The sequence below is a fragment of the Aquarana catesbeiana genome, linkage group LG12 (assembly GCF_042186555.1).
Source record: "Aquarana catesbeiana isolate 2022-GZ linkage group LG12, ASM4218655v1, whole genome shotgun sequence".
Classification (NCBI taxonomy): Eukaryota; Metazoa; Chordata; class Amphibia; order Anura; family Ranidae; genus Aquarana; species Aquarana catesbeiana.
The window spans coordinates 30,010,966-30,067,246 of record NC_133335.1 but is presented as its reverse complement, the minus strand read 5'-3'; the positions used below and the strand labels follow the sequence as shown (position 1 = coordinate 30,067,246).

At 43.6% G+C, this 56,281-nt stretch overlaps 2 protein-coding genes across 2 annotated transcripts; one reads left to right on the top strand and one right to left on the bottom strand.

The window, feature by feature from the left end:
* Nucleotides 1-11,741: 11,741 nt before the first annotated feature.
* On the bottom strand, nt 11,742-12,803 carry LENG1 (leukocyte receptor cluster member 1). Its single transcript, XM_073607521.1, has one exon. It carries the CDS (start codon nt 12,632-12,634, stop codon nt 11,840-11,842), a length of 795 nt encoding a protein of 264 aa, XP_073463622.1. The 5' UTR covers nt 12,635-12,803; the 3' UTR covers nt 11,742-11,839.
* MTG2 (mitochondrial ribosome associated GTPase 2) lies at nt 12,798-32,780 on the top strand. The gene is made up of 7 exons (XM_073607520.1): nt 12,798-12,968; nt 19,676-19,891; nt 21,788-21,935; nt 24,105-24,220; nt 26,886-27,104; nt 27,405-27,543; nt 32,027-32,780. Exons 1-7 carry the CDS (start codon nt 12,801-12,803, stop codon nt 32,416-32,418), a joined length of 1,398 nt encoding a protein of 465 aa, XP_073463621.1. The 5' UTR covers nt 12,798-12,800; the 3' UTR covers nt 32,419-32,780.
* The last annotated feature ends 23,501 nt before the right edge of the window (nt 32,781-56,281 follow it).

Here is a 56,281-nt window from a genome sequence, read left to right as displayed (position 1 = left end):
GTTCCTGCTCGCCTCCCGCTATATTACTCCAATGCTGCACATCACGCTTGACATCTGTTAGTTTCTCTTGCTCTGGTCCCCCAGCTCTGCTGATCCTCCACTGCTTAGTCCTCACTCCCCAGTCCCGTTCACCTTCTACTATAGCGTTCCCATGTTGCATACCACATGAGCTGTCTGCTAGTTGCTTTGCTCCAGTCCGGATCCTGCTCGCCTTCCTGCTGTTCCACACTACACACCATATGTGACATCTGCACCAGACACTCCCAGAATATATACATATGAACCAGAAGTGACTGCTGATTAAGTCTTTACGGTTCGCTTGTTGGTTTCCCAGTGCATCCTGGGATATGTCATACCCGCAATACCTCCAAAACAAGGCGAAGCTAACTCTGAATAAAAGCTGCAGGTGCTGTTAGTAAACATTGTCATAGACTCCTATGGAGGCTGTGGAGACGCTTTGTGGCACCAAGAAAGCGAAATGGAGTATAATTTTTTGAAGCAAAGCAAATGCAACGTGCACAGGACTGTAAGCTTACCATTTTATTTAGTGACAAGAGCTTTGATTGGCATTCAAAGTGCTGTAAAAAAAAAAAAAAAAAAAAAGCGTGTCCAATGCCACATTTTGAAGCAAGTGTGAACAAGCCCTTAAAGTAGACCTGTGGCTAATTTAAAGTGGTTGTAAAGGCTCAGTTTAAAAAAAAAAAAAAAACATGTCATACTTGCCTCTGCTGTGCAGTTGGTTTTGCACAGAGTGGCCCCGATCCTCCTTTTCTGGGGTCCCTCAGCGGCGCTCATGGCTCCTCCTCTTCTCGAGTGTCCCGCCAGAGAAGCGCTATCTGATGGGACACCCGTGCGGGCGTGCTCCTGTGTCCTGCTGCTGCGCCTGTTGACACAGATAGCAAGACTCGGCCCCCGCGTCATTGGATTTGATTGACAGCAGGGGAAGCCAATAGCTGCACTGCTATCAATCTATCCAATCAGGACACGAGACACCAGCCGGAGCTGGTGTGCTCATTCCCGTCCCGAGAATTACGGGGCTCAGGAAGTACAAGGGGGGCTTGGGGGCGCTGCTGCAATAAAGAAGGTTTTTCACCTTTAATGCATAGAATGCATTAAGGTGAAAAATGGCGAGTGTTTACAACCCCTTTAGGCATATGAGAACCTAAAGTGTATGGAAACCCTAACAATTAGCTTATCTTGTTTGAGATCTAGTGAGCTTATAACGTTCTATGTTGTCTGCTTTTATCAGTAAGCATTGTTTCCAATTTTCGTTGTGGGCTACAGAACATCTACTTCTCTGTTATGGAGGGAAGGAGAGGGGCTGATCTGTAGACCAAATCGTGACCAACCAGTCTAGGGTGATAACCTGGCTTCTCCATAGATATAGTACTGACAGTGAGAGTTGGCATCCTAGAACAGAAAGTGTTCCTGGCAGGATCTTCTGGTGGAATAAATATAAAGAATAGGCTGGAAAAAAAATAATGTATCCACTATATCAAAAGACTGATAAGCTGCAATATATAAAAGTTTTGTTTTTGGGTTTGAGACTTTTTAACAGTTCTTGAAGTGATCTGTGAGTTGCAGGACCGCTCAGCATAATGAGATCTCCAGTAACCTGAACTGACATGGAGCCACAACTGAGGAACATTATATATGGTCCTTCAGCTACAGATCCGCCTTCATTGTAATGACATAGCCTGCAGAACGATCTGTATACCATAGTGAAGTGATGGCGAACCTTGGCACCCCAGATGTTTTGGAACTACATTTCCCATGATGCTCCACTACACTGCAGAGTGCATGAGCATCATGGGAAATGTAGTTCCAAAACATCTGGGGTGCCAAGGTTTGCCATCACTGCCATAGTGGGACAGACAGCCATGGTTCCAATGTGTGAAAGTGAATACTTATCCAAGCTGAAGGTTTGTCTTTCTGGAATAAACCCTGAAAAATGTGTGGGTAGGTCACTGGACCCAAATGTGCAAAGCTTAGTTCACCTTTACCAAAAAACTGCCTCCGCAGATAAGGGACATCCTGTAGATAAAATCAAGCCGACCAAAGTTGAATTATTCCCTTGCTATAGGGGTAGGCCATTTATGTACCTCATGAAGCCTGATTGGAACACACCTAGGATGTTGCTAAGAGATGCCTAGCTGTTACTGTTCACCTTCACCATGACAATAGCGAGCTCTTTCTCTAATTTACAGTAAACCTCCTCACATGTGCTTCCTCTTCCTTGATGCAGTAGCTCTGAGCTCAGCATTTGTGATGGTAAACTGCACAGTTTGCTTTTACCTACAGCTGCCTCTTATCTGCATAGGCAGTTTTTGTTAAAAGTGAAATAACCCTTTAAGAAGGCTGCTCTCTGTCAACTGGAGTGTTCCTGGGGATACCCCAAGCAAACCAGAAAGTATATATAAAAAGATGAGAGCACCACAAATTGAGTCCAGGAAAAGGATATCAATCATGATCACAAGAGTTCAGAAGGCAACCTGAGTGTTTTGGAGCCTCACGTTTCCAGGACTTACAAATACCCCTTCATCAGATTTGATTTGATGAAGGAGGATTTGTCCTGGAAACTCCATGCTGGTTTCTTCAAACCTTTTGTTGTGATCAATAGACTTTTCCTGGACTTTTGTCCTTGATTATCCTTTTATATATGCTCCTCAGCCTGCTCCAAGGGTCTCCAGGAACACCCCGGTTGACAAGAGAGCAGCCTTTGTAAATCAGGAACTGAAACGCATTCTCACATACACTATATTGCCAAAAGTATTGGGATGCAATGGCATCCCAGTCTTAGTCCGTAGTTTTCAATATTGAGTTGGCCCACCCTTTGCAGCTATAACAGCTTCAACTCTCCTGGGAAGGCTGTCCACAAGGTATAGGAGTGTGTCTATGGGAATGTTTGACCATTCTTCCAGAAGCGCATTTGTGAGGTCAGGCACTGATGTTGGACGAGAAGACCTGGCTCGCAGTCTGTGCTCTAATTCATCTCAAAGGAGTTCTATGGGGTTGAGGCCAGGACTCTGTGCAGGCCAGTCAAGTTCCTCCATCCCAAACACACTTATCCATGTCTTTATAGACCTTGCTTTGTGTACTGGTCCAAATCATTTGGTGGAGGGGGGATTATGGTGTGGGGTTGTTTTTCAGGGGTTTGGCTTGGCCCCTTAGTTCCAGTGAAGGGAACTCTTAAGGCATCAGCATACCAAGACATTTTGGACAATTATTCTCCCAACTTTGTGGGAACAGTTTGGGGATGGCCTCTTCCTGTTCCAACATGACTGCGCACCAGAGCACAAAGCAAGGTCCATAAAGACACGAATGAGCGGGTTTGGGATGGAGGAACTTGACTGGCTTGTACAGAGTCCTGACCTCAACCCGACAAAACACCTTTGGGATGAATTAGAGCAAAGACTGTGAGCCAGGCCTTCTCCTCCACATCAGTGCCTGACCTCACAAATGCGCTTCTGGAAGAATGGTCAAACATTCTAAAGACACTCCTAAACCTTGGGGACAGCCTTCCCAGAAGAGTTGAAGCTGTTATAGCCGCAAAGGGTGGGCCAACTCAATATTGAAACCTACGGACTAAGACTGGGATGCCATTAAAGTTCATGTGCGTGTAAAGGCAGATGTCCCAATACTTTTGACAACAGTGTACGTCTGGAATGGAGTTGAACGGCTTAAAGTATAGCAACCCAAAGCAAAGGCTTGCATTATTGCATACCACAATGTGCAGCAAGTATTCTCTTTTGAACATTGGTGTATGTTAGAAAAAGTTAAATTTCAGATCAGACATACTGTAGACCCCAGTAGAGCCAGTTCCCTCTTTACATCCTTTGAAGATTGAACCATGATGACAACCCTATGTGAGCACTTATTTATATTTTCCAGTAACGATATATAGACAGAAGTGACCACATTGTATGTAATTATTCATAAGATTGTCTATAATTGATGCGTCATTTGTAAGTGCATTGAAGAATTGTTTCTTTTTTTTCATACTGAAGAATTTTCTGTACTGCTCTACATTTTGAACAACTGTTGCGACATTTGCATTGGAAAGTTTTGCTTTTTATGAACAATATAAAAAAAAAAAAAAATACCAAACGCCTGTTTGTCTCACTTCCTTAAAATAAAGGGGTATAAAAGAATGACCAATGACCTTCCATGCTAGGTGGCCTTGCACCCTTGGTATTTATTTCACTAGTTTGCTGCAGTGGCCAGGCTGAAGTTTACAAATCATTTCTCAGCAAATTTCTAGTCATAGCATTTTCCTGATACAAACACGGCAACATACTCATGGGCAACGCCACCATCTCCACTACCGTAGGACCGGCCATTTTATGGGAACATGCCCATGGGCATACATTGTGCTGCATTCAGATCTTGTCGCATTTTCTCGGGATCCAAAAGCGGCAGTATTGTATGCTGTGGGCCCATGCACACCGCTCTGTTTTGGTCCGCAGCATTTATCAGCAAAAACAAAAGAAGAAAAGTCTGCGTCTATGGTTTGTGCAACGTATGTGTAAATTGATGGCGCTATATGGGTACCTTAAATAAATAATAATATAATAGATGAGCATCTTAATGAGATGCAACGTACAGGGATAGGGATGATTGTAGACACACACACTCACTCAGGTTGAACTGGATGGACTGGTGTCTTTATTCAACCTTACTAACTATGTAACTAGGAGTGAGGTAAATCATGTACAGCGAGAGGGGTGAGGTCAATCTGCGGTGCACAGTTTATATGGGTGAGGTACAACTCAGGGGTGAGGTTAGGGGTGTGAAGTGATGGGTGTGGCAGGCAGTAAATGGAGGTAATTCTGTCAATGTATTTTAGGCCTCTTTCACACGGACGATCCGTATGTCCGTTTTTCATCCTTCCGTTTTCGGATGAAAAACGGACATACATTCATCCCTATGGAGCGTCGGATGTCAGCGGTGACACGTCCGCTGACATCCGACCCCGCTCTGATCCGAAAAGTGTAACGGAGGAAAAACCTACTTTTCCATCCGTTTTCGGATCGGATCGGGTGACGACGGACACTACGGTCCGTCATCCCCCGATCCCCCATAGGGGAGAGCAGCGCTCCGACAGGTCCGTCGCTGCACAGTGTGCAGCGATGCACCTGTCATCTTCCTGCTCAGCGGGGATCGGCGGAACGATCCCCGCTGAACCAGCGGATGTTCATGGGGCGGATCATCACTGATCCGCCCCGTGTGAAAGAGGCCTTAGTCAGTAGATTCCCTTCCCCTCACACAGCTGAACGCTGTAAAGGTCCCTTTCATAGCGCCATTTTGATCGAGTCCACCTGTCCGTTTTTCAGGCGGACCTGACCGGAAGCTCATTACAGTACTATGGACAAGCATGTAAATGGTTCTGTGTATGTTTACACACACCTACCTCTGAGTCCGTCTGGGCCTGGATAAAAAACAAAATAAAAGAGCCTGCACTCTTTTCCAGACCTAAATGTGACAGAGCAGAGGTAGCCTGATATAAACGAACACAAATCCAATTACATCCGCCACCCACAGAGCCATCATCACGCGTCTGCTTGTGTCCACTATGTGCGCGGACACAAACTGAATGGGCATGGATGTCAAAAAACTGACACCCGTCCTGTTCAGCTGTGATTTAAGAAGAGATCCACTCGTCCATCGCCTCCTGATCGGAGCAGAGCAGCTCCATGTGGAAGAGCCCTAAGGCCTACTGTATACAGGTGCCTGAGCCACTGCAACATACATTCCTGTGTATTCCTTCCACCTGGAAAGCCAAGGCACTGTGTACAGTCACCCGCAGATATGAACAGCTGTGTGCGACTGTACTCGGTTACAGCCAGCGCTGTTATAAAGAGTATAGCAAACGGCGCATGCTTAAAAAAAAAAAAAAAAATACATTTTCCATTTTTTGCATACACCCATACAGTAAAATTAGAACTATAGGTAAAACTTTTTTTCTCCATTTTGGACAGAGTAAGGGAGGATTATTTTTTCCATCTGTAAAATTATATATTAAAGGAAAGTAAACAAGAAACAAAATAATAACAAACATGTCATACTCAAAGCAGAGTTTCACCCAAAAGTGGAACCTCTGCTTATCTGGTCCCCCCCCCCCCCCCTCCGGTGCCACATTTGGCACCTTTCAGAGGGAGGGGGGAACGGGTACCTGTTTTTGACAGGAACCATTCCCCACTTCTGGGAGATCACGCCGCAGCACAGTCCCTCAGAAGTTTGGCCTCCTCCCTCCGCCGCCGGGCCAGTTAGAAAGTGCAGCGCACTTCGTTTCCCTTACTATGAATGGTGGCGGCAGCACCAGGGAGCCGATCCGAAAAACGGCTGGGGTGCCAACATCGCGGGATCCTTGGAAAGTTAAGTGTCCTAAAGTTAAAAGTCACCAGCTCCAGTGTTTGCAGCTGCTGACTTTTAATTTTTTCGTGTGTGGGGGGGGGGGGGGACGCGGTTGGGGGGCAGAACTCCTCTTTACAAATAGAGAGGGTGGAACTCCCAAATGGGGGCACAGATAGCAATAAAAAGTGACAGGGGTTCTATTCCCTCTCCACTCTATCCAAAACCATAAAAACAAAAGTTTTGCCTTTAGTTTTACTCTACAGCGGTATTAAACCCATAAACAAACATTTATTACCGGTATATTGCAGCTTACCGATTCTCAGATGTGGTGGCTGCACTAGTTTCCTTTTTTAGGCCTTCTTCTATTTTCATCTGGTGATCCAGCCAGCATGTCTGTTTTTCAAAAGCACATGCTCTCCAGCAGAATGTATCAGTTTTTGTGGATGAGACAAACCACTTAACACCGGCAGGGGTGATAAAATTGATTATTCATGCCAAGAGTGATTGAGACTAATTGGATGGGAAAAGAGGTTCAGGTCCACATCCTTTGTACAATATGTAAAAAAACGTGTCCTCAAAAAAAAAAAAATGGGACTTCGAAGGACCATGAACACTCAAAAAAAAAATGCGACTGTAAAAATTGAAAGTTTATTACAACAAATAATTGTAATAATTTTTTTTTTCATGTTTCAATCTTATGTGCCAATCATCTGTGTTATTATGTGTTTTAGATTTTTGATATATGATGTAAATTATTTGTTGTAATAAACTTTCAATTTTTACAAAATCTTTGATTATTCACGCCAAAACTTTATCCAAAAAGGAAAAAAAAAAAAAAAAACAGTTTGCTGTAACTGCTTTCAATGTGTGAGCTGGAGTGTGGCTTCAATTTGTGAGTGTATCTATATCTAAATCGGCTAACACATTTAACACTAACCTCCCCCTAACCTGGGGGTGTACACTAGGAATGGGCTCGGGCGTGTTCAGGATCCCACAATGCCCGAACCCGCCAGGAAACCAACACATTTCCTGATCTGGGCAGCTGTGGACCGGGAAAGGTCTCACTGCCTGCGATTAGCGGTGTGCAGTGTCGTCTTCCCCGCGGGATCAGGCAGGTGGGATCCCGAACACGCCCCGATCCCATCTCTAGAGTACACATACCACAGTAGGAAAATTTAGCCTGTTGCGCTTTCGGTGGGCGCAGAGCTTGCAGAACACAACCCATTTAAAGTGGAGTTCCACCCAAAAGTGGAACTCCCACTCATCGGAACCCTCCCCCCCTCCGGTGTCACAGTTGGCACCTTTCAGGGGGGAGGGAGGTGCAGATACCTGTATATTACAGGTATCTGTACCCACTTCCGGCATAGATAGCCGCAGAATCTGTGATTATTTACGCCACTTCCTGTCCCCCCCCCCGCTGTCTGCTGGGAAACACACGGGTCCCAGAGACAGCAGGGACCATCCGTATTGCGCTGCGCGACTCGCGCATGCACAGTAGGGAACCGCGAAGTGAAGCCGCAAGCCTTTACTTCCTGATTCCCTTACCGAAGATGGAGGCGGCAGCACCCGAGGACCGAGAGACGGTTCGGCCTCGGGTGCCGACATCACGGGCGCCCTGGACAGGTAAGTGTCCATGTTTTAAAAGTCAGCAGCTGCAGTATTTGTAGCTGCTGACTTTTAACAAAAAAAATTTTGGCGGAGCTCCGCTTTAAGTGAATTGCATGCTAGTGCAGGATTCAAGGGGTTGAAGTAGGCGGTGATGAGGCTATACAATGCCTCCTCACTGCCTGTCAAATGCTCTCTGAAGACCGATCCAAATGAAAATCGCTCTTCAGACAGCGAGCCCTTACATTACACCAGTGCTGGCAAGGCCAAATAATTCCAGTAGGTGAAACCTTGTGAGCTGCCACCCTAAACCTAAATATCCTGAATAAACACAAAAAATAATCAGCTGCCCGCCCTACCCACACTGTGATAATACAATATATATATATATATATATATATATATATTAATTACACACACACACACGGTATTTATCGGCGTATAACACGCACCCCAAGTTTAGGAGGGAAGTTTAAGGAAAAAAACTTACATTTAAATGCCCATCAATGCAGTGTCCATCTGTAGCATTGTCCCCCCATTGCAGCCTTGTCCCCCATTGTCCCCATTGCAGCCTTGTCAGTGTCCATCAGTAGTCTGCAGCCCATTCCAGCCTTGCCCTGTGTCGTTTGCAGTACATCTGGCGTTTAAAAATGGCACCGCCGTTCTCAGCCGCTCTCGGCAGCTCTCTCAGCGGGTTTTGGCCATTCTCGGTGGCTCTCGGTGGGTTTCGGACGCACTCGGCTTTCGGCGGCACACGCGGGACTGCGAGAGCCACAGAGAATGGCCGAAAGCACCCGAAAGCCGCCGAGAACTGCCGAGAGCCGCCGAGAATGTCCGAAACCCGCCAAAAGGCTCACACTCGGCAGGGGATCGGCGTATAACACGCACGCCGATAAATACGGTATATATATATATATATGTACACACACACACACACACACTGTGCAGCGCTAATAATTAGAGCTGCACGATTCTGGCTAAAATGAGAATCACAATTTTTTTGCTTAGAGGAAAGATCACGATTCTCTCACGATTCTCGTGGCGTAACATCATCTTTCACATTAATACAAAAAAAATTGTGCTAACTTTACTGTTTGTTTTTTTTTTATTTATTGAAGTGTATTTTTTCCCAAAAAATTGCATTTGAAAGACCGCTGGGCAAATACAGTTTGACATAAAATATTGCAGCAATTGCCATTTTATTCCCTAGGGTCTCTGCTAAAAAAAAAAAAAAATATATATATATATATATATATATATATATATATATATATATATATATATATATATATATATATATATATATATATACACACACACACTCTAATGTTTGGGGGTTCCAATTAATTTTTTTTAGCAAAAAATATTGATTTTAACTTAAGAAAAAAGTGTCAGAAAAAGATTTAGACGTGGTTAAACTTCCTGCATTTACACGTTGTTTAAAGCTTGGCAGATTGCCCAGGTTATTTGTTTACACAGAGAAGTTTATCCCTTTGATCTAAGAAGGAAGTTAGATACAATGTTTCAAGTTCTAAACTTGGCAGACTGCCTGGATGTTTTCCTGTGACAGCTGAGTGAGCAGATAATCTCTCCACTTGTTTATATGAAAGAATCGGCAAACTCAGCAGGAGAGATCGTCAGGGGAGGTGAATCGAGATCACGATTTTTTAACGATTAATTGTGCAGCTCTACTAATAATGTAAATAATAAATCCAATAAATGATATAGCAAAGATATCTATAAGATATCACCATGCATACAAAGGAATATATACATCAAAAGTGAAAGGGTTTCGTGAAATTGCACTCAGTCGTCAATGAGGATAATATAAAACGAAAACGACAATAGTCCATATAAAAAATAGTAAATAATAATAAAGGGCTTGTGCTCCGTGAATATCAATAAATCCTTGAAGATATTGATATCCAAGTAATTCCAGCCACAGTCACCTAGCAACAAATTTTGCAACAGCCCCAAGTGGAACTAAACCAGAGTGGATAAAAATCAATACATTAAAAAAAAAAAAAATATGTTTTTTTTTTTTTTTAAATCTGATTTTTTTTTTTTATTTAAAGCAGAGTTCCACCCAAAAATGCAACTTCTGCTAATACGGTTCCCCCCCCTCCAGTGTCACAATTGATACCTTTCACAGGGGCAGCAGATACCTGTCTAATACAGGTATTTTCTCCCACTTCCGGCGAAAGATCACCGCATAATCCACGGCGATCTGGCCCCTCCTCCGTCCCCACCCCCGCTGTCTTCTGGGAGACACACAGGTCCCAGAAGACAGCATGGACCAGTCAGAACACGCAGCACACAACTCGCACATGCGCAGTAAGGAAACAGGCTGTGATGATGCCGGCGCCTCCTCCCAGAGCCGAGGGACAGGTCGGGTGAGGACATCACGGGCACCCTGGACAGGTAAGTGTCCTTATTTTAAAAGTCAGCAGCTGCAGTATTTGTAGCTGTTGACTTTAAACAAAAAATTGCAGGTGGAACTCCACTTTAAATCGATTTTTTTTGGATTTTTATTACACTTATTTTAATAAAATGCTTTTGGAGTAAAAATCTAAAAGATCGTTTTCTTTCTAAGATCCATTAATAAATTAGATTATTCAGCATGAAATGGAGCTTAGTTATGTACCATGAGGCTGTATATTCTGCTATATTTACATTTTTTGTAAACTCATTCAATGAATCCAAGCTCTGCAAGCTGAGATAACATGCACTGCATTGATGCATTCACACAATTTCACAATAACCATGAGACAAAAAACAAAGTTCAGGAATATTCCTTTATCCCAGGGGTCTCAAACTGGTGGCCCTCCAGCTGTTGCAGAACTACAATTCCCATGAGGCATTGCAAGGCTGACAGTTACAAGTATAAATCCCAAAGGCAGAGGCATGATGGAACTTTTAGTTCTGCAACAGCTGGAGGGTCGCCAGTTTGAGACCCCTGCTTTATCCCATTGTTTTGCAAATCTATGTACACTACAAACTGTATGATTGAATCGGTTCTGATATCGCTGTTTTACTAATCTGACAGCTTATTATTCTAAATAGGAAACCTTTTGTTTGAAAATACTAAAGATTCTAACTACCAGCAAGAATAAGTCCTTACATTTAAAGAGCACCTGTCATTTCAGATCCATCATGGCAGTGCCTGTTAGCGGGCATCCACTCACCTGCTGCCGCCACGTCCCTCACCTTGTTGTATCACCGCCGCATCACCGGCCGTCCCATTAAAGTGAATGGGACTGTCGGTCAGTCAACAGCAGGTCAGAGGAGGAGGCACTGCGGGACAAAAATGGCAGTTGCCCATTAAAAACTATGATTTAAATCACCTAAACTAAACCCATGGTTTCAAAAAACATTCCTAGAATGTAGCTGTCACATTGGAGGTTATTTACTAAAATTGGAGAGCGCTAAATCTGGGGCAGCTCTGCATAGAAACCAATCAGCTTCCAGGTTTTATTGGCAAAGCTTAATTGAACAAGCTGAAGTTAGAAGCCGATTGGCTACCATGCACAGCTGCACCAGATTCTGAGTGCACCAGTTGTAGTAAATCAACCCCATTGGCTGTGCTCTCAACCAAAAACAGTTAACCATCAAATGTCTGGTGTCATAAACAATCACATGTGCTGCACCATGGTGACCTGCAGATCAAACAGAGGCTAAGATGGCAGCCTCCTTGGCAGAAAACAACAGGAGGGTTTAGTTCCGCTTTCATTTACGGAAGCAGCCAATCAGTGCCGTTTTTCTACAGAGCGGAGCAAGACAAGTTTTCCCGGCCAAAACATCTTTATTTTTCCATAAGCAAAGTCTTTTAGTCTGCGATGTATAGACGGGAGAAATATACACGCGTATCACAATCGGTCCGCTATCTCTTTAATCCCGAGGGTCTCCAGGGCTCCTCTCGTACTTTGGGTTTCCGGACGGCCTGTGGATTGAACTGCGAGTTGTACCGCCTCTTTCGGTCGTCCATTTCCTCCTCTGGAGCGGAAGGGATTTTCTTCCCGGACAACAACGCTTCGGCGCGCGCCTTCTCCGCCGCTTCCCTCTTCAGGCGTTCCTGCCGCAGCTGCTCCATGGACGGTTTTGCCGCCTTCTCCTCCTCTTTCGTCCTTTTGTGTTTTTTGTGTTTTTTCTCGGAGCATTTCTTTTTCTCCCCGGTCTTTCTGTGGAGGTATTTCTCCATTTCGCACAGCGGGTCGAGCTTCCCTTTCAGCTTCTCGTCCTTGGTTGAGTCCTCGCCATCTTTGGATCGGGTCGGGGCCTCCTGGTACCAGGGGGGGCGGGTTTGGGCCTCTGACGCGCTTTGCCCCAGGTAGGTCAGGATGCCCAGGGCTTTCTCTTGCCGCTCCTTTTCTTTTTGTTTCTCCTCTTCGTACTCCTTGTTTCCTCGGTTGGTCCCTTTGCCGCCTTCCTCCACATCCTGGAAGAAGTTGACGTGAGCCGGCTCTCCGCTCGCCACGACCGCGTCGCTACACGAGGGACCCGCCAACGACTGCCTGGCCTTCTTACGCAGGAAGTCTGTCCTGGCCTCTTGTTCCGCGAGCTCCGCTCTCTTCCTGCGCTTGCGCTCCTCCTCCGCGGCCTCCGCTTCATCCTTCCGCACTCGCGCAACGTTGTCCTTGTTGCGCACGTGCCAGCTTTTCTTGGGCAGAATATTCATATTTTTTTTTTCTTTTAGAGCAAGGGACAGGCTTGTTTTTCAAAGCAAGGGATAGCGCTGGTTTTTAGAGGCACTTCCTAACACACCTCCAAGCCGATATCTGCACTACGGCAGCCTAGATAGCTCCCACGTGGGACGTCACAAGCCTGTGCAACGCTTGGAGTTTATGTCTCCAAAAAGGCAACGCTTGGGATGCACGTCGGCGGCCATTTTCCCGGAGACCGAACGCCATAGACTTACACGTGCTCGGCTCCGGCAAGATGGCTCCAGCAGTGAGGACACTCATTGCATGCTGTGTGAAGGAGGAAATGTAGAGCATGAGAACTGCTGGAAGGTGAGCTGTGGGGAATGGCTGGTGTGTGTTAGTTTGTATACACGGTGACAGACTGGAGATTGAGGTTCTTTCCTTTCATGGTGGTCTGGCTGGGATTGTTAGTTGGTACCACAGACAGGACAGCATAGCCCATAGCTCCCAACTGTCCCTGATTTGGAGGGACTGCCCCTCATTCAGAACAAAGTCCCTCTGCCCTCCTCATTTTGGTCTGATCTATATAGTTGTATATAAAATGCACTATTTATCTTTCAAAAAGTGTTTCCCAGCACTAAACCTTTCATTTGATTTCTAAATTGCTGCATTTGTAAATTCCAAAATAACCACTTATAGCGGAGTTCCACCCAAAAGTGGAAGGTCCACTTATCACCCCCCCCCCCCCCTCCGGTGCCACATTTAGCACTTTTTGGGGGGGGGGGCGAGTACCTGTTTTGACAGGTACCCGTCCCCACTTCCGTCGAACCTTGCCGCAGCGAGGTCCATCAGAAGTTCGGCCCCTCTTTCCCCGCCGCCGGGCCATTCAGAAAGCGCATGCGCAGTAGGGAATCGGCTGTGAAGCCGCAAACCTTCACTGCCGGTTTCCCTTACAACAGGGGTAGGCAACCTTAAAGAGGTGGAGATCTGACTGAACAATATGGGAGAAGTCAAAGATCACCGGGCACAGTGTCGCTTCTCACACTGGATTTAAACCTCTTAGGCCCCTTTCACACTGGGGCGGTTTGCAGGCGCTATTGCGCTAAAAATAGCGCCTGCAAACGACCCACTGCTGTGTCTCCAGTGTGAAAGCCCCGAGGGCTTTCATACTGGAGCGGTGCGCTAGCAGGACGGGAAAAAAAGTCCTGCTAGCAGTATCTTCGGAGCAGTGTGTATACCGCTCCTGCCCAATGAAATAAATGGGACAGCGCGGCTATACCGCCGGCAAAGCGCCTCTGCAGAGGCGCTTTGTGGTGGTTTTTAACCCTTTCTCGGCCACTAGCAGGGGGTAAAACCACCCCGCTAGCGGCCGCATACCGATGGTAAAGCGCCGGTAACAATAGCGGCACTTTACCGCCAACGCCGCCCCAGCCCCAGTGTGAAAGGGGCCTAATTGCTGTACTACCATGTCGCAACCGTGTGCATTGCATGGCAATCATAGGTTTAACCACTTGCCGACCAGAAGCCGTCATTATACGACGGCAGGTCTGCTCTCTGTATGGCAGTTGTGGACAAGCAGGAGCCGCTGCACGCTGTGGGAGCGTGCCCGCGGGTCAGGCGGACTGCGATTACTTAGTACAGAGGCAGAACGGGGATCTGCCAGTGTAAACAAGCGGATCCCCGTTCTGACAGGAGACATGACAGGGATCTTCTGTTCCCAGTAAGGATGAGCTCAGGCGTGTTCGCAACCGCACGTGCAGAGCCCGCCAGGAAGTCGTCACTGCACAGCGCTAATCACAGGCAGTGAGACATTACCCGATCTCTGCAGCCACGGATTGGGAAAATTTCTTACTGCTTGTGATTAGCGCTGTGCAGTGACAACTTCCTGGCGGGCTCTGCACGTGTGGCTGCGAAGACACGCCTGAGCTCATCCTTAGTTCCCAGTCAACAGGAACAGTGATCTCTGTCATGTCCCTGGCAGCCCATCCCCCCCCTACAGTTAGAACACACTAGGGATCACAGTTAACCCCTTGATCGTTCCCTAGTGTTAACCCCTTCTCTGCCAGTTTCATTTTTACATTGATCAGTGCATTTTTATAGCACTGTAATAATGTCGCTGGTCCCCAAAAAGTGTCATTTGGGGCCAGATTTGTCCGCCGCAATGTCGCAGTCTCGCTAAAAATCACAGATCGCCGCCATTACTAGTAAAAACAATTAAAAAAAATAAATAAAAGTCCCTAAATCTATCCGTAGTTTGTAGATGCGATAACTTTTGCGCAAACCAATCAATATACGCCTATTGTATTTTTTACCAAAAATTTGTAGAATATATATTGGCCTAAACTGATGAATAAATGTGTTTTTTTTGTTTTTTTTTTTATCTTTTTTTTTTTTTTTTTGGATATGTATTATAGCAAAAAGTAAAAAAAAAAAAATTTTTTTTTTTCAAATTTGTCGCTCTTTGTTTGTTTATAGCGCAAAAAATAAAAACCGCAGAGGTGATCAAATACCACCAAAAGAAAGCTCTATTTGTGGGAAAAAAAGGACATCAATTTTGTTTTACAAGCAAAAAAAAATGTCATTTTACATTTACAGTGGAAATGCGGTTAACAAGCATTTCACAATACGCAATTATTTTTTTAAAAATTCTGACCTGGTTTGCGAGTGTTGTCTCGCAAAACGAACAGGATTAAAGTCTCTGCAGACATGGGTTTGGTCGGCTAATTATCTGCAAATTGTGCCACATCCTAGATTCAGGATTTAAACAGAGATAATTCCCCTAGTGGACTTTAAAGGCACATATGAAAGAATGTGTAGGAAAGTATGTTAAGTAGACAACAATTTATTAATTACAAAAAGCTCTCATAAGGACATCAAACAAATGACATAGATAAAAAAGGAATGCGATTACACATATTTATAGCTATTGATACCAATACGCTTGCACCCGACGCGTTTCGGAGTTGTTTTAGCCTCCTTCTTCAGGGGTGGGTGTGAGCTTTAACAAAGATTTATTGGTATATATAAATATTTTGCTGATGAGGTACACAGATGATCCGCCCCTTTCTGTGTGCCAAACACTGCGCTTATGGGATAAGCCCCTCACTCTAAGCAGCTGCTTAAAATTACAAACTCATGTGATATAAAATAAATGATACACTATACAATTGCCCTCACCAATAGTGTGATCAAATAGCAGCGCTAAAAACCTAAAACAAATTATTAAAAACATTTTTTTAAGGTGATTGCTCAATGTGATACCTAAAAATAGCAATATGTGCCCACAATAAATGAACCAAAAAGTGTTTCTAATAAACATCCATCGTGCAGTCCATTTGTGTAATAATCTAAAATTAGAAAGTTCACTATATAAAGTCCAAAAGATAAGTGATAACGTAGTGAAATAATGGTGACAATATCAAAAGTATGATCTTCAGTGATGATATCTTCCACCACACCGCTGTGAATGTGACTTCCACTCCCCTTCAGCGAGCAAACTCACCAGCTTTTTTTGCCTTACACTCTCGTGTTCGGCTTGCAGGCTTTTCCCACACAGTAGGGGCAAAGTGATAACCTCCAATCAATTTCCGTATAGTTAACCGCAGTATATAAGCAAATGCTCTCTCCACATGAAAGAAAGGAAAAGCGAACCAATAGTGCAGTAACGCAACACACTTTAATAAAAATAACACTCTCCTTCACCATAAAACTCACATTTTCCAATTTTCAATAACGCAAATAAGCACAGCAAACATGGTCATCACCAACAGTACTTCAGACGGTAACCTGGACGTATGGTGGTCACGGCGGACCCAGGTGATTTGGTGAATGCAGACACTCTCACCCGTTCCCTGGAGCTTCCCGTAGCCACTTCCCCGCTCACTCGTATGGCGCCGCCTGTCACAGCGTCCTACGTCAAGCTTCCTCAATTGCCGTATAGCCACGCCCCTATCTTACTCCAACTACCCTCAATAACCTGTAGATACAAAGCATTTCCCACAGTTCTGCTCTCACCGGACTTATTCATGGGATTCAGTGTGACGAAACATGTCGGGATGCTCCAGGGAACGGGTGAGAGTGTCTGCATTCACCAAATCACCTGGGTCCGCCGTGACCACCATACGTCCAGGTTACCGTCTGAAGTACTGTTGGTGATGACCATGTTTGCTGTGCTTATTTGCGTAATTGAAAATTGGAAAATGTGAGTTTTATGGTGAAGGAGAGTGTTATTTTTATTAAAGTGTGTTGCGTTACTGCACTATTGGTTCGCTTTTCCTTTCTTTCATGTGGAGAGAGCATTTGCTTATATACTGCGGTTAACTATACGGAAATTGATTGGAGGTTATCACTTTGCCCCTACTGTGTGGGAAAAGCCTGCAAGCCGAACACGAGAGTGTAAGGCAAAAAAAGCTGGTGAGTTTGCTCGCTGAAGGGGAGTGGAAGTCACATTCACAGCGGTGTGGTGGAAGATATCATCACTGAAGATCATACTTTTGATATTGTCACCATTATTTCACTACGTTATCACTTATCTTTTGGACTTTATATAGTGAACTTTCTAATTTTAGATTATTACACAAATGGACTGCACGATGGATGTTTATTAGAAACACTTTTTGGTTCATTTATTGTGGGCACATATTGCTATTTTTAGGTATCACATTGAGCAATCGCCTTAAAAAATTTTTTTAATAATTTGTTTTAGGTTTTTAGCGCTGCTATTTGATCACACTATTGGTGAGGGCAATTGTATAGTGTATCATTTATTTTATATATATAAATATTGGCTGCGCATTCCAGAAAGGTTTAAAAACAACGCACCGCATCTGGCCAGAGGTGCGCGGGAGCCAGTGACACTCGGAGCTGTTTGGAAACACTCAGTTCCCCGAGTGTTTCTGAGCCTTTCCCGAGTGCCCCCCCCAACCTCTGGCCACATGCGGTAATGCATGCAATAGAAGTCAATGTGGAACGAATTAGCTTAGTTTCCATTGACTTCTATGGGGAAACTCGCTTTGATATGCGAGTGCTTTGGATTACAAGCATTCTCCTGGAACGGATTATGTTCATAATCCAAGGTTCCACTGTACTAAAAATAAATAAACATTTGACCCTTTAAGGCCGTTAGGCAGATGTGATGCCGGACGTCACTACGGTCCTCCAAGGGCATAGAGTCGAGTGGGGGGCCATCTTGCCCCCCACTCGACTTCCTGCCTATCGCTCCAGGGGATCAGATTGTTTCCCTCTTTACCGATGGCTTTGGTAAGCTGGGAAGCGACCAGAAAGCAGCGGGGGGTGGGGGGGTCACCTCTCCTGCTGTCTATAAAAGTGATCCTGTGGCGCATCCGCCCGCAGTGCAAACTGTCAAATGGTGCAGGAAACGGATCGCATAGGTGTTAACACCCATGCAATCCAATTCCAGTGCGGACCAAAAAAAGGTGGCTGAGTTCGTATCGCACAGACATCGCATGTGATCTGCACAGCAATGCGGCTCGAATCAAATGCGATGGCTGACATCGCACAAGTGTGAACCCAGCTTTAACCTGTTATGGACCACCCCACACACATGTACTGCAGCAGGGCGGTCGCTCTGTGTATAATCACGTACAGGTATGTGGTTCTGCACTTCCAGGTCTGGGACACGCACATATGCCACCGGCAACCCGCTCCCGCTGTGATTGGGCACAGCAGGACCTAATCAGCAGGTCCGGTGGACTCGATGTCCCAGACGATTGTTCGAGGCACAGGCAGAACCATATAAACAAGGCAGATCACCGTTCTGTGACAAGGGAAGGCAGTGATCTTGTGTTCCTGCTAAGCAGATATACAGATCTCTGTCTTCCCATAGTACAAGCACCCCCCACACAGTTAGGAAGCACCCCCTAGGAACACATCTAACCCTTTGATCGCCCCTGATGTTAACCCCTTCCCAACCAGTGTCATTAGTACAGTGACAGTGTATATTTTTTAGCACTGATCACTGTATTGGTGTCACTGGTCCCCAAAAACTGTCAGTTAGGTGTCCGATTTATCCGCCGCAATATTGCAGTCCTGCTATAAGTCGCTGATGGCCGCCATTACTAGTAAAAAATAAATAAATAAATAACAGTTCCAAAAATATATCCCGTAGCTTGTAGACGATATAACTTTTGTGCAAACCAATCAATATACGCTTATTGGGATTTTGTTACCAAAAATCTGTAGCAGAATACATATTGGCCTAAATTGATGAAGAAATTAGAATTTTTCACATTTTTTTATTGGATATGTATTATAGCAGAAAGTAAAACATATTGTTTTTTTTCAAAATTGTTGCTCTTTTTTTGTTTATAGTGCAAAAAATAAAAACCGCAGAGGTGATCAAATACCACCAAATGAAAGCGCTATTTGTGGGGGGAAAAAAAGGACATCAATCTAATTATTTGGGTGCAGCGTCGCACAACCGCGCAATTGTCAGTTAAAGTAACGCAGTGCCGTATCGCAAAAAATGGGCTGGTCATGAAGGGGGGGTAAACCTTCCGGAGCTATGAACCTTGGCCCTAGAATTCTTGTAACCTTATTTTTAACACTTTTTTTTTTTTTTTTTTTTTTTTTTTTTTACTAAAACGTAATTTATATCACATAGGGGGCAAAACGTCCCCCATGTGACATAACCTCTTTATGACAGGTTATCTTTGATGAGATATGAAGGGTCTTTTAGGGGTCACAGAAAGCAGGTAATGGCTGGTGGGAGGAACGTCTTAAAAACAACAGACCACCCTAGGTTACACCCACATATAATGCTGAGCCTCTATGTTCGAATCAACTGAAATCCGATGAATGAAAAGGACAGTCAGGCTGGGGAGGAAAGGGCTGGATGTCCTCCAGCTAAGAAATGAGGCAGGCTCATTACCTTGCTAGAGGAAGCTCACAGTGTGCAGTGAAATCAGAGTGCGCCATTTCAGTACAGGAGGGGAGGCTGTACAACTGTGCTAGATTGAAGGGGACGGCTTTAAACTAGCAGCAACTAGTAATCTTCAGCACTACTTGAATTCTATTGAAACCCCGCTATCAGCGTGATTTTTTTTTTCTTTTTACAGGTAGGGATGTTGGCGGTGCAGCTATTGTCTCGTCTTCGTGCCTTGTCCGACCGGGTTCGATGGTGTCAAGCTGTCATTTGCCAAGGTATTCATTTTCCATCCTCACTGCCGGCCCAGCTTGTGTCGCATCACCGCCCCCTGTCCACTGACATCCCACTATATTCCAAGAAAGAAACCTACACCAAGAGGAAGCGAGACATAAGTGAGAAGAAGCTGGTAAGGAGCTCCAGAGAATTACCTTCTTTCTCTTATTTCTCTATATAATCACACTAAACACTGACATAAAAATAGAGGTAGTCCTTCCTAAAAGGTGTCATTGTTCTCTAAACTCCAAGTATCAGTGTGTTATTGCTCTAAGAAACCAATAGACAGCATATCGTTATTCTGGGATTCCAAGGGGCCACATACTAGTATTATGGGATCCTTAGCAGCTGCATATCAGTGTTTTGGGATTTCAAGGGGCAGCATACCATTATTTCAGGATCCCAATGGACAATATACAATTTTTCCTGGGATTCCAAGGGACAGCTTACAATTTTTATGTATCTCCAGTGACAGCATACCATTATTTCAGGATCCCAAGGGACAGGATACCATTATTCTGGCATCCCATAGGATCCCAGGGGACACTATACCATTCTTCTTGTATCCCAAGGGACAGCATACCATTGTTCTGGCATCCCAAGAGACTGCATACCAGTATATTTCCATTGCAAGGGACAGCATACCATTATTTTGGGATCCCAAGAGACAGCTTAACATTATTTTGGGATCCCAAGGGACAGTGTGCCATTATTTTGGGATCCCAAGGGACAGCATACCATTATTTTGGGATTTCAAGAGACAGCATACCATTATTTTGGGATCCCAAGGGACAGTGTACCATTATTTTGGGATCCCAAGGGACAGTGTACCATTATTTTGGGATCCCAAGGGACAGTGTACCATTATTTTGGGATCCCAAGGGACAGTGTACCATTATTTTGGGATCCCAAGGGACAGCATTCCAATATTCTGGCATCCCAAAGGACAGCATACCTTTATTCTGGGATCCCAAGAGACCACATACCTGTATTCTGGCATTGTAAGGGGGAAGCATACCATTATTCTGGCATCCCAACCATTATTTTGGGATTTCAAGGGACATCATACGATTATTTTGGAATCCCAAGGATAGTATACTATTATTTTGGCAACCCAAGGGACAGCATACCACTAATCTGGGATCTCAAGGAAGAGCATACCATTATTCTGGAATCCCAAGAAACCACAAACCAGTATTCTGGCATTGCAAGGGGCAGCTCACCATTATGCTGTCATTGCAAGGGGCAGCATACCATTATTTTGGTATCTCGAAGGACAGCATACCATTATTCTGGGATCTCAAGGGGTGGCATACCATTATTCTGGGATCTCAAGGGGTGGCATACCATTATTCTGGGATCTCAAGGGGTGGCATACCATTATTCTGGGATTCCAACTGTCATTTTTATGCAGCCCAGTTCAGTGTAAGAGCCCTTTCACACTGGGGCGGGGGCGGCGTCGGCGGTAAAACCGTCGGTATGCGGCTGCTAGCGGGGCGGTTTAACGCCCCGCTAGCGGCCGAGAAAGGGTTAAATACCACCGCAAAGCACCTCTGCAGAGGCACTTTGCCGGCGGTATAGCCGCGCCGTCCCATTGATTTCAATGGGCAGGAGCGGTGAAGGAGCAGTATATCCTCCGCTCCTTCACCGCTCTGAAGATGCTGCTGGCAGGACTTTTTTTACCGTCCTGCCAGCGCATCGCTCCAGTGTGAAAGCCCTCGGAGCTTTCACACTGGAATGAAAGCAGTGGCACTTTCGGGTCGGTTTGCAGGCGCTATTGTTAGCCCAATAACGCCTGCAAACCGCCCCAGTGTGAAAGGGCTCTATGTCAAATTACACATTTCTTGCAGAAGACGCAGTATATTTTCACATTGCACCTATAAATTGACAGGGTACCCCCAGTGAAACTCCTAACTTTCCTGGAGTAGAAAATGGGCCATAAATTGCAACTACTGAAAATACACAATTGGCCTAAAAATAAAAGAAGTCTATATTTTTTTCCTGTCCATTTTGTTTTTATTATTTTTAGACTCGTTACTTTGTTGATCACCGTAGAGTTAAAGTAGTGGGAGGAGCTGGTGGAGACGGAGCCTGCTGTTTTCACAGTGAGCCTCGGAAGGAATTTGGAGGACCAGATGGAGGGGATGGTGGAAATGGAGGACACGTGATAATTAAAGGTGATTTGCTTTCTGGTGGAAAAACAGAAGCGGGAGCACCAGCCTTGTGCATTACTGTAAAAAACCTTTTTATTGAAGAAATAAAACAATTATCTATCACAAACAGCACATGGTATAAAGCTTATCAATATCCACAGTGACCCTTACATTCTGGTCCACTGTGCCAATCCTAGTGTAGGGAAGACACTTCCAGTGGCTGACGCGTTTCGAAGTTAGGAACCCTGTTCAGAGCCAAGCAAGAAGAGGGTTCCTACCCTCAAAACGCATCACCCATTGGAAGTGTCTTCCCTATGCTGGGGTTTGGCGAAGTTGACCAGAGTGGGCGGGTCACTGTGGATATTGATGAGCTTTATATCATGTGCTGTTTGTGAGTGCATAATTGTTTTATTTCTTCAATAAAAGAGTTTTTTTGAGGTAATGGGCAAGGCTTATGCGCCCTGTTTTTTGTATCTCCAGTGTTTTCTTTAGGCTTCCCTAGTCCTCAGGGGGCTGCAAAGTCTTGCCTAGCTGCAAGATGTCAAAGATCTAAGATCCTCCACTGCTGGAACATTCGCCTCGAGGGCTGGACATTGTACATTTCATTTGCTTTCTAGTGTTTGGATGCTGTCATGAGAACAGGTGCCTCCATTGTAAGATTTCTCTTCTATTCCTGTTCTGGTGGCAACTAAAAATTTTGGATGTACCCTCACTTTCATTCCTTGTGGCATTGATAAGGACAATTAGAGAGAGTAAATCCTTCTAACAGGGGCACAGGCGCCAAAAAAAAAAAAAAGCCTGGCAGTGGTTCTAACACCTCATTGCTGTCTCCAAACAGTCCAAATGTTTTGCCCTTATGCCGTGTATACACGGGCGGACTTTTCGACCGGACTGGTCTGACGGGTCGAATCCGTCGGACAATCCGACCGTGTGTGGGCTTCATCGGACCTGCAGCGGACTTTTTCGGTCGAAAATCAGACGGACTTTAGATTTGGAACATGTTTCAAATCTTTCCGATGGACTCGAGTCCGGTCGAAAAATCCGCTCGTCTGTTTGCTAGTCCAACGGACGAAAACCGACGGTAGGGCAGCTATTGGCTACTGGCTATCAACTTCCTTATTTTGGTCTGGTCGTACGTCATCGCATACGAATCCGTCAGACTTTGGTGTGATCGTGTGTGCACAAGTCCGTTCGTTCGAAAGTCTGTCGGAAGTCTGTCGAAAGACTGTCGGACCTTTGTTGCCGAAAAGTCCGCCCGTGTGTACACGGCATTAGTTATACTTTTAAACCCTCTGTCTAAGATAGAGGACAACCACAATCTGTTGCATTGGTGCACAGTGCTTTAGGTGCCTTCTAACCTGCTCTTGTTTACAAAATGGCAATACATTTTGAAAGTAAATATATAGTAGTTTGATATATTCTTCTTTCTTTCTATATTGATTATGGTCAGAATAAAAAAAATTACATTTTAAAAATTTTTTTAAAAATATGAAATATAGCTTATTGATTTTTAGCTTTCTGCTTCCTAAATAAAATTTATAAGGGTAAAAAATAAAGTATAATTCAATTGACCCAAAAGCAATATAGTCCCCCTTTTAATCACAGCATAGTACACTATGAGGGGAATTGATCAAAACTAGAACATAAAATGTGGAGCGGTTGTGCATGGCTGCCAATCAGCTTCTGTCTTTCATTTTAAAAAGCTTAAAGTGGAACTAAACCCTCCTATCCTTTTCAGCCAAGGAAGCTGCCATCTTGGCCTCTGTTTGATCTGCAGCTGTCATGGTGCTGCACATGTGATCAGTTCTGACAGCAGCCATTTCATGGTTTGACAGTTCGGTTGAGAGCACAGCCAAAGTGACAGTTAGCATTCCCGGCATGCTGGCAATGTAACTGTTTTTATGAACTGTTAAATCTATGGGTTTAGTTTCACTTGAACAAGCTGAAAAATGAAGCTGATGGTTGTCATGCACAGCCGCTTCACCTTTTGTATGCTCCAGCTTTACTAAATCCCCCCTGAGTCTTTTAGGTCTTCATCCCCTGGGGAGTCATTGACAAGTGATGTGTTTTCTTCATTTTTAGTATACTTTGTTTTAAATATTGGCATATATGGGAAAAATTGTGATTTATTAACCTGTGAAATAGTTTTAAGGATTGTCTCTATAATGTCTCTGGATTATGTTTACTTCCCAGTGGATCCCTGTGTGAAGTCTTTGGCCTCCATTGTTCCTCAATACCGGGGTATTGATGGACGGCCAGGGCGCAGCAAGAACTGCTACGGAAAAGGTGGAGAAGATGTCTTTATTAAGGTAGGTGCCCAGTAGCCTGATGCAGTTTTTCAGCTCATCAGGGTAATATTGCTGGTGTAAGAAGAAATAGACATTATTAGTCCCCTAGACCTACTATCTCAACTACTAGATCACTGGACCTACTATCTCAACTACTAGATCACTGGACCTACTATCTCAACTACTACATCACTGGACCTACTATCTCTACTAGATCACTGTACCTACTATCTCAACTACTAGATCACTGGACATACTATCTCTACTAGATCGCTGGACCTACTATCTCTACTAGATCACTGGACCTATTATCTCAACTACTAGATCACTGGACCTACTATCTCTACTAGATCACTGGACCTACTATCTCTACTAGATCACTGGACCTACTATCTCTACTAGATCACTGGACCTACTATCTCTACTAGATCACTGGACCTATTATCTCAACTACTAGATCACTGGACCTACTATCTCAAGTACTAGATCACTGGACCTACTAGCTCAAAAGAAAAGGTTTAGGGAAATTACATTCAGGCAGAGATGGCCAGTCAGTGGCTATATCTTTACTCCGACCCTCCCCATCAGCTGAGATAACATGACCAGTGCCTTGGCATTTGGTCATGTGACTGCCTGACGAGGGAGAATTTAGCAGCATTTTCTGCAAAAAAAGTATAATGGTGCATCTTGTAATAACTGTTATGGCAATAACAAAATAATACATTTCCTGGAAGCTATGTACTATAGATTAGAAGGTTTTCAGCAGGCTTAAGACCCCTTTCACACCGGAAGCAGTTTTCAGGCATTTTATCGCTAAAAATAGCACCTGTAAAGTGCCTGAAAGCTGCCTCCCATGCCACCCCAGTGTGAAAGCCCGAAAAAAGCCCTGCAGCATCTTTGAGGCGGTTTGGGAGCGGCGTATACAGCGCTTCTAAACCGCCCCTGCCCATTGGAATGAATAGGCAGTGCTTCTGAAGCGCCGCAACACTGGCACTTTTAACCCCTTCTTCGGCCGCTAGCGGGAATGAAAAGTGCCCCACTAGCGGCCGAAAAGCACCTCTAAAAAGGCGGTAAAGCACCGCTAAACAAGCAGTGCTTTACTGTCAACGAGGTTGCAGTGTGAAATTAGCTTTATTGTAAAATTTTACCATTATTGTTCAGAAGATACTGATGTTTGATTTGTCAGCTCTATTTTTATTAAAATGTGTGGGAGGATCTGCTTGCAATATCACTACCTGATCTTTTTTAGGGATTCTCTGCAACCCTGAAATCCCTTTTAGGTGTGCAAGAGATCTAGAATATCAAAAATGTCTATTCATGAAGCAGGGCATGCCTGTAATTTCACTATAAGTCCTGTGCAGACTTCTGGCAAAAGCAGCAAAGCAATGTTATCCATGTAGGCTACATAACCAGCCACTGGAGAATATACCTAAATGTATTCCCCAAAGACTATTCCAGCTCTGTTGCACAGAATACACATCCTGCGACACTCACTAAGCTCTGATGATCCCCTGAAATTTGCTGGATGTTTTTAATTATATAGGTCTGCTGAAAAAAAAATTATTTTGGACTTTCCACACCCCATTTTGACAGTTAGCTGTTAGGCTAGAATTAGTACATAGTCTGGGAGTCGGAGGTCAGCATATTCCACCCATCAAGGCTCCTGATACAGGGGGTTTGCTGCTTGCCACTGAAGACTGTCTAGACAGAAGTTCTTCTTTAAAGCGGATCCTTCAGTCATTTTTTCAACTTTCTATCTATTAAATTTTCTGCCCTTGTTGTTTTAATTTTGGATAGCAAAACATTTTTTTTCTGCCAGTATATACCTTATACAGCCCACTTCCTGTTTCTTGTCTGGTAAAAAAGCCTAGGCTTATGAAATCATGCACAGATCTCTCTCTAAATCTTGTGAGAGTTTGCCAGGAAGGTGGAGAGCCAATGAGAGCTGCAGAGCTGGAGGTGTGCCTCTGTGTAAATCCAGGAACTGAACAGGCAGCAGCTTCAGCTGCCCACAGTTAAAATAATTGCAGCCAGACTTTGTAGGGGGAGATTTCTGCAGCATATTTGGCAAGTGCAGAATCACAGTATATATAAAATAATATGCAAAGTGGTTGGAGGGAAGCTTTAGAATGGCAAAGATTTTTTTTATTACAAATTATGTGAACAGACTGCAGTTACTCCTTTTTTTTTTTTTAAAGGTTTTTTATTTGCCAAATGTACATACATGTCAGAAAATGCAATAAAAAACAGGATACAGCCTGGAGTGTATCAAACTATATAGCATTTGCATAAACAATGAAGATCATTCGTCTCTATGGCTTATTTCAATTATACATTTAGCTTCTCTTTTTTTCTTTTTTTTTTTAAAAATAGGTCCAAACAGAATACATTCGTTAAATCATGTGCTCCTATGAGTAAGAGACACACTGATCATATAGTTCAACAAAACACCGAGGGCATAACTCCCTCATGAACTTTTGTGCTGTGTGCTCCGTCCACTCCCCATCAAGATCCCGCTGTTACCACTCTAAACATGTGTCAGTCCCTCCTATTTACATGTCAGATTGTGCAGTTTCCCTGGATTCAATCCATTTTCCCCCAACTTTATTGAATTTGACTGCAGGTACTCTTTAAATAGAAATTAGCAGACAATTAGACAAGATGAAACTTTTCTGTACATTTTTAGGTTCCCATCGGAACGCTGGTGAAGGAAGATGGTGTGGTCCTTGCGGATCTCTCCACCCCAGGCGAGGAGTTTGTAGCTGTTCACGGTGGGATTGGTGGAAAAGGAAACCGGTTCTTCCTCAGCAATGAGAACCGAGCCCCAGTAACTACAATACCCGGAGAACTCGGAGAAGAGAAGTCACTTCAGCTGGAGCTGAAGACCATGGCACATGCTGGCATGGTACTGTTGTACTCTTAGGTTAAAGTCTGTTTCTGCTCATTTTTATTTTTTTTTAATCCCTTCTCTCTCTGCATTCTCTGTATCTCATGAATCTGAAAACCTTGTATTATAAAAATACTACCTGTCACAGCATTCTACCCTGACAACTAAATACCGCCCGAGAATAAGTTTTACATCCTGCCTGAAAATCACCACTTATGGGCAGACTGCAGCTCTCCTGTCACCTTTATTATAAATGTATTCCTGTAATTAAAAGTCCCAATAAAGGCCTCTTCAAACAAGCACACTTTTCTCTTCTAGGTTGGTTTTCCTAATGCTGGAAAGTCTTCTCTGTTACGTCTTCTTTCCAATGCCCGACCAGCTGTGGCTGCATACCCTTTTACCACCCTCAACCCCCATGTCGGCGTCATCCGTTACCAAGACTATGAACAGATTGCAGGTAAGTCCAGGCTTGTCTCAGAAAGAAATGTTTGACTTCCAGGAATAAAATGACATGTCGGAGTTTAAGCGTACCTTCCATGAAAAAATATTTTGTTATGCTTTGACGATCTTGGCTGCAGCCTCTCCATATGCTGCTTGCTTCAGCATTTAGAGAATGCAGAATAAATACGGTGGCATGCGTTTAGTAGAGGTCCTGGTCTATTGATAAGATATAAGCTACTTTTCTCCTTCCCTGTCAAGGTAGGGATAAAGCGTCAGCTGGTATGTCTCTGTGAATGAAGCCTTAAAACCCGATTGAACTTTCTTATAGTTTTGTTTATTTTGAAAGCAGCTACAGCCTAATTAGTAAAGCCTGTCCCCTGCCACAATGCTGCAGAGGTCCAACATGCCCTCATCTCTCCAATCAGCAAGGAGCATGAACTTAAATGATTGCAGAGCTCAAGGTATGACTCGGCATAATGTATATCAGACCTCTAAAGAGAAACCTCTGCTTCCACACAGGTAACAAGGGTCCTGTTCTGTAGATGTGGCTGCGTTCGAAATGAAATGAGCTGTAAGACATTGCTCACCTTTTTGTTTTGATACACCTAGAATGTATTTAGCGGATTTAAACTTAAAGTTCATTTAGGTATTAACCACTTCCTGCACAGCCTATAGTAATATGACAGCTGGGCAGGAGCTCCCTAGGTCCGGGAGGACATCATATGACTCCCTCGCAGTCACTTGGCAGCCTTGCTGCGGCTCGATCCCAGTCCACCAGACACAGCAGATGACAGATTGGTGTGCCGGGCTGGTCCCAGTATCATGTGATTGCTGTGACCACATGTGATTGCTGTGACCAATCACAACAATCACATGACCGTTGTACACCATGAATGGCTTTCATTCACAGCCATTCATTGTTTAGTATTGTGATCTCTGTGATTGGTAACAGTGAACCCATGGTGCAGACAGGGCCAATCACAGCACACTGTACCATGTGTTCGCTGTGGCCAATCACAGCTATCCCAATAGTACATAATGGCTATGAATGGATGCCATAGGGGATTATGTGCAAAATCTGGTGCAGCTGTGCATGGTAGCCAATCAGCTTCTAACTTTGCCTTGTTCAATTAAGCTTTGACAATAAAACCTTAAAGCTGATTGGTTTCTATGCAGAGTTGCACCAGATCTTGCACCCTCCAGTTTTAGGAAATCAACCCCATAGTGTTAACAAAAAACCAGAAGTTTCAGCTTCCTCCATAAATTTTCTATAGGATTAAGGTCTGGAGACTGCCTAGGCCACTCCATGACCTTAATGTGTTTCTTTATGACCAACTCGTTTGTTGCCTTGGCGGTATGTTTTGGGTAATTGTCATGCTGGAAGACCCATCCATGACCCATCTTCAGTGTTCTGGCTGAGGGAAGAAGGTTCTCATCCAAGATTCTACAATACATGGCCTCGTTTATTGGCCCCTCAATGCGGCAAAGTCAGCTTGTACATTTAGCAGAGAAACAGCCCCAAAGCATAATGTTTCCAGCTCCGTGCTGACTGTAGAGATGGTGTTCTTAGGGTCATAGTCAGCAGTTATCTACCTCCAAACACGGGGAGTCCCCCTTCTCAAGAAGGCACATGTACAGTCATGTCAATGAACACTAAATGATTCAGAGAAGGATTGGGAGAAAGTGCTGTGGTCATATGAGACCAAAATTGAGCTCTTTGCGTTCACTCGACTCGCCGTGTTTGAAGGAAGAAAAATGTCGACTATGACCCTAAGAACACCATCCCTACAGTCAAGCACAGAGGTGGAAACATGATGCTTTGGTTCTGTTTCTCTTCTATAGGTAGAGACAGACTTTGCCACATTGAGGGGCCAATGTATGGGGCCATGTATTGTAAAGTCTTTGGTGAGAACCTTATTCCCTCAGCCAGAACACTGAAGATGGGTCATGGATGGGTCTTTCAGCATGGCAATGACTCATAATATACCGCCAAGGTAACAAGGGAGTGGCTCAAGAAGACGCACATTAAGATCATGGAGTGGCCTAGCCAGTCTCCAGACCTTAATCCTATAGAAAAATTTTGGAGGGAGCTCAAACTTCAAGTTGCCAAGTGACCCCCAAGAAACCTAGGAAACAAGGATTTAGAGAAGATCTGTAAAGAAGAGTGGACCAAAATCCCTCCTGAGATGTGTGCAAACCTGGTCACCAACTACAAGAAACACCTTACCTCTGTGCTGGCCAACAAGGGTTTCTCCACCAAGTACTAAGTCATGTTTTGCTTGGAGATCAAATACTTATTTTACTCACTGAACTGCAACTCAATTTATAACATTTGTATTATGTGTTTTTTCTGGAATTTTAGTCAATATTCTTTCTCTATCATTTAAAATACACCTATGATAAGAAGTATAGACCCTTCATTTCTTTGTAAGTGGGCAAACTTACAAAATCTGCAGGGGATCAAATAATATTTTTCCCCACTGTATAGTGAAGTGCTAAGACTAAATACTTTCTAATGCAGCTAACTTTATAGCATATGTAAAATTAAGCCCATACCCTCTAAATGTGAATATACAAAAAGGATAAAGGATAAAAGTAATCATATATATATATATATAGTTACTGTTACATATATTTAAAGTATAAATATAATATAATGTTAAATAATAAAATCATTTTAAATATAATATAATGTTATATATATTTAAAGTATAATTTGCAAGTGCTCATACGACTTTCACAGTACAAAAAAAAAGCCATTTACTAGTTGCAGCCATGTGGTGGTGCTGAAGGACTATTTTTGTTAAAGTGTATGTAGATCCTGACAGTGAGCTTCTCTTATTTCCTCCCTTTTGGTCTGCTTAACATACATTGGAAGCATTTTGTCATATTAAATGCAATTGTTGATCTTGTCACAAATTCAGAGCCGTCCTGTGTCCATGGCAGACTTCCTGTCTTATCTCAAAAAGCCCTCCTAGTCCCTCCTGAGCTGGCCTAATTTCAATCCATGTATGGGCAGGGAGGCTGTACGAAAGTCGATCTACCGATTGACCTCTGTACAAACGCCCTGTTGGATTTTCTCCGCTCGATCAGCACTACAGGCTACAGCTGGCAACGCTTTACAGTATATTCTGCGATTTATGCGTGACGACCACCGCATTTGAGCAGAAGTTAATCTACCGGCTCTAGCTTACTCATAAGATAACCATAGTAAGAACATTTCGGATATATTTTATATGGATATATGCACACTTGAGCTCAAGAAACGCCGTTTTTAAAGGCATTTAAACTTTTTTATTTTCTGCCTCAAATTGCCCCTCCATGTTAACCTATGCGTTCATGCACACATAAGGGTTTAGAGGCAGAAAAAAAAAAAAAACATCAACAAAAGAGCTTTTGAGCTTTAAAAAATGCCCAAAAGTGCCTTAACGCGCATTAGTTCTAGGTGTGTTCCTGCGATAATGTATTCTAATGGGCAGAATTCTGGCCAATAGAATGTATAAACACAAGACACGTGAACGCACAGGCAAAAAAGGCAGCTTTATACTTTGTTTTTTGCTGCTGATCAACTCCTTTAGGAAAAAAAGGCATCAATAGGATACAGTGTGCATGAAGCATAAGCCACCATGCTCTATGGCAGGGGTAGGCAACTCCTACTGTTGTGGAACTACAAATCCCACAAGGCTTTGCAAGGCTCTGACAACCCTGGTCATGATTTCCAGAGGCAGAGACATAATGGGGGTTGTAGTTTCACCACGTGAAGTTGCCTACACCCCATATAGAGACTATAAATAGAAGGAGATTTTTACCTGGCAGCTTAGTGGTTAGAGCTCTTCCTTCACAATTCTGTATCCTTGGTTTGATTCTCATTATGGAAAATGTATATTTTGAAGTTGCACGTTCTGTTTGTGTTTGAATGTATTGGTGTCCTACAAATCAGAATCATGCAATCAGGTTACTTGGTTTGCAATGAAATTAGTTGTACTGTGTGGGTATGACTATGGTAGGGAGAGTAGATTGTGAGCTCCTTCGGGGGGCAGGAATTGATGTGAATGCTTCCATGTTCACTGTAAAGCAATACAGAGGAAGTGCCAACGTACTAGAACTGATTACAATAAAATAAAGGGGCGGCACAGTGGTGTAGTGGGTAGCACTTTCGCCTAGCAGTAAGAAGGGTCGCTGGTTCAAATCCCAGCCACGACAATATCTGCCTGGAGTTTGCATGTTCTCCCTGTGCCTGCGTGGGTTTCCTCCGGGTACTCCGGTTTCCTCCCACACTCCAAAGACATGCTGGTAGGTTAATTGGATCCTGTCTAAATTGTCCCTAGTATGTATAAATGTGAGTTAGGGACCTTAGATTGTAAGCTCCTTGAGGGTAGGGACTGATGTGAATGTACAATGTATATGTAAAGCGCTGCGTAAATTGACGGCGCTATATAAGTACCTGAAATAAATAAATAAAATAAACGGTAACCCCTTCTCTCTTGTTGGCCTCTCAGTGGCGGACGTCCCCGGCATCATAGAAGGAGCTCACCAGAACCGGGGTTTGGGCCTTTCTTTCCTTCGGCACATTGAGAGGTGCCGTATTCTCCTCTATGTGTTGGACCTGGCCCACCCTGAGCCCTGGACCCAGATGCGCTCCCTGCAGTACGAGCTGAGCCAGTTTGACGAGAACCTCACCCAGCGACCTCACATCATCGTGGCCAATAAAATAGACCTCCCCGAATCCGGGAAGACGCTAGCCAGCCTGCGACAGGAGGTGAGCGGCAAAATCATTGCAGTGTCTGCTCTGACCGGAGAGAATGCCGAAGAACTGATCCTTTGTATCCGAGAATTGTATGATGGGCAGAGAACTGGAGCAAAGAAGACCGAGAAGTATTCTGGCTGGTAGTACAAATGGCAAACCGTGACAGCGGCCAGAAAGGAAAGCATTTAAATGACTCATATAATGTTTCATGGCAAATTTTTCATCTTATATATAATTATAATTCTTATAATAATATATCATTCTTATAAAAATGTCTGCATACAAATACATACCGACTGCCTGTTACTAGCTAATGGTTAAGTATCTACTCTTGTAGAGTATTTTCTGCAATACCTAATACCTTCTGCAATACCTAAAAGTACCAGTAGCTGGCAGTGTGTGCTTTGTAATATGCATCAGTATCATGACATTGTTTTTTTTTTTTTTAAAGAGAGACAACACTGAAATAGATCTATTGATGACAAAAAGAATGCTAATAATTATAATTGTTCTGTGTTTTTTTTTTTTTTATTATTTGCATGGCATTTTGTTTGATATCACTTCCATTTAAAAATTACTGTCAAAAAAGAACAATGAAGTTTAAAGCAGTAATATAAACCCAAAAGCAATCATTTATTATATTGCAGCTTACCAATTCTTAGATGTGATGGCTGCATTGTTTCCTTTTTTTTTTTTTCTATTTTCATCTGGTGATCCAGCCACTAAGTCTGTTGTTTTTCACAAGCTCAAGCTCTCAATTCCCATGAGGCATTGCAAGGCTGACAGTTACAAGCATAACTCCCATAGGCAGAGGCACGATGGGACTTGTAGTTCCGCAACAGCTGGAGGGCCGCCAGTTTGAGACCCCTGGACATGGTTGAAACACACACATTTAACACTGGCAGGGTGGTTAAAATGATAAGCTTCTATTTATTCATGCAAAACCATTATCCCAAAAGGAAAAAAAAATACTGTTTCCTTTAACAACTGTTTGTAAAGTGTGAGCTGAAGTTTGGCTTCAATGTGTTAGTGTACCTAAATTTGCTAATACATTTAACACCCCCCTGAATGATAATGCTGCTTTGCCTTCTGTGCTCATTCCTGAAGAGTTGCATCTCACTAATACAGGAGGTGTGTTACTGGCCAGATCACCAGGTGAAAACAGAGGGGGAAAAAAGCAAAAGAAAACAAATTTTGCAATTGGGATTGCCAAAGAAGATAGTGCAGAGGCTTCAACTCATACAGAATGCTGCAGCAAGGCTACTTATGGGCGTCCCTTTGAGGGATCACATCACCCCCGTTCTTTGTGCCTTGCACTGGCTGCTGGTTTACCATCGTACTCTGTTTAAAGCAGGTTGTATCATGTCTAAAATCATGAGAAGCCTTGCTCCGAGTTAATTCTGTTCACGTTTCCACAAACGAGTTCTGGGCAGATCACTTAGATCGAGCAGAAGAGACCTCCTCCACATCTCTGTGCCTAAGAAGATTTCTCCCGCCAGGGTGCCGTGCTGTGGAATAGCCTCCCTGCTGAGCTCCAGGAGGCCCCTACCATCCTGGTCTTTCGCAGGAAATTGAAGACTTGGCTCTTCACACAAGACTTTCCTGCATAGCCTTTCCGGTTCCATTTTGCATGCTGCTTTCCTGTTGCTGTCTCCTCCTAGTCCTTGGGTTTCTCCAGGGACCTCGCCAAGAGCGTCGGGACCCTTCAGGGTAAGACCGCGCTATATCAAGATACCTCTCAACTCAACTCAAATGCAGCCACCACATCTAAAGATTATAATATATTACATTTTTGGTTTTGGAATTAATACCGCTTTCAGGCCTCATTCAGATGGGCGTTACTGCAGCATACACCCGTGCAAGGGCCGTGTTTGAGGTATTTCATGCATCCCCGTGCAGGCAGTTCCATTTACGTAAGTTGGGACATAGCGGCTGCACGGTCACAGCTGCTGTTCCAAATTTGACAGCTGAGCAAGCGCATGGCCCCGAAAGCATACCTTCTACATTCGAGGCTCTGCACCCGCAGGAATTGTTAAATTGGGTGCAGCAACTTCATCCCAGTTAAAATGAATGAGACTTCCTGCACTAGGATCCAAGGAACACCTGCACATCCCCATGTGGGGTAACACGGTCATCACAAAGGCCTAATAATAACATAATGCGGAAGTCATTGCTGTACCCGGCTCCTCCAGTCTTCACGGTTTTAGTAAATTTTACAAGTGTCATGGTTAGAGTCCACAGTAGTCCTTTGTGCCTCTTTTTTGTGCCTCTAATAGGTTATATATGACCAAACTTCAGAACTCCGATGTAATTAAACTTCACCAGGCCAGAACCTTAGTTTTCAGTTTTGTTAAACTCAAAAAATTAAGAGAGAAAAACCTTTATTTAAAAATAAATCCCTTATTAGAGACATAGATGTGCTATGTCTTTTCTCCAATAAACTAAACTTACCTGCCAGTTTGCAGGGTCCTTTAGAGTGTAGACTGGGTTGGGAATGTGCAGCTCGGCACTTTCTGTGCACAGTGCCGGGGGATGGGTGAACTGGATATGTGTGGGAGTAACGCCATCCTGCCTCGACCAATCAAGACGCCCGAAGACCTAGCCCAGAAGAAGCCAGGGAGAACATGTCTGCACCGGCGAGGAACCTTACAGACAGTTGATCTTTGGAATGGAGGTAAGAATTGCTGAGTTTGGTTCCATTTTACCAAAACCTGCTAAAAACTGATCTAATGGCTATACAAGCAGTTTTGCTATTTAACAGTATTAACATAGCTTCCCATTTCAGTCTACAGCTGCTATACATTATTTATTGTTTTTTTAACAAAAAAGTTTTTATTAACAAATCAGCATTAAATCATAGTCAGCAACAGATCTTCACACGTTTCCATGCACGCATTATCAATAGGGGTAATCCGTAGTCGGAGTGCATTATCCTACAAGTACATGGTGCAGTCAGTTCTGTAGAGGAGTAAAGTAATACCGTTCCTATCCAAGGTGGATAATCAGTCCCTCTCAGTAGTTTACCCTCAAGCCTAGAAGGGTACCGAACCAGAGCCCCGAGGGGTGGGAGACGGCCAAATTCGTGCTAGCGCTATGTGGGATGTTTTTTGTGGTGTGCTAGATAGACAGGCGGGGGAGGTGTGTCCCCCAAAACACGGGGGAAGGGGGGTAATTCCATCACACGGTCCCACCCTTCCACGACCCCTCATCCACGAGCGTCTATCCATGTTGACCACACCTTGTTGAATTTTCCCTGGCATTGCCTACTCTCGTAAGTGAGTTTGTACAGGGGTAGTACTGAGTCGACTGCCTTTTGCCAGGATTCAAGGGTGGAGATTTGGCTGTATGGCTGCTATACATTTTTAATGACCAAGAGATATCCAATTGTTGTTTCCTTGCTTTTAGGGTTGTATGGGGTTGTAATTTGTTTCAGCTCACGTGTTCGCCTCGCTGCTTAAGGTCTGCTCAATGCTTCAAGTTAAATTATGGGTATTCCCTTCTTTTAGTAGGATGCTGAGGTTACTAGTTTTCTTATTACAACAATAAAAACAGATTAGGTGGTTATAATGAAGGCAGGTCCTCCCACTTGGCAGGAGCTTTACTCCAGGGAGATCTAAAAGTCATAAATTTAAGCGGAGTTCCACCAAAAAGTGGAACATCTGCTCGTTGTACTCCTTCCCCCCCCCCCCAGGTGCCACATCTGGCACCTTTCTGGGGAAGGTGGGGAGGATACCTGTCTTTCACAGGTATCCTGTTGCCACTTCCGGGAGCCACAACCGCGGGTATTGACATCACCGCCCGGGCTCCCTCCTCCTTCCCCGACCACCGGGCCAGTAGGAGAGAGGAGCGCATGTGCAGTAGGGTTTCCGGTGTGAAGCCGTAAGGCTACACTGCCGGGTTCCCTTACTCGCAATGGAGGCAGCAAGCACCCGACAGCTGATGGAAACATCAGCTGCGGTGTTGACATCGCTGGACTCCAGGACAGGTAAGTGTCCGATTATTAAAGTAATAGTGGTAATACTAGTAAAAGTAGTAGTAGTATGTGCAGCTGCTGGCTTTTAATTTTTGCAACAGTGGGCGGACCTCCGCTTTAATAGAGCTCTGTATTCATTAATACATTATTAAAATTTAAAGGGATTGTAAAGTCTCAAGGTTTTTCAGCTTAATGCATTCTATACATTAAGGTGAAAATACTTCTTTGCTGCAGCTGCCCCCAGAGTCCCCCCTTTTTCTTATTTTAGCCCATCCGTTCCAGCGATGTGCACAAGCCCAGCGGCTCCAGCAACTGTGTCTGTCCTCATTGGATAGATTGATAGCAGCGGGAGCCATTGGCTCCCGCTGCTATCAATCAAATCCAGTGACATGGAAGCGTGGGGTAGGGCTGAGTCCAGCTGTCTGTGTCAATGGACGCAGCAGCGAGACTCGGTAGCGCGCCCGCATGGGTGCCCCCATGGAAAGCGGCTCTCTGTGGGGGTGCTCGATGAAGAGAAGGAGCGCTGGACTGGCACCCCAGAAGAGGAGGATTGGGGCTGCTCTGTGCAAAACCCTTGCACAGAGCAGGTAAGTATAACATGTTTGTTATTTTTATTTAAAATAATCCTGAACCTTTACAACCCCTTTAAACAGCACAAGTACCTGAATTTAATTTGGTCACAGCCTCTTGCAGTCCTTGTACAGCAGAGCTCAGAGTGGAAGACTGAGGAGTAGCACAAAAAGCCAATCAGGTTTTCTTCACTGCTCATGCGCTGACATGCTGATAGGAGGAGAGAGGAGAGTAACAGAGAGATGAGCTTGTTAGTCTGCTACTTCTCCTTCGACTGTCCATTCACAGGCTGCGGGAAGGACAAGACCTGTAAAGCCGCATACACACGATCGGACATTCCGACTACAAAATCCATGGATTTTTTCCGACGGATGTTGGCTCAAACTTGTCTTGCATACACACGGTCACACAAAGTCCGTCGGAAATTCCGAACGTCAAGAACGCGGTGACGTATAACAGGTACGACGAAAAATGAAGCTCAATAGCCAGTGTGACTCTTCTGCTTGATTCCGAGCATGCGTGGCACTTTGTGCGTCGGAGTTGTGTACACACGATCGGAATTTGCGCAAACGGATTTTGTTGTCGGAAAATTTGAGAACCACATCTCAAATTTTGAGTGACAGAAATTCCGATGGAAACTGTCCGATGGAGCCTACACACGGTCGGAATTTCCGACAACAAGCTCCCATCACACATTTTACGTCGGAAAGTCCAACCGTGTGTACGGGGCATTAGTGTTAATTAACTGAGAAAGATCAGGTTTCCTGCCCTGTAAGACAGGGCTGTTTTGTGTGGCAGAACTGGGTAAATATCAGAACAGGATAGGCAGACATACAAATATTTTGGCAGATAAAATCGCTCCCAAGTGTGTATTACATTTCTGTATTTAGTTGTTTACCTTGAGGGCCAATTCACACTATGTGCGGTGACAAACATTTTACTGTATCGTAAAACATCAGGGGAGCACAGAAAACAGTTGTTTCCAATGTGTCCCATTCACACTGCAACACAGCCTAGCGCTGCGCAAAAATGTAGACATGCTGCAATTTAATGTAGCGCATCGGCCTGAATCGCATTGCAATGTCAGGCAGCGCAGCGCATTGCAGTGAATGAAGTGTATGTTTTGTACACTTCAAATAAAGCCAGTGTGATGTGCTGAACTGCGCACCACTCTGCTCTTAGCGCAGCCGGCAATGGAGGCATGTCGCAGTGGTAAAGGGCTGCGGCAGCTCTCCTGATAATGTGAATTGCTATGGAAAAGCCAACATCAGTTAGGGTTGCCACCTCATCCCTTTAACCACTTGCCAACTGGGCCATAGCCGAAAGACGGCTACAGCGCGGTCGGCTTATTCTGGGTGGACGTCCGTGAGACGTCATTCCAGAATGTTGCTCCGGGCGCGCACCCGGGAGCATCCGTGACCGCCGGGTCCTCACGGTAAATAGCCGCTGATCGCGGCCGTTTACCACGTGATCGTTCCGTCAAATGACGGAGCGATCACTTGTAAACAAACCGGCGTCACATCATGGCGCCGTTTCCTCCCTCCCCGCTCTGTCCTGATGGGTACAGTGCGAGGGGAGAGGGGGAGAAATTGCAGCAGCGCTGTGGGCTGGATGTTTAGTGCCCAGAGCGCTGCTCAGTGTCAGTGTCAATAATCTGCAATACTCTGCAACACTGTGCAATACTCTGCAACACTGTGCAATACTCTGCAACATTGTGCAATACTCTGCAACACTGTGCAATACTCTGCAACACTGTCCAATACTCTGCAACACTGCAATACTCTGCCAATACTCTGCAACACTGCAGTACTCTGCAAAACTCTGCCAATACTCGCCAGTACTTGCCAATACTCTGCAATAAATTTTAACAGAAACAAAGAATTTATTTTTTTTTAATCGAATTTTCAGTCTTTTTTGATTTATACCGCAAAAAATAAAAAACCCAGCGGCGATTAAATACCACCAAAAGAAAGCTCTATTTGTGTGACTGAGTAATTGTCATTCAAAGTGTGAGAGCACCAAAAGCTGAAAATTGGTCTGGTTAGGAAGGGGGTTTAAGTGCCCAGTGGTTAAGTGGTTAAACCCAAACACATATGAATTACACAGGTTCTGAAGCTAATTTAATGCAGATAAGGCACCAAGTGAGTTTAATTACCACCTTAATCAGCCACAGAACCTGTGTAATTAATATGTGTTCGGGTTTAAAGGGATGAGGTGGCAACACTAACATCAGTACATATTGTTTTTTTTTTTTGTTCACATATTTACAACGTAACTGATTTCTTGTTGGTAGATTGATGGACAGAAATTTGATTATGTAAGCACATGGACAGAGAGAAATCAGTCGATATTTTAGTTTGGATGTCCTCATTGCAGGGTCTATGGGCGCTGTAGTATGTACGGGGTTAACATTTCTCCGCTCCCTTATACAGAGCTAATTAACTCTGCCGGACAGCCCGTTGTCTCAATTGAGACTGATGAATTAATCCTGAGCCGCCTCTCGCCTCCCACGAAATTTGTACCAAACAGTTATATGGCACACATTTTATTTGTCACCACTTGGATTAAGCTCATTTTGAGAAACATTCATCATAATTAAGAGCCAGAGGGCCAAGTGGAAGGAGAGCAGGCAGCGTGATGGGGCCTCGCCTGGGACTTGACCCCCTGGCCTCCTGTTAGCAAATGGCAGACGGCCCCCCTGTCTCGGAGTGTGTGCGATATTACACAACGCACGTCTTCAGCCTGATATTCCACATCTAGAACAAGAGGACGCCAGTCATTTATACTCTCATTTCTGAAACCCCACACCACTGGAAGATCTATGAAAATCGTCTTCCTATTTTTTTATTTATATCCTTTGGAAGACTCCAGTAGCAAGATTTCCCTTGTAATTTGTGTGTCCACCCACCCTAAAAAAAGTGATAATAAATGTGTCACTCAGCTGGATTGCCCAATTATTTGTTCTTTGTTACAAGCAATCCATCTGGGGTGCGTGACACGAACACCTGGCTTTGTAATAGTGTGCCTGGTGCACAGAACTAGGGAATGTCACGAGAATGTATATCTGCACCAGTGTCTTCGAGAGGAATAGAATATCAGCAGGTTGCCGGCAAATGGATGCAGCAGAATTGTCAGTGTTGGCTTCAGGTTCAGACTTTGTGCGTGTTAGGAACTCGGGCAAAATCACAAGCTTTCCCGACACACACAGAAACTCGCTGCCCTTTTTCAGATGCATGGCGGTGCCATTAATTCTTAACCATCTAGTCTGACACTTCTCGCATGTATGTACACAGAAAATTACTTAGAACCCCCAAACGTTATATATATATATTTTTTTTTTTTTTTTTACACAGAGGCCCTAAAGAATAAAATGATGGGTGTTGCAATTTTTTACACAACTCTTAAAATATAAAAGATAATATTACGCAAGTAAATACAGTGCCTTGAAAAAGTATTTATACCACTTGAAATTTTCCACAATTTGTAATTTTACAACCAAAAAACTTGGATGTATTTTATTGGGATTTTATGTGATAGACCAACACAAAGTGGCACATAATTGTGAAAGGAAAATGATAAATGGTTTTCCAATTTTTTTACAAATAAATATCTGAAAAGTGTGGCGTGCATTTGTATTCAGCCCCCTTTACTCTGATACCCCGAACTAAAATCTACTGTAACCATTTGCCTTCAGACGTCACCTAATTAGTAAATAGAGTTCACCTGTGTATAATTTAATCTCAGTATAAATACAGCTATTCTGTGAAGCCCTCAGAGGTTTGTTAGAGAACCTGAATAAGCAAACAGCATCATGGAGGCCAAGGAACACACCAGACAGGTCAGGGATAAGTTGTGGAGAAGTTTAAAGCATGGTAAGGTTATAAAAAATCCCAAGCTTTGAACATCTCACGGAGCACTGTTCAATCCATCATTCGAAAATGGAAAGAGTATGGCACAACCGCAAACCTACCAAGACATGGCCGTCCACCTAAACTGACAGGCCGGGCAAGGAGAACATTAATCAGAGAAGCAGCCAAGAGGCCCATGGTAACTCTGGAGGAGCTGCAGAGATCCACAGCTCAGGTGGGAGAATCTGTCCACAGGACAACGATTAGTCGTGGACTCCACAAATCTGACCTTTATGGAAGAGTAGCAAGAAGAAAGTCATTATTGAAAGAAAGCCATAAGAAGTCCCGTTTGCAGTTTGCGAGAAGCCAAGTGGGGAACACAGCAAACATGTGGAAGAAGGTGCTCTGGTCAGATGAGACCAAAATTGTACTTTTTGGCCTAAAAACAAAACGCTATGTGTGGCGGAAAACTAACACTGCACATCACTTTGAACACACCATCCCCACCGTGAAACATGGTGGTGGCAGCATCACATTGTAGGGATGCTTTTCTTCAGCAAGGACAGGGAAACTGGTCAGAGTTAATGGGAAAATGGATGGAGCCAAATACTGGGCAATCTTTGAAGAAAACCTGTAATGCCCTGTACACCTGATAGGATTTTCTGACAACAAATACCTGGATTTATTTCCCATGGATGTTGGCGCAAACTTGTCTTGCATACACATGGTCACACAAATGTTGTCGGAAATTCCGAACGTCAAGAACATAAAACACGTACGACGAGCCGAGAAAAATTAAGTTCAATAGCCAGTGCGCACTCTTCTCCTTGATTCCAAGCATGCGTGGAATTTTTGTGCATTGGAATTGTGTACACACGATCGGAATTTCCGACAACGGATTTTGTTGTCGGGAAATTTGAGATCCAGATCTCAAATTTTGTTTGTCGGAAATTCCGATGGAAAATGTGTGATGGAGCCTACACGCGGTCGGAATTTCCGACAACAAGCTCCCATCGAACATTTTTTGTCGGAAAATCCTATCGTGTGTACAGGGCAATAGAGTCTGCAAAAGACTTGAGACTGGGGCGGAGGTTCACCTTCCAGCAGGACAACGACCCTAAACATACAGCCAGACCTACAATGGAATGGTTTAGATCACAGCATATCCATGTGTTAGAATGGCCCAGTCAAAGTCCAGACCTAAATCTAATTAAGAATCTGTGGCAAAAATTTGAAAATTGCTGTTCACAGACTCTTTTCATCCAATCTGACAGAGCTTGAGATATTTTGCAAAGAAGAATGGGCAAAAATGTCACTCTCTAGATGTGGAAAGCTGGTCAGAGGCATCCCCAAAAAAGAAAAAAAAATTGCTACTGAAATTGCAGCAAAAAGCGGTTCTACAAAGTGTTGACTAAGAGAGGCTGAATGTAAATGCATGCCACACTTTTCAGATGTTTATTTGTAAAAAATTTTGAAAACCATTTCTCTTCCACTTCACAATTATGTGCCACTTTGTGTTGGTCTATCACATAAAATCCTAATAAAATACATTTACATTTTCGGTTGTAACATGACAAAATGTGGAAAAGTTCAAGGGGTATGAATACTTTTTTTCAAGGCACTGTAAGTGTTTGCTTTTTAGTTCTGCTGTCACTTGCAGTAATTTTGACCACATACTTTACCTGTGCAGCCATCACGCCCTTAACCTGCACAAGACACTGCTCCTATATCTTTCCATTCAAGAGATTTTCACTGTTTGATTTTGGCCTAGAAACATTGTACCAGCCATTAGATTTGTGTGCCTAAGCGTGCAGTTTTCTGTGCATAGAAGCCTAGTCAAACGGGGAAATGCGCATGGACATTGGTGCCAAGCCTTTGGAGTCCCGCTTGGCTTGGTGATAAATAGTAAGCAAGTAAAGGCGCAAAAAGACTGGACATCCCTATATTCCCATTATGTAGGTGACAGGAGGTAATTGTGACTAATAAAGTCCATAAAAAGTCTATGTGGGCAAACAGACTCAATTAAAAATTCAATGTCCACACAGATGGCTGCCTTCCTGGAAGAGCTGAACCTAAGCCCCAAAGATCTGCAAAAAAAACACAAGGAGAGGAGGCGCCTCTAAGTGCAGTATTTAAAACCAGATTTAATAAAACACTCTGTGCAGAACACTCACATTTAGTAGAATAACATAAAGCGTGTAATGTAGTTAAATTCCAGGAAGAGGGGAGTCCGTCAGATCCATCACAACAACGCTGTGTCCTGCTGTGCGTACGGCTGTGCTTGGACACCGCTGAAGCCGGCCGCGGTGACAAAGTATTCCAGAACGAGGCCTGGGACGCTGATGGGAAGCAGGCGCGGAGCTGTGACGTCACTGGAATGCGACGCGTTTCATGAGCGTACGGGCTACGATGTCACGGTAGCCGCGCTCCTTCATCAAAGCTACAGATGGATCGAGGGAATGGTTTAAGAAGAGAATGGGGGCGGGGATTGGAGAAAGAGGGGGAGGAAAGAAGAGCGGATTGACAAGAGAAGGGAGGGGGGGGGGGGAGAGGACGGAAAATGATGGCCATATATGTGATTTATCCGAATAAAGAGGTGCATATCGATAAATGCATATCAAGAGATAGTCTCAGAATAACAAAAACTAACATTAATCAATATGTGTACAAATACATATATAAGAGAAATTAAAATAAAAATAAATATAAAAATAAAAAAAGTGCAGAACAGAGGGGAAATAAACGGGATACGTCAGAATGATTATGGGAATGATTATGGGAAAAAACACACAATCAGAAAATGATAATAATAATAAATGATAATAATAGTTAATAAAATTGAATTAAAAAACTAAGAGTGTTGGTTTATCATGAAATGATAATTTAGGAAAATAATAATAAGATATATGATATATGTGAGGGGAGTGAATGATTTCTCACGGTCATAAGAAACTGCTGATTAACCCAAAAAGAGTTGGAGGTTGGTAGTTAAATAGAGTTTAAAATCACATATGTGTAATAAATTGACTGAAATATTAAACATTGCTATAGTAGTTAAAATTATTAATACATCTATATACATATACACATATGTGCACAGATATGTATCTAGTCATGTGCATGCGCACGCATAGGGAACCCTCTACCGAGTGGCCCCCATACATGCACCGCTCATAACAATAATGACATTAAAGAAAGAAGAGGGGCCTATTCCTGTAAGGAGAGCCCATGTATATAAAAATGTACATGGGTTCTATGTAATTCATTTTAAGAAAAAACAAACAAAAAACCCATCTGACCTTTAGAGGTCAGTATATGGTTATCATTAAAACGGCTCGCTCATTTGGTTGTTGATGGTAAACAGATGTAAAATAGATGTAAAATAGATATATTGAGGTATGTATATTATGTTTACAGAATAGTTGCAATCTCAATACTTTCATTAATTCCTCCCGGCGAGAGTACATCTAGGGTATAGATCCAAAACGTCTCACGTGCACAGAGCTTTTTGAATCTCTCAGCCGCTGGAAGAGACCTCGGAATCTGTTCAATAACCCACACTTTCAGGCCCTCAGTAGAACCTTGGTGGACTAAGGCAAAATGTCTTGGAACACTATGAGGATCTGTTCCACCTTCTATGAGCCTTCTATGTTCCCCAAATCTTCGTCTTAGGGCTCTAATTGTCCGGCCCACGTACATTAGGCCACATGGACACCTTAGGCCATAAATGACGAAATCGGACGAACAGTTGTAAAATTCTTTTAGCAAAAAATATCCCGAACCCCTGGTGGAAGATGCTTTTAGATATTACCTGCAAGGTAAACCATCAAAACCCAAAACTAATCCATCTACTTATGATGGGTCTAGCAAGTTTATAACCACCTTTCACAACAAACATAAAGGTATGGAGAAGATTCTGGAAAAACATTGGGGGATATTACACCAAGATCCCCACTTAAAAACATCACTTCCAACTCGCCCCAAGGTCATTTATCGCAGGGCTCCCAATCTTAAAAATAAGATTGCACCCAGCAAGTTTAAATCCACCTCAACAATATCGTCTGTACCTACATTGATCCCCCTAGTAGGTATGTACCAGTGCCGTAAGGCCTTATGCAAAACCTGCAATTTCGTTCAGCATGGACAAAAATCCTTCATCACTAAAGGCAAGACCTTTATGCTAAAAGAATTTTACAACTGTTCGTCCTTTTTTTATTTTTATTTTTATTTTTATTTTTATATTTATTTTTATTTTAATTTCTCTTATATATGTATTTGTACACATATTGATTAATTGTTAGTTTTTGTTATTCTGAGACTATCTCTTGATATGCATTTATCGATATGCACCTCTTTATTCGGATAAATCACATATATGGCCATCATTTTCCGTCCTCTCCCCCCCCCCCCCTTCTCTTGTCAATCCGCTCTTCTTTCCTCCCCCTCTTTCTCCAATCCCCGCCCCCATTCTCTTCTTAAACCATTCTCTCGATCCATCTGTAGCTTTGATGAAGGAGCGCGGCTACCGTGACATCGTAGCCCGTACGCTCATGAAACGCGTCGCATTCCAGTGACGTCACAGCTCCGCGCCTGCTTCCCATCAGCGTCCCAGGCCTCGTTCTGGAATACTTTGTCACCGCGGCCGGCTTCAGGGGTGTCCAAGCACAGCCGTACGCACAGCAGGACACAGCGTTGTTGTGATGGATCTGACGGACTCCCCTCTTCCTGGAATTTAACTACATTACACGCTTTGTTATTCTACTAAATGTGAGTGTTCTGCACAGAGTGTTTTATTAAATCTGGTTTTAAATACTGCACTTAGAGGTGCCTCCTCTCCTTGTGTTTTTTCTGGTGATAAATAGTCTTTCAGCTTTCTGACTCAGGTTCTTCCCTTGTCTGCCAATGGTTGTTAACTTCGGCCCAGAATAGGAATCTGCTTGCTGACTTTATATGTCCCTGCCCACATGTTGCTGACCTCTGCCTGTTCCCGACCATAAATCTGCTTATGATTTGATGCTTTGCTGCCAATCTGTTACTGACTCCGGCTTGTGACCAGACTCTGCCAGTATCTACTTTGTGTATCCTCACTTTATTACTAGCTGTACTCCTGCACATCTGATCCCAACTCTCCTTCCCATCGCCCCATCTTAGCTTTCTGGGGTGCTCAGACAGGAATTGTGCAAGAGGCCACCCTTGTCATCTGGGGCTCCTCATATAGGTACCTGATAGACTTGTTCTACCTAAAGCAGTCTCGATCAAACATAAAACCCCACACTATTTTGAGTAAATTGAATTGCTCTATTATATTTATTTTCTTTGTGCTCTAGCGCTAAAAATAAATTGTTTTTTGATGATATTTCTCCTTTTAAGGAAGTTTATCTTGTGAGCAATTCACTTGCTCACGATGGTGCATTTTGATCATAGGGTGAGAGAAGGAGAAATGTATGAGAAGCTGATTGACTTTTCTGATCCTCATGCTGGATGTTATTGTAGACGGAATCCTGGGCAATTGTTGGAATCCTTGAATCGTATAGCGTACTAGATAATATGATTCTATGCAGCGCTATTAACTCTGGATGCCAAAGTAATAACAATGGTCTCTCGAGATTTTTGCTCTTCTGGAATTAATTTATGAAAGGGTTCCAAAGATACAGTTTCTTGTTGCCCACGGTAATGGATCTGTATTCTACCCATCACTCTTTCAGACCATTTTTAAAAATGAATCAAAGAAGCTAATTTCTATGGCCAACGAGAAGCTATATCAATCTCCAGAAACAAAAGAACATTTTTAATTTAGGCAACAGCTCTTTTTAAAAGTAAATTTAGATGCTAGTCTAGATGTCCCAAATGTGATGTACAAACCTCATATAGTAAACAAAAAAACTGACTTTATATTACCTAAGCCAAATCCTCCTTCATTTGTGCCTCACACACTCCCCCTCCCAGACACTGTAGCTCACATAAGGAGGGTTTTGGCAAAAGAGACAGTGATGCCAATCCAGAAAGCAGTGGACAAGTGCTGATTGACAAACTATAGGCTAGTGGCTCAGAACTGAAAATGCTGATAGCCACACTCGCTACAACAACAAGACACCACCTACATCAGAAACTCTGCTCTGAATTCAGAAGCAGTGCAGCATCGTTGTCGCACCATCACAGGAAACTGCCTTAGGTGGACTTCACTGGGTCAATGGGTTCTTTTGGGACTTTACAGGCGGACTAAAAGAAAAGTGCAGAGGGACTTATAATTGCTGTAGCACATCTTATTTTTAACCACTTCCGGACCGCCTCACGTACATTTACTGCGGCAGGGCGGCCCGGGTGTGCAAAATCACATACCTGTACGTGACTTCGTGCACATGGTGTAGGGGGCGCGCGCACACCACCGGAGCGCCAATCAGCGGGCTGTGGAGAGACGGATCAGCGGTGTGCCTATGTAAACATGGCAAACCGCTGATCTGTCAGGGAGCAAAGGAGCTAAGCTGAAACATGATCTCTCTTTTCCTCCTGTGTAACAGTCCCCGACACGGTTAAAAAGCACCTCCCAGGCACACACTTAACCCCTTGATTGCCCCTGGTGTTAACCCCTCCCCTGCCAGTGTCATTTATACAGTGATCAGTGCTTTTTTTTTTTTTTTTTTTAGCACTGATCATTGTATTGGTGTCACTGGTCCCCAAAAAGTGTCGCTTAGTGTCCAAATTGGCCGGCGCAATGTCACCGTCCCGCTAAAAATCGCTAATCGCCACCATTACTAGTAAAAACAATTAATTAAATAAATAAAAGTCCCTAAATATATCCCATCGTTTTTGGACGCTATAACTTTTGCGAAAACCAATTAATATACGCTTATTGCAATTTTTTTTTTTTTTTTTTTTTACCAAAGATATGTAACAGAATACATATTGGCCTAAACTGATGAAGAAATTAGATTTTTCAAATTTTTTATTGGGAATGGTTTATCGCAGAAAGTAAAAAATATTGTTCTTTATTCAAAATTGTTTGGACTTTTTTTTGTTTATAGCGCAACAAAAAAAAATGCAACCAAAAGAAAGCTCTATTTGTGGGGAAAAAAAGGACATCAATGTTATTTGAGCACAGCACACGACCGCACAATTGTCAGTTAAAGTAACGCAGTGCCGTTTCGCAAAAAATGGCCTGTCAGGAAGTAGGTGAAACCTTCCGGAGCTGAAGTGGTTAATATTAGGCTATAGTTCAATCTGAGTTTATCGAAAGAAGTTTTTATAACAATACAAAAAGGGGCTACCAAATAAAAATAAATACAGTACAAACACAATACTAGTCAGAATTCTTAGTACATATCCCGTTATAAGAAAGGGAAATTGCATACAGAGAAGACATTGTTAAAGTATTTATCACACCTCAGCCTAAGATGACAGCGAGGTTGATTTACTAAAACTGGAGAGTTCAAAATCTGGAGTGCCTGTGCATGGTAGCCAATCAGCTTCTAACTTCAGCTTGTTCAATTAGGCTTTGACAATAAAACCTGGAAGCTGATTGGTTTCTATGCAGAGCTGCACCAGATTTTGCACTCTCCAGTTTTAGTACATGAACCCCTATATTTACTATCAGAGGTGCAAACTGTATGACAGTCTGCCCCCATCCTTGCAATGGAGGACTGGATTATATAGGGGTATCAAAATAGACTCTGAAGCCCACAACAGGTAGGGGGACACCATGGGTGTAGGGCAGGGGGAGGAAAGGAGAGGAGGGAGGAATAGGGAAAGGTTAGAGGCCAGAGGAAGAGGGGGAGGTAATGGAGAAGAGAAGATAGGAATAGTTAGATAAGGTAGGATGAAGAAGGCTCTGTTTAACAGGGGTTGCCCAGGCTGGTGATCACCTTGATAAATGGTCATGGGACTCTCTGTACACTTTCCAAGAGAACCATGTTTATAGGCATTGCTCATATGTGGCTAACTCTGTTGCCAGAAGTGACTCCATGCATTTATATCTCATGGTATATCTCTGCGACCCATTCAAGTAGAGAGGGAACTTGTGTCGACCACCAATGGCATGGGATAACTGCCCTGGCTGCTGTCAGACAATGACATAGAAGGCCTTTCTTGATACATTTAGTTGACTCTGGCAGTATAGATAATAAGACCACCCAAGCCATATTTGGAATGGTCACATCTGTAATGTTGACATATACTCAAAGAATCAAGTCTCAGAAGCTTTGGGTAGGGAGACATGCCCACCAAACATAGTTCTAGTGTAATTACACTGTGTCAAAGCATGTCTTCATTGCATGTTTGCCCATGTTTATCCTGATAGGAACAACAGTCTGTGACCCAAAATTCCTCTTATCCAAGACCTTTCACCTGTAGTCCACCATCACTGATAAGTAAGGCTGCATGTGCCATTTGGCACAGTACGGCTGTATGAGACAAAGAGGTAGATGTTTTTAGTATAGTTCTGAGTTAATTTACTTGTTCCAACATTCTAGGCCAGGGCCAATTAAAGAAAAGAATGTGTGCAAACGTGGTGGACTTGGTAGCCAGGGGTTTGCTGCTTTGAGTTTCAATGGTTGTGCCCTCCAAGCTCAGGTGATGATTACCCTTCCCGTAGGCTTTAAAATTTCTGTCTGTTTAGGCGAAAATCAATATGATCAATCAACAGTCCTCTAATGCTTTGTAGGTGGCAAACTGCAGTCTTCGAAGGCTGCAAACCTTGAGTATTTGTAGGAGAGTAAAATGACTGGTCTAAACTCTTGGCACTTGAAATTCAGAGTGATTGGTCAGTCCTGGTGTGGAGGTACCTAACTTGACACAGAACAAATATGTGCATATCAGTAGTCTAAGATACTTAACTGTCTGAATGCATGTTCTAATCAATGTCTCAGTTAGAAGCCTGGATGAGAACTGTTTGTTGGTGGGTTAGAAAACACCTGCCCCAATATCCTGATTATTTACTTAAATGTCGTGCATATTTATCCTTACCTTCTTTAAGATGAAGCTTCTTGTAGAACACTCACAGTTGTTGTTTGAAGTTGTTCCTGCAGAGTCTAAGTACAAATATTCAGGTGACAAAAAAATTAGGATTCACTTTGGTCATTGGCTCCACTCACAAAATACGTAACCTTATATTTTATAGAGCATTGTAAGTAAAATAGGTTTGCAATATAATTTTTTTAATGATATAGTTTGTGTCCTTCATAGTCATGATTTCTCTCCCTGCTCTATGCACATCCTATAGTCACTTTGGAAAGTCGGAAATTCCTAGGGATGTGTGCATGCTCCAGCAGTAGTGACTACATTGGAATATGACTGAGCACTATTCGCATTGTCATGGCTGTTTGTAGTTCACCCATGGATTGGGATGTGGGGTCCAGTAGTAGATTGGCAGATAGCAGTTGGATTTGCTGCCTGTGAGAGGATGTTCTTAGGACAACCCATGTTGTAGTCACTGTTCAGCTGATAATTTTTCACCCCAACTTTTTAAACCAACTTTTGTCAAGCCAGGTGGTGCTGATAGGGCTATCCAACAATGAGAATTTTAAGCCATCTATGGCTAGCTTAAGCTTTGTCACCCTAGGAAAGGAAGTGTCTCTGAACGTTGCAAGTATGATTTAATTGAATTTGACATTACAGGAGCATATGTATCGGCATAACTTGTTTAAGTGTTTGGATTTAGAGACACATTAATAGTTTTGGGTTTTGCAACTCAAGCTTATGACTGTACTGTATCAGCATCTCACAGCTATTAAAATGTCTAGAGATTTCAGAGAATATTCACTGGTCCCCTAAGGCAAAAAAATCTAATGTCTGTAGGCTTTCTTCAACCAACACAGGCAAGCATTCCTATGGATCGAGTTACATTTTCTTAGCCAATCTCAAAGCCTCATGCCTTTTTACATATGACTTACAGTGTGTAAAGTGGATCTTCTTGTCATCACGTATGCATGTTGCAGGTGTAGGAATTGTAATTTCTTCATCCTGTTAGTGGCATGAGCAATTCATACATTTTCCATAGTGAGAGAAGAGGTGGATTACATTTTCTTTTTTTTTTTGTCTTGATCGGATGTCTCCAAACTTTCTAAGCAAAGGGCCAGTTTACTGTCCTTCAGGCTTTAAAGGGGGTCGGACTGTTGCCAGTGGGAGTAAAAAATGCCCTGGCATCAGTGGGCGTAAACAATGCCCCACTGTTGGTATCAATGACAAGAATAGTGCCATTGATGGCGTCAGTTGATGGACTAGTACCACACGGGCTGGATTAAGGCAAGCAAAGGGCCACATCCAGCCCCCGGATCTCAGTTTGGCGATCACTGGTCTAGATGGATGAGGTTTATGACCACATAGGTTAGGGTATAACTCCAGGGAGTTCCTGGGCTTGTTAGGGGGCCCAGCTCTATCTGCATTAACCTATATTTCTCAGCAATGTGCTCACATTGTATCCTGTACAGGATAAAGCTGCAGTAGTTGAGTTCATTGTAGGCTTACTCGCAAATTATTTTTCTAAAAATTAAAGTGAAATTTGGACATTTTTGGATATTTAGTGAACTGTACAGTACACACTTTTTAAACATGAATTATACTTTATAAAATACCTTTTTTTTAGTAGCTTTTGTGTGCACCACAAGGTCATTTGGGTTAAAGAGGGAGACCCTACGGCTTAGATCTTGCAGAGAAAAAAAAAAGACTTGTTTGACATTCGGGAAAAAACACTCCAACCTTGCTTTACTTCATTGTATTCACACCAACATAGTAGTAGTAATATGTGTTGTTCCTCAGGGCAGTGTATGTCATCGATCTGTGCCGTGACTTAATCTCCTGGGAGCAGACCTACACATCCCCATGTAGGTATCCCCCGGTGTCCTTCATGATTAGCTGTTAGGAGACTAGAGGATTTTGTGCCTCATTATTCCCGAATGCTGATGTAAAATTGATCAGCACTTGCACTTGCTTTTATCAGCAGCTTTTCATCTCTTTACCGTCTTCGTCACTTGTACTGTCACCTTAAAAGCCTGCAATAACATCTTTATATGAAGCGTGAGGAGGGATGGCATTCCATATGATAGTTACGCTGCTTTCACCAATAGCTGTACAGGAGCTGGCCAAAAAAAAAACCTGTCCATTGTCTTCAAAGAATCATAACTGCAAGGCTTTTCCATCACGATTCCACAAAAACTGCAATATATTACAGCTGAATTCCAGGAAAAACATAAAAGGACATTATTATTATTATTATACAGGATTTATATAGCGCCAACAGTTTACGCAGCGCTTTAATCTAGTTATGTAATTAAAGTGGACCTACCCTCATACCAAACACTTTTCATAAACAAAATTCCTCTTTTCTAGCAATCAAAAAAGATAACTATTTTTATTTATTTGTTTTGTTTTACCTATTTTTTTTTACCCTTCACCCCACCTCCATTTTCGCCTAGTCTCCCCTCCTGAAGCCTCTTGGGATATGCACAAACACATACCTTCTAGATCAGCGGTGTCAAACTCAAATTTCATCACGGCCAATTAAACATTATGTTTGCCCTCAAAGGGCCATTTGTATCTGTAAGACTAGAGGTCCAGAGCACCCCATCCCCTTTTACAGCAGATTCAAGAGCCCTCATCATCAGGAGTTAAGAGTCCCCCACCCTCCCTTACATCACAGTGCACCCTCTTAGCTTGAGCTGCTGCTGTGAAGAAGATGGAAGTGGAGCAGGGTCTGGAGGAGGACCAGAGGAGGGCTGGAGTCAGTTGCCAGAGCTGAATGGTTTGACCAGGGGAGACAGAGACGAGGGGGTGCTGCAGCTGTACAGAGTGGCACAGGATCTGTAGGAGGAGTTTCTACTCCCTACTGCTGAGACAAGGGGGACAGAGACTATCCTCTCTGTGGCTGCACGGAGCAGCGCAGGATCTGGCAGAGGAGTTTTGACCTCCTCTCTGCTGCCCACTGCTGAAACAAGGTTTGGGGTGGAGACGGGGGTGCCGCAGCTGCAGGAGAGGTGGGAGGGCCGCATGAAATGGCCTGGCGGTCCGGATTCGGCCCGCGGGCCTTGTGTTTGACCCATGATCTAGATTGTAAGCTCTAATGAGCAGGGCCCTCTGATTCCTCCTGTATCGAATTGTATTGTAATTGTACTGTCTGTCCTAATGTTGTAAAGCGCTGTGCAAACAGTAGATGCTATATTAATCCTGTATAATAATAAAAACACATCCTAGGTGGGCATCAGCTTCAAAGCTGTGGCTGCAGGTAGACAGGCTTGGTAGCACGTTATCGGGAGACATGCTGCATAAACCAAGAAGAGACAGGCAGCTCCTGATAACATCAGAAAGGAAGATAGCAGCGTGGGACGTGGGGTTCAGCAGTAGATTGGCACATAACAGCTGAATTTGCTGCCTGTGAGAGGATGTTCTTAGGACAATTTAGCGTAGGTAAGAAACGAGAAAATGAAAAAAAGAAAATGAATGTGGGTGAAGCGATGGTCCTCCTTTAAAGGGGTTGTAAAGGGGTTTACCGATGCAAGGAGGAGCAGCGAGAGCCGCTGGGGGACCCCAGAAGACGATGATCGGGGCCACACTGTGCAAAACGAACTGGACAGTGGAGGTAAGTATGACATGTTTGTTATTTTAAAAAAAAACGAGGGTTTACAAACCCTTTAACCTTTTCGCTGCCAGGCCATGTGCTCCACTTTTAACTCAGCTGACCAGACCATTTTTGCAATTTTTCCTTTGCTTTTTTATTTTTCACTTATAGCTTTAAGAGTTTGTAAATTACCCCCCAAACTATATATTTTCTGAAAGCACATGCAGAGTAGAATAAAAAGAAGGTGCTACTGATTTTTTGGGCCCCACTATATTTGCGCAAATGTTTATCAAAACAATATTGTTGCTAAAAGTACATTAAAATCATTATTAGCAGATAAAAACAAAGGAAATTTTACAAAAGTCCTAATAAATTTAAAAGCTTTACCCGTATAGAGTTAATAAATAACAAATATTTGTAACTTTTAAATTGCGCCTTTTTGCGAAATGGTGAATATCGAACAGACTCAAAAGTGTAAATATCCAAATTTCTCTAAAAATCTGAACCTTTAATTTCTCCCTTACAGCTTAAGAATTTGTAAAAGACCCCCCAAACCATATATTTTCTAAAAGTACATCATGACCTGTAGAATAAAAAGAAGGTGCTACTGATTTTTAAGGCCCAGCGTTATTTGCGCAAATGTTTATCAAAACAATATTTTTGATATAAATACACTATAAAATTATTATTAGCAGATACCAACACAACAAATTTTAGAAAATTCCTGCTAAATTCCTACTAAATATAAATGCTTAACTTGTATTGAGTTAATAAATAACAAATATTTGTGAATTTTAAATTGTGCCCTTTTGCGAAATGGCGAAAATCAAGCGTACACAAAAATTATTTAATCGGCTTCGGGTGCAGGTGTTGGCATCTTCACTAAGGGAAACTGGCAGTGAAGCCTTCCGGCTTCACAGCCGGTTTCCTACTGTACATAAGCGAGTCGCGCTGCGCTTTGTGAATGGTTCCACATTCTTCTGTGTGTGTCTCATAAGGCTGCAGGGGGAAGGAGGAGGGGCTAAACAGTTTCGTAGATTGCCGCGGCGATCTTACCCGGAAGTGGGAGTAGGTACCCCAGAAGTGGGAGCAGGTACATGTCAAAACTAGGTACCCGCTCCCTCTCCCCTTCCCCCCAAAAGTGCCAAATGGGGCAGTGGAGAGGGGGAGAGTGCAAACAAGTGGAGCTTTTGGGTGGCGCTCTGCTTTAAACTGCAATAGGTGGTCGACAGAGTGCTGATGCCGCAATGCTTTGCACCCGCGGGAAACTTGACCCAACTTGTAGTAATGTTGTCCGCCGAACACTACACATTCATGTCAAGGGGAAGTGGTGCAATTTCCCCGCAACCTTGTGCAATGCACGTGTTTGCGGTGCATATGTTGGTAAAATGGGGTTAAAGCTGGCAGTAAGGAGGCGTCGCATTGCTTCCTCACCACCCATCACTAGCCTCTAAAGCTGCTCGATCCAAATGTGGATCGGACTTTAGAAGCAAGGGAGATTTAAACACATGTCAAAATATACCCTTATGATTTGTTTTTATTTTTTTTTTACAATTTTTGTACAGATAAAAGTTTATTTTGAATACTTTTTACATTTTTTTTTTTTTTTTTTGGGTTGGGGGCATTTTGGAGAGACATCAGGGGTCTAAACAGACCTCTGATGTCTCTTTTTTGAAACGGAGAAAGGAACTAAAGACAGTCCCATTCTCGGCAGCCAGAGCTGCACTGTATGTGATTGGATAAGGAGTTTACCGGCCCCCAATGCCCACACCCGATCCCGCAGCTCTCAATGCTGACAGTAATCTGTCAGCGGCTGCAGCCGGCTGGAGGGAAGGAGGGAGAGCTGGCTAGCAGATGCATGGAGATGACGCCGGTCATCAGGGAGGTGGAGGAGCACTAAAGGGGTGTCGGAGTAGCATTGGGCATTTTTTAAAAGCAGCACAGAAAGCTGACGGGAGGGGGAGGTGGGAGAGCTGGCTAGCAGCTGCAGGGCAGGTGGCACCTGGGCATTAGGGAAGTGGGGGGCACTGGAGGGAGGGTCAGAGCAGCGCGGGGGTACCTCTTTCCGCAAGTTGATCCCTCTGTGGCTGTCCTGTAACACAAAAAGCCGGCGGGAGGGCAGAGGAGAGAATCTGACAGCTGAAGGGTAAGGGAGAGTGAGGGTGGGGGGCACTTTAGATGTCAGCATAGGCGGGCGTAGGGGCGGGAGACATATCGGCAGAGCAGCAGGGGCAGGAAGGGGGGGTCACATTTTAGGTAAATTGCTCTGATCAGTGGCTTATCACCTACTGATCACAGCTATTAGTTTGTTCAGCAGAGTCTGCTGAAGAATTATGCTATGTATAAATTCATGATCACTGAAGGAGAAATTAAGTCTGTACGGCATACGGACCTGGCCAGCTGGAAGCAGTGCTGTTGGTTTTACACCACTTCTGGTGTTTTTCCTGCACATCTGCTGGGTTGATACATTTATCATAGACTTCTTCTATATGGAATGTGCCGATATGGTTTAGCGCTTGAACTATATGATTTATGACTTCTTTTTATCTCTATCTGATGGTCCCCTTAGTATTGGCCACAATATCCACCTTTAGGGTGGCTCCTTTCCCTTGGAGGGTCCTTCAGAGAAACTCTTGCATGCACACTCCCGGCTCACACCTAAAGAAACTGCATGCCACTCCCCTGTGCCCACTCCCCAGCACCTGTGATGTTTCTTCAGAGAACTGCATGTCAGCTACTCATGGCCCATGCTCCCGTACTCCCATACAGCGGTATAGCCAGCAAGGGCCTACTGTTAGCTTGGTAAGTGTGTGTTCACACATACTGAGCTAACTAGTTGTAAGGCTGGGTTCACACTTATTTGGGTTTCCCCGCATCCAATTCGCATAGCAGGAGATTGTGACCGGCTCTCTATGGAGTCGGTTCACACATCTCCGCAGCGGCTCCCGTGCGAATTGCACAGGAGTCCTGTGCATCTTTTGGTCCAATTCAGGTCGGAATTCAGCTAAAACGGTGGGCTGAAATCGGACCTGAAACGGTGAATGGAGACGCATCGGACTCCTGCTTAAGGCA

What these genes read in the sequence shown, in the direction of transcription:
- LENG1 (XM_073607521.1), bottom strand. Translation starts at nt 12,634, where the DNA reads ATGAATATTCTGCCCAAGAAAAGCTGGCACGTGCGCAACAAGGACAAC.
- MTG2 (XM_073607520.1), top strand. Translation starts at nt 12,801, where the DNA reads ATGTCTCCAAAAAGGCAACGCTTGGGATGCACGTCGGCGGCCATTTTC. An exon ending in GAGAAGATGTCTTTATTAAG is followed by an intron (nt 24,221 to 26,885) that starts GTAGGTGCCCAG and finishes GTACATTTTTAG; the next exon opens with GTTCCCATCGGAACGCTGGT. An exon ending in AGACTATGAACAGATTGCAG is followed by an intron (nt 27,544 to 32,026) that starts GTAAGTCCAGGC and finishes TTGGCCTCTCAG; the next exon opens with TGGCGGACGTCCCCGGCATC.